This window comes from Pempheris klunzingeri, chromosome 6, assembly GCF_042242105.1.
Source record: "Pempheris klunzingeri isolate RE-2024b chromosome 6, fPemKlu1.hap1, whole genome shotgun sequence".
Lineage (NCBI taxonomy): Eukaryota > Metazoa > Chordata > Actinopteri > Acropomatiformes > Pempheridae > Pempheris > Pempheris klunzingeri.
In genome coordinates, this window is record NC_092017.1 from 25,405,274 (window position 1) to 25,477,362 (window position 72,089).

Consider the following 72,089-nt stretch of genomic DNA (forward strand, 5'->3'; position numbering starts at 1 on the left):
AAGAATGAAATGAAGAAAAAGATTGACTGTGCAGGTTTTGGTGGTGTTTGAGGGTCAGGTTTTGCAAGGATCTGCTCAATATCCACAGCCTATTATTTTATGATAATGAGCAAACTGTCGAGTTTGACTTCAATCTAAAATGATGGAGAAGAGCGGTTGGAGGGGAAAAGAAGAGGAAAGGAAAAAAAAAGAAGAGATGAGAAGATGAGAATAAAGTAAATCAGGAAAAAGTGTCTCATTGAGGGATTTGAGGCTGACTAGGGCGTTAAAATAGAATCTCTCAGATTAAGTGCGACTGGGGCATTAAACCAAAATCTCTCTGAGGCAACTGGTAATTGAATGTTGAGTCTGAGTAGATTCTGTAAAAGCGCACACACACACATGCACACACACACACACACACAGTAATGGACAGTCACCAGGCTACTCTTACAGCAAATTTGCAGTCACTCACAAGACATAATGTACTTCAATGTCATGTGAAATTTTACAGATCAAGTGCAAACTTCTCAATAAGGAAAATGGCCACAACAATCCACCAAGCATGACATGACTAACAATGATACTGATAATGTACCTCAAACATAACAGTCAACAAATTGATGTGTCTTTTGACGCAGGGAGACGAGGATCAAGTGGTTTAAGTTGCAAGACAACTCTTACTATGTGACAGATAATAAATACAGATTTACTCCCGGTTCCTTTTTTAAAAAATGGTTGATAAATCAGTGTTGTCTGCATTAAAATGGCACGTGAAGAAGAAGAGAATGGCAGAAAACAAAAAATCCAGAAAATGTCCCCATCAGTAGATTAGGTTCAACAGGCACCTTTTTTATTAAAGTACACTGAGCTCCACTCAAAGGCATCACAAGTTACAGACAAGCTAATTGGGAGTTGGAATACAAGACCACTGTATTTTATCCCACACAAGTGCTAAAGGTTGAGCTTCAAACAAGATGACATGAAAAGCATCTTTTGAATACTTTGCATGCCCTCTGCATCTTAAGCCTACCCCTTGTGTACTGAGGGGAAGTTAAGTAGCAACAGCAGAAAATATCCCATTTGTTGGTATTCACGGTGAAGCAGTGAAGACACAAACAGAAGAAAGAGAGAAAAAGCCAGAGAGGAGGGAAATCGCTTTAATTTAAGAGCAACCTTTGTCCCCGGTCGCACAAGGCCACCAGCAGAAGAGGTCTATTTGCCTTTTACAAGTGATTTATAGAAGCTTCACTCTCTGTATGTTCGTGGCCACTCGGTGATATGCAGCCATATAAAAACGTGCAAGTGAGGAGTTCACAGTCTGGGTAGCAATCATTAAGGTGACTTTTTTTCCCCCCTGTTTGCTTTCATCTTGGGTTTTTATTTACACTAGCCTAAACTGATTTACAACAACGGCCTTGCAGATCAAAAATCGCTCACTTAACTTCCTAAAACCTCTGCATGTACGCACATAGACACTGGTGGAGACTATCAGCTGAGTAATACACTGAATCTGTCTAAATAATTAATAGTGTATTGCTGCCACAGCCATCAAGGATAACATACCCACGCCTACTGTATACTGTTCACTCCACACACACACACACACACACACACACACTTCCTGCTTGTACTAACATGGTTGCATTGATCGTAAGCAGTCAGAAATCAGGGTTTGTTTAGTATTGATTTTGGAGCAGCTTGAACAGACAAGAGTCCATTTTTGGGATGATTTTTTATTCCATCTTTGCATAATAATGTGCATTTGTGGTGGCAGTCTGTCAGCTGACTGGGCTCATTGCTGTCCATGTTCCTTAATGAATTATTATTGTATTAAAAAAAAAGGAAGGTTTGCTAAGTTTATCAGTTTATTGCTTCCTTCAGTCAAATTTCCATCTTGCTTTTGTGAGAGGAAGGATTCATTGGCCTGATCTGTTTCCTCGCTGGCCTAGAAGATGTCGGCTGTAGAGCTTCTCCTCCTTAATAAGCTACTTTCTTATTTCGTAAACAGTGGTGGAAAGATTAAATGGGATTTTACAAAGACACAGTGTCTGATGTGACATGCGCCCATGCTCCTTAAATAGAACGGAGCACTGTGACAAACTGTACCACTGTAACAGCCCCACAGTGCATTTGTAGCAGCAACACTGGCCGGTCCGTTGGTTTATTTGCTATCTGGGTCCCCCGTTGGTTCGCTGCTTTCATCTCACATTTAGAAAAACAGGAATTTTGGAATTCTGTTTTACAGCAATAACCAAACGTAGAGCAAACAGATCTTTTAGCTTGTAACTTAATACCCTGATGTTTTGCTTTGGTTCCTGGAGAGTCTGGCCCATCTTTGTCTATTGTTTTATTCTTTTTAGACTTAATGACTTTTACTAATTTGATGAAAATTGCTTAGTAACATGATTTCAGATGTCAGCTGCAGAAAAGTACTTCTGTTTGTTTACAATGTACAATAATAATGATGATAATAATATTAATAAGAATAATAATAGACCCAAAACATAACAAAATGCCACTATGTAGAAGAACATATCAGCATATTGGCTGACAATATGCAAACAAAGGGATATTTAACTGTTGACAAATACCCCATATAACAAGAAACAATATTTTCTTATTTGCTAAAATGACTTGTTATTATTATAAAGTAGTATATAGTATAATTATGTGCAAATTACATCCATGTCCTCTAAACTGACACAAAGAGTAGAAGCCTTTTCTGGTCACACGCCCCTTTCAGCAGAATGACCTCATATGTCAGTGCTTTCGAGCACAGTCTCAAGTCACTGGGAAATGTACCAAATGCTTTGTCACGTCGAAAAACAGATTAAGGCTAGGCACAAAAATGACTTGGGGAAAGATCATGTTTTAGTGGGGATGTAATGACACAAAGAATTGTGTGTTATAGAAAATAGCACTGCGAGACATGGCCATGCATGCTGGCATGGAACAGAAATACACCTGGAAAGTTTGGTCAGCGTACCTGTTGTTGTCTATCAGCTTGGCCTGGTAAGGTACAAGTAAAACTGTATGCCGGCATTGTTCAACTTTAGTCCAGTAATGTCTGTGGAAATGCTTCAAATAAAGCATTTAGGACGGCAGAACCTGAATGTGTTGAAAAGCCGAATGAGACACAAACAGATTGGAAGATTGGAGGTTCTTTAAGACAGCCTCTGACTGCTGACTCAGACTGCGTCACAGTAACAATTAATACTATAAAAGTGTTTATTATTAACCACTTGGTCGTAGAGAATACAGGATATAAACATGAGGTGAAAGTGCTTTTAATCTATTTATTTTCTTAATGCTTATAGAAAGTCTGCCAGTGTTTTGGTACCTTAAATGTCAGAATTGTGGCCAAGCAGCCACTGTTGAATGTTATGGTAATATTGTGGTGTGAGTTTTTGGTATTGTTAAATCCCTATGGTTAAGGTTGACCACTTACCCATGTAGACTTGGTCACTGGTACTGATACTGTAGTTGTTCCAAGCCCACTTTGAGGCAAAAACAACAGTTTCCACTTCAATACCCAGGTCAAGGTCAGGTCAGCAGAAAAGAGAACATTTAAAAGTCAAAATGTGATTAATTACAAGTATTGTGTTGATGCATACAACCATGGGGTGTGTGGGACCTCAAACAATTAGGAAGTAAAGCCAATTTCAACAAAACACAAGGTTTAAGAAAGCTACAGTTTTTCTTGTTTTCCTTATGACAAATAGGCCTAAATATACCGTATCTCCTACGGTGCAGTCTGCATCATTATAGTAGCAGCGCACAAATAGCCCATAAATAACAAATGTAAATAAGTTTCTTTGTTGTGTGACTTCACTAAACTCATTTACATACAAAGAGGATTATAAGAGATAAAGAATATTTCAGCTAAAATGCAAATCATAGCTTAAGTCAGACTTCACAGTGATAAAAGCAGGACTTATTTAAAAAAAAAAAAAAAAAAAAAGAGGTAATGTGCATGAAATTATGGTCCAAAGTGTCCAATGAAGTTTGGGTGAAGACCACAGTGCTGAATGTTTAAGAGAACTGTCCATCACTAAATTAGATCCACAGCATCTCCAGCAGGCTCAGAAGTAAATTCACCAATCCATAGTCCACCTGCTGAACAAACACACGCTGCACACGCAACTTTCATTTGACCTTCCCCACAGCACACCGCTGCTGTTATTGTTTTGAGTCATCATGTTGGATGCTTATATATGCATGTTTGTAGATCTGTATGTGCGTGTTCATGTTCTGTGATTCTAAGAGCTTACATAGTGACATGTTTTGTCTTTGATGTCTCCCCAGGACACCGTGGGAGCTCATCCTTTTGTATTTGTTTGTAAGACAGCCGGATGAGTGCAACTGGCAATCATATATTATAATTTCACAAAGGCTGTGTTTTACCCCTGGCGCTAATATGAGAGGTATTGTTGACAGTTGTAGGAGGGAAGATAACTGGGTTAATTAGGGCCAAAAACCTCATTAGTCAGCACGGAGGGGAAGATGTAAAGTTTATCAGTTCCTGTTTCCCTACTTTGAGGATGGTTTTGGGGTTGGCTCGCAGACAAGTTACAAAGTGGATCCTGTTGAAGAAATTCTAATGAAATGTTTTAATCAAACCCCTCCCCCCCGCAAAGCATGCGCCTCGCTTCCATCTCTTTTTCTTCCATCATTTTTCTCAAATGTGTTCAAAGCGTAAGATATCTCAAAAAGAGACTCATTTCAATTTGCATACTTGCTGTGCCAACAAAGAGGGATCTGCTGTGGTGAGTGTTCCAATCACTGATATGGACACACACTGCAAAAACCACACACACACATGCAAAGCTCAGGTAGGTGACTGTTACAGCTCTGGCATCCTAAAATAAGCGAGCAGATGTTTAGGGGCTGAATGCTCTGTTTTGTCCCGGTCTCCAATGAAAACGGCTGCTGAAATTCTCAAGAAAGATTAAGCTTGGGTGTTCCCACATCTCATCAAGCTTACAGTATCCTTCCCAAACACAGGGTGAGAGTCAAGATCCAACACTGCAGTCAGTAGCCAGGCTTATATCTCTGGGGAAAACATGTAATACTGGCAATCTCACAAAGTTACAGGAATTGCTGTAGCACAGCCTGCCTTCAACATTTTGTGAAGAGAGATAAATCTATTCATCGCAAATGCAACAGATTGATAGGAAAGGCCAAAAAAATTACCTTCTTTGGCAAAATCAATTGAGGTATTCACTCAAAGTGGCAACACTTGCAATTAAGTTAATTTAGCTCAAGAAGTCTGTGAATTAATCACTCAGTTTCATAATAAATATCAGCCATAATAGCTTCTATGAAATTATGTCTTTTATTGAATGACATATTTGCAAACCGATTTACTTTTCTTCCTGAGGCTGCTCATTTTCAAGATTTCTACCTCTGTATCAGTTGAGGTCCAAACACGTCAAAATTATATATTTTGCTATTATGTGAATGCATTCTTCTTGATCATTCAGAGGAAAAGTGGAAAAGCAAAGAGCTGTCATTTCATACAGAGGTTCCAAGTGGCTGGAGGACATGCCAGGCCCACACTGGGCATGTGTCATACCTTAATGTAATCACCAGTAGTCCTTGTGATGGAAAAGGCCTTTGACTCACTCATCATTTCATTTATTTTTTTTAACATCATGCCTCAGGGATGAACATTTTGAGAGAAATTATGAGCATGTCTCCCTTTTTGCTTGACTGCTGGTCTTTCAACATGGACTCCTGTGTTTCAATATGAGGTTACACCTCAAGGACCGCTTCACTTCCCTGACAGAAGTGTTTGTGTGAAGTTGTCTTGTTTAGATCTTTTTTTTTTATCACATTACGTTATCGAGTGATACTGGGTGGACATGGAAACAGCCGGGTTTTAGATCCCTCTCAGAGAACTTAGTTTTGTAATCATGTAAGGAGTGTGGACTCTAGGTTTTAGTTAAAAGGTAAATGGCTTGAGAAAAAAGCATTGATCTGCTGAGTGTTTTGGTCAAGTAATGACGAGACATTAAACCCTAGCATATGATGGGAAGCATCACGGATGAATTATTAAGCATTTTTGCAGCTGAAGTATTTGATACTCCGTGGGGCTTACTGAGTGTAGCCTGTCATTATGACGGGCGGTGGGTGTAAAAATGCTGTAGAGTTTGATCCACTGTTGGCTGTGCTTCGCTCAAATGGCCATTTGTTAAACACCACCTTTACTCCGTCGGACTGGCAGAACAAGAAAGACTTCCAAATGGATATTTCTTCCCTGCAGAAATAAACAAGACCTTGTCGTTGGTGTCATTTACGAGATAAATTGCAATCTCTGTTGCTTTCTCTCTAGTAAAACAAATGTTATATTTTTCATGTGCAAATGTGTTCGACTTTTTTTTTAAACACATGAAAAATTGCCCATCACATGACAAGGCTGAGGTGATTGTGCATGGGGGCTCACGCTGACTGTCAATTTCACCAGGTAGCCGTTTCTAAAGCTCAGGGGCCCCATAACAGATGTTTTCAAAAGTGGGAAAAAATGCTTTTGAAAACTCCAACCATTTCTAATTGAACCTAATATTATGATTACCTTGGTGCTCCGAGAGCTCGTCTGGCAATGTCCTCATAATGCAGAAGGATATTATGAAAACATTAGCAAAAACAATGCAGCCACTTGATAGCTAGAATCAATGTGGATAATTGGTAAAGGGCTGTGTTTGCTATAGGATGCCACATCTTGGCTTTCACTGGCATTACTCTTGGCATTTTACTATTCAGGGAACACAAGTCCTCATTACATTCATGTGTGGGAGAATCTATTCCCTCATCATTTGCACTCTCGTCACAATTCCATTGAGAGGACCTCACAGGAACAAACACAGCTTTCATTTTATACAGAGGTTCCAAACAGCCCCAGGTTATTGCTGGCCCACGTTGTGCAAAATCATATTTGAGTGGATTCACTGGAGCCCCGGTGCTTGCCTACTGCTTGAATTGAAAATTCTTTCTTGTTGTATCACCCGTCATTTGATTTGTTGTTTCTAGATTATGTGAGCGCTTCCTGCCTCAAGGAGGAGCATTTTTAACAGTTTGATGAAAAACAGTGTTTGCATAAGGTTGCAAATGTGACATAATGCCCTTGTAAAGTAAAAATGGCATGTATCTGATATCACCCAGGCAGCTGATAACAAAGGCTTCGTCAATGGCTTCGTTTGGGGCGATAATGTGATTATAAGGTTGGCGCAGACCTGTCTGGAAACAATGAATGTTTACAGACGGGACTGTCATAGCAAGTGTGTGAAAGAAAAACATGGAGGATGTGAATCAAAAGTGGGATTTGGAGGTATTTGAGAATGCAGAGGAAGAAGGCAGTGGGCTGTTCAAGGAAGGAGAGACAAAAGAACAAGACAAAAGGAGTGAGAGAGGAAGGAAACAACAAGTGAGCAACAGAGAGCCTCAGTGTTTTCCTGCATCAGCTTTTTGGACAGCTGCCTGTTGGATGATAGGATTAAGGAGTCTTTTAATATGACCTCTGCGCTTGATATTGATATTAACACGTACACAGTGACCTATCTCCCTGTGAGATAGGTCACTGTGTACACAATGTGCACCATGTAAAGCAAAGCAGTGTTTCACCTATAGCATTCAGGCAAAATGAAAACTCTGGGTAGTTTAGGATCCAACTAACAACAGATGCTCTTGTAGCTGTTTTGAGGTCAGTGTGAACACATACAATATCATACAGCAACTTGCTTTTAAAACCTTTTTCCTTTATGATATTAAGCCTCAACTTTAGTGCCACACCTTGTAAAAACACTGTGCCTGCTGTGTGGCAATGCCTTGTGCCATGCTCAAGCTTGAATGGAGAGCATGGCAGGAGATGAGAGAAAAGCTCGGGAAGACAGAGGTCGTCTGCTTCAGTGTGAATAAAGTATTCACCACTGTTGGAATGAGAACAGATATTGCTAAAGGACACGTTCACAGTTTAACTGCATCAACAACAAAAGAAGTTCAAAAAGAATTTTGGAGAATTCGCTCCATCTCAGCGTTGGGTAACTACTCGTGCCCCAATTTTACTGTTCGTAGCAGTGCTGTACAGAGTTGTACCACATTTATGCCTGCAAAACTTCAGACATGAAACTGGAAACGCTGACCTGAGCCAGATGTCAGGCTGGGACACATTGTGATTATCGTGCTGATTGTGACTTGGCATCATGACTGATCAGAACCTGAACCAGTTGGTGTTGAGAGATGGGCCTTCTAATTGTCTTTGCTTGTTGTTGCCAGTAAGAGATTTCATAATCCACTTCATCAGGTTTCATCGCAGAGCCACAGCCCTGCAAAGTTCACTTCACTCCCATACAGCTCCATCTGGCTCTGCAGAGTCCCTGTCTCCCACATGTACCCATTCACCATCCCATCCAAATGTGGCTGTTTTTCTTTGTCTCTGTGTGCTTTCAGTGCAAGAATTCAGCATACATTAGCAAGACAAGCAGTTTTTAATACATGTCCTTTTCTGTTTCGGAACAGTAGCAAGGGATTGTGGGGGTTTCTCTGTGTCCTAACTCTAGAAATGAAGGTAGGCTCTGAAGGACCTTGAATCATGACTATACCCATCTGTTTAAAGCACTTGGAAAGTACAACATGAAGCCTTTTGTGACTCTGGAGGGAGCTGCGCTAAATCTGATGGATTTTAGTGAAGTGAGGCTCGAGGTTTGACGCTACATTAGCAGGTACCAATATAACGGACCCAAATCTCCAACTGAACTGTTGGCAGTCAGGTTGGATTGTGGGTAATGTAGGCGCCAGGTTTTGATAAGAAAGAATAATTTGTGGAATAGAAAAGACTCTCTGGTTCTGCCCCATTGACTTTGATTTTTCTTTTTCTTTTTTTTGCTTCAAAATTTCCAGCTTATCTCATCTTATTAAAACTACTTAATTAAAGTCCTCCTGCATGCTTAAACTTTCAATAATCATCCTTATCTCCGTCTCGTTCTGTGGATGAAAGTATAATAGTATTTAATAATACATTTCACATCTGTTTCTGCTCTTTCTATCCACCTCGGGCTGTTGTGTGCTTTCCCCATGCTGTCTGCAGTGTTGTCTGCAGTAAGAGAGTAATGATTTTTGAAACCCACACACATGCGCACACCCACACAAACGGTCGTATGGCTGAGTTAACTTGACAGATTGTCATCAGAATACTGTAATGGGACTCAAACCCCCGATATCCCAACATGCACAGCAAAGGAGTGTGTCACTACGGGAGAGATGATTGACAGGGCTCGAGATGGTGATGGAGACTAATGTGGGACCTGGACAGCACCCTGAACAGCATGTAGTCTGAAAAAACACACAGAGACTTTGTTTTGGCAACTTAAGTGTGAGTCTGTATGCGTGAGTGTGTTTCTTAATTGATTTGTATGTGAGACCTGCAGAACTCTTAACAGATGATTTTGCAGTATTACAACAAAGTGTTTAAGTATGAAAACAGCAGTTATTTACCGACTTAAAGCGATGAATTCACACCTAGAATCATTGCTTCTACCAGTTTATTAGCAGTTAAGCATCTATATCAGATTATATCTGTAAAGCAGTGAGGGTGCGACAGAAATGTGTAATAGTATGAATGAAGTCTGCTAAACTCTTCCCTTTTTTACCCAAATGAAGACCTGGTGTCAAATAAGAAAATCCAGACTCAAAGGAAGCGATGACTCCTGACTAATGTGAAATACTGTGCTCTCAGAAAGGAGCTTAATCGTCCTCTCTCTGAAGAAAAATGGATTCTTAACACATCATGACGCATTTAACTTAAAAGTGTGGTGATTTGAAGGGCTGCAACTAATTATAACTTTTACTATTGATCATTCTTTTCTTTTATTTTTAAGAATCCTCCATAAATTCTTGAATCTGTAAAATCTCTTGACTAATAAAATGCCCGTCACAATCACAAATGTGCATTTTGTAATTCAAATGATCTAAAAATACTTATTTTTCATTTTACAGTTTTACCGATTAGTTCATAAGTGTTGGGATTAGATTAAGTTCACAGTGGAGGACACATATTGAAATATTTATTATTAGAAGCAACCTAATATTGGTACTTTTATATTGACTATTATTGTTGCATCTGAAGGCAGGTGCCAACGGTGTCTGATTTCTTGCATTGTTACTGGTAATATTCAGTCCCACGTCATGTTCTACAATATTTCTTCTGGTTCCACACGTCCACTTTTGCCATGAGTAGTTACTGCCAGTGACTGTGGTTGTGTGCTGAGTGATGCTGTGCGCACAATCACGCAGTGTGACCTTCTCCCCAGTTTGAGCACTTAGTGACATGTATCAAAATAAGAATGGGGCTGTTCATGAATCTGTGGGATGGAAGCTGGAGTTGTGAGTCCTGTCCAAATAATAACTCCATTTTGCTTACAATGAGTAGGCCAGTGCTCGTATGGCCTGGTTATACTTTAATATTTTACATAATCTCAATCAAAAAAAGAGTATTTCACAAATCTAAGTGTTCAGTCAAGGTTATTTTTAGCTTTAAGTGGCAAATCAGTCAAAAAAGTATTCAATTAATGCATTTGAGGGGAAAAAGGAAAAGCAATTAATCCTCACATTTGAGCAGCTGATGTGAGTGATTTTTTTCCTTGATACATTAATCATATGATCAATTAATTTCCGGTCAAGGCACAATTGATTAATGGATGAATCATTTCAGTTTGCTGGTTTACTGGTCATCAATCGATTGTTACCATATGGAGCTGGTGAAAGTTTGAAATACTGGGTATTTGCATTGTGACTGTTTGTCTTTAATGCTCGATGTGGGTGTTTGTAAGTGTGGGTGCTTCCCTTAACTGTGTGTATGTGTTTTTCTTTAGGTGTTCGGGGGGCGTTGAGGTGATGCAGGTCCCCCGGTCATCCCAGTGGAGGAGCCAGCTAATGACGAGTGGCTTTAGCTGCTGATCGCCCCCCACCATCACCACCCTCATCCCTCCCCTGCGCCCTCCATCTCTGATGGCTCTATGGGGCGTCGTCAGCCTCAGCCTTCACTGCTGGGTGTGTTTACGGTCCGCGGTAATAGCAGCAGCAGCAACAGCCAGCCTCCCTAATGACAAGCCCGGGGGTCCCCTGGACTGGCTCCTGTCTGATAAAGGGCCTTTCCACCACTCCCCAGAGTACATCGACTTCGTGGAGAAGAACCGGCAAGGCTTCTCCACCAGATACAAGATATACAGGTGAGCCATGACTGCAGGATGAAGAGACACTTTGCCGTGTATTTACTGCTGCTATGTCACACCTCCCATTAGATGCATGAAAAATTACTCAGCAGTCACTTCAAACACTCTTCATGTGTTTAGATTAATATTACTCTCTAAGTCACAGTATTTGAGGAGGACTTAGAGCTGCACCATAAGTTTCAGCAAATTCAACACGAACAAACGGTTAATTTATTTTTTTTAGCATTAGCAATAACTTCAGCAGTCACAGGACGATGCCACCAGCTCACACTGGCTTCTTCACTCTTGGCATGTGAGTTAGCATGCAGCTCTGACATGTTTAGAACAAGCAGTGGTTTAATGCAGTAAGTACATTTACCCACGTACTGTATATTAGTTAATCACAAGTACCTGAAATGCAACACTTTGCTTCTACACCACAACATCTCAGAAGCAAAGTGTCTGAAATACCCTTCTTGTCCCGTGAAAACCATGTATCTCATGTTTGGGGATTTGGAATGTGAATGTGTCTGATAAACTGAAGGATTAAGTGCTCCTTTGTGTGTTGAGAAAATTCCACCTTCCTACTTCTTAAGCTGAAAAACACTATTTTAAAGAACTATTTGATTAGCAGGAAAATTCGTTGTCTCAGAGCTGGAGACGGGATGTTTTCCTGAGCTCATTAAAACGTTTACTTTTTAGAAGTATGTGGTTTGTATACCCAACGGTATATAAAGTAATTAAAATTAGCACCATGTTAAACATCTACAGCAGTAAAATACAACATACACATTAACGCACCACAGATGATAAAGCAAAAACTCATAATAGTAAAACACCGACCATTTTTCTGGACACTGAGCATTTGTAGTTTTAATACTTTAAGTCGAATTGTATTATAAATCAGTTTTTGAATGCAAAACTTTGTTGTAATATGTTGGTTAATAAGGATGTCTAAGTCCAGGTGAAGGTCATCCCAAGGACATTTTAACATTCATGTGATGAGGTTACCTGAACACGCCTGTGGTGTTCCAGTAGCATGCAGTCAGAGGGTACATGTGCTTCTACTTTTATTATTGTAACATCAAAATGCAATGGGAAAATGCAACACAACTGCATATCTACTGTTGGTGCACACAGTGGAAAATGTGCTTTATGCTTTCTGTTCATCATTATTTAGTAGGAAGGCAACATTATTTGCCCTGTGCTGTCATGCAGAAAAGGCTTCTCACAGCCAATATTCACAAGATATCTGGCACATGTCTGGACGGAATCATGATGTATTTCATGCAGCCATGTTGCTTTCAACTGGCTGTATATCACATTCTGCTTCTTTCCAGAACCCTCAGGGAGTCACCTGATCAGGTGGTCAGCTGAAAAATGTTGAGTAGCAACACAAGAAAATGATGATTTGTCACGACAGCCACACAGTCTGGGGTATCGGCATGCGCCCGAATTAGTGGAGATTGTGTCGTGAATCATATCCTTCGTCATTTAGGAGGATGTTGTCCAGGCTTCAGGAAATAGATGGACAGGGTTCCTGACATCTATGGATCGGTTCAAGGATGTTTTATGGCTTCGGTGAACGGTTGCTGCATTAGAGCTTTTTAATATTTCCTTCTCTGGCAAAAGGCAGCGATCCGTTGGAGCTGAGCTGCATGGGCGGCAAGATTAATAGTCTTATCATGTGGCCAAGTGATTAGTGAGCTCTTAGTACTTATTACTCTGCATTATCACAGAATCCCCTGAGAGGATTCTGTCAGCTGCAAGGTTGTGTTTGAGGCTCTCTAGATTACCACAATGCGGCATTGATTAATAGTGATAATATTAAAAGGAAAAACTAACCTAAAAAGTAAATAGCCTGTAAATCTTCCTAAATTGAAATTCACTTGGATTCAGTCCCATTCGATTTCAGAGAGGAATCTGATGAAGACAAGAGGGACACAGCTGTGGGTAAGCTTCTGTTTTTCCATTTTGGCAAATAATAGCTCACTTTCAGTGTTTGCATTAGTGGGGTGAAATGTGGTGATGATTTTGGGAGTTCACACCTGGAGCTGGCTCATAAAGACATTCACTTTCTTTGTTTTATCAAAGAAAGTGGGGCCACTGCAATATTCTCTCAAAGGGAGTCGGACTTGCTCCTGTGTAACAAAGGTTCTTAAACTTCCAAATCAAGCTCTAACCTTTGTGTACCAACAAGGAGAGGAAGTGATGCTCTGCAGGAGTGATTCGCATCCTTTTTGTCTTGTAAAAGGCAAAGAAACATCAATGGCCACTCAATTTAAGGCTGACATTTTCTTTTCAGACTTTTCACTTTCCAGGTCAGATTTGTCTTACCCCTTTGATTGTTTTGGGGGAACTGCCGCTCCGTGGAGCTGCAGCTCTGGTCAACCACCACAACACAGATGCATCTTAATTACTTTTGATTACTCTAAGCTCAATTCATTATTGATTTGAAATGAATATTCCAGGCTAATCTAACGTGAACCTTGCTGTACCTCTCCAGATTAAACTTGTTATAGCTGTGTCCAGCCACCTACGGCGTTTAATAAACTGAGTAATTATTAGTTTATGCAAATTATCTTATTAACTCAATGATTATCAGCTGCCTGGAATTATTCTGTGAGTTTCTGGAATACAAATCATTAGCAACCCTACACAGCAGAAGATTATATAGAAGCTTTGTTTATGCCACACTGACTTTTTTGACATGCTGTATTATTGTCATGAAACCGTACAATTAAATAAATAGATATTTGTGTTTCATTACTATATTGGAATTGATTCGAATGCTTTTGCAGCTGTTTGATGATTAAGAAAATAATTTGGGTCCAACAAGATTATGGGGCATCAAATTGCTGCTAAACTTTCAAAATCTGGAGGAAAAAAACTTTGATAACAGAGATGATCAGACTGTGTGGCATTTCTCAAAAACATATGTTTCCCAATTACAGAAAGTGGAAACACAGAATAAAATTAAACACAAGACAATGAAAAGTCTAAAAGCTGTATAGCAATATGATACAATTAAAACTTTGTACGGCAAAATGAATAGAACATCACAAAGAAGCAGGCTTAAATTAGCAGAGATATGTGGTTTATGGGTGCTTCCTCTCCTCCTTCCTCCTCCTGTGACCATGAAACTGTTCCCCCTCGCTTAAAATCCCTTAAATGCAGCTCACGGCTTCTGGAGGGATTCAGAGTGAGGAAACACAGGTGTATCCCTTTGTGCCTCGCACCTGCCTAAGAGATAATAAAACACAGTCACGTAAGATTAAAATAAGATTCGAAGTATACAAACAAGGTCACGGTTATGGACACGTATGTATCCAGACACACTCATTTAGAATACGGCAATCGTCTCTGTTGCAAAGCTGCTTTCAACATAGATGTTAAAATCTTCAGCTGTAAGCAGCAATGGTTTTGGAGTTGAAATAAAGGACACACAAATGGCTGAGAGAGGAATAAATTACAGCAGATAGTGTCAGTGTGTCAGTAACCATCGTTATACATCAACACATAATGAATTAAAAGAAATAGAACTCTAATAACAAGCTGCAATTAGTTCATTGTGCCAATTGGAGCATGTATGACACACCCACCGTTTTGAGATTAACTTAATTGATCAAAAGACAGCAGTTTACTGCTTGATGTAAGAGCCACTTCAAGTGCAGTGAACAACAGCGGATTTTCTAAACCACAAGGGAGTCTGCAGGTGCTCTGAAGAGGGCTGAGGTTAGTGTTTTAGAGCAGACTCCCTCAGTGCTGCTTCTCAACATCCCACTGCTGCATTCTTACTCATGTTCTTTGTCTCATCTCCTCTCCTGAAATTCCCTCAGTGGTTATAGTAACTCCAGGTTGCTCCATGTGGTAAATAGGCTGCTGAAAGAACTCTAATAAATAGTAGTTTTCCCCCCGTTTAGACGCTTCTCCTCAGCCGCTGTTTAAAACTTCAGAAATAAGTATCAGCCTCTGCTGCACCTCCTTATTTTGGAAGTCATAAGACATTACATTAGAAGCAGCCCCATTAATTGCTCAGTTTTTACTTAGTACTCTCTTCTATTTAATTTGTTAATGCTGCAGGCAACTGAACTGGGCAATTTCTCTCTAGTTGAACACTCTGACCAAGTTTGATTCAATGAGGATCATAAAAGCGTATAAAGAGGTGATGATTGCACTGTATATGGAGGGCAGCATCATTATAGGTCCCCTTTTTATCTTTATTTCAGGTTTTTAGCCACGGACGGATGGCAGTGTCCATGTGCTGGTCGGTCGGTTGGTCTGTTGACTCATCACCACTCACGTCTTGTAATACTACTTAATATCTCAGTAAATACTGGATTGCTTGCCATGACATTTTGTAAAGACATTCATTGTACCCGGATGACAAATCCTACTGACTTTGGTGATGCCCTAACTTTTCCTCTAGTGCCCTAGAGTGCCCATGGGTTTGTTATATCACAAATATTGGATTGATTGCCTGATTCAGACATTAATGGCCCCCTCAGCATGAGCTGAAATAACTTTGATTATCCCTTAACTTTCCATGAAGTGCAATCTTTAGGTTAAAATTTAAATTTGGCCAATACATAGGTCTATAACTGCAAAACTAACTAACTAACTAACAGTCTCAGCAGTACTGTGGTTAGTGCTACTTAGCAATGTTAGCATGACTAAACTAAGACAGTGAATATGGTAAACATTATACCTGCTACACATCAGTATGTTAGCATTGTCCCTGTGATCACACTAGCATGCACAATGATGTTCAGTGCACCGCTGTGCTTCTAGTATGGTTGCAGTATCTCAATCTCACTGACTTCCTGCCATGCAAAAAAAAACAAAAGGAGCCTTTCAATTTACATTTTTAGTGAGCTGATTATGTTTACCGTCACTACTATGAATATAAATAGAGGCTGTGCCACATTATTGATAAAGTTTAATGAAAGTGTTGCATGAATGGTAGTGTTTCGATGGCTTATTGTTCCAAAAACACCAATAGTCCAAAAAAGTATTCATGGGCAGACACCCTGTACAACTGTGCACTGCAGTGTGTGTGCCCTGCCGTGGTATGATGATGGTATTGGGCACTGGGGGCAGCAGGTGTGAAGAGAGGCACCAAGGAAACTACATGCATGGGGAGTCTGCTTAGGGTTTGAGACACACTATTTGTCAGGAGGTGTGAGGTGCCCAGTGGTTTGTGAGGACGTGACCCTGCAACAGGCTCTGGCATCGGTCAACTGGGGCAGACAGTGTCTCAATCCTGCTATCAGTCAGGGAGGAATGCAAGAGAAAGGTCCAATGGGACAGTTTTGGGACTAATGGGGTGTTGGAACAATGGACAGTTCTATTGTGACTGCAGCTTTAGATTTAGAAAACTTTAATAGCTTTTCTGGGTTCAAAAGAACGGCATTATGTGTGAAACTATAACACATAATGGCCCGAAATAAAATACAAATATGGGGAAAAAAAATAGCACCTGCTAACATCTCACAGTTTATGTGCTAAATACTGAATGTTGTGTGTCTTTATATTGTGAAAAACTTAGATCCAACACTAATTAGAGATAAAAATGATCATTTACAACAAATACAAGACTTAGATTTAACAGTCAATGTTTGGTTTGAATTGGTTCTTTGGGTAACAGTGTCTGAGCAACATCAGCAATGATGGTTACTCAATTTCACACCTCTTCCTGATTGAATGTGAAAGAATTTTTAACAAGTCCCCTGAAGGAAATGAAAGAGGGTTTGTGTTTTTGTGGATGTGAGTGTGTGTTTTGGCGATTCACTGGAGAGCAGAGCCGTTTCTTCCAATGCAAACACAATGTGGGCCTTCCGCCTTCTGCCACCTGCCCACAGGAAACATTGCCAAGGGAAAGCTGCCATATTCACCAGGGTGAAGGCTGCAGTGTCGACATGTATTTGGCCGCATTTTGAACATACTGCATTTGGATAATGCATGTCATTATTTTTTATGAGATAAGATTTCATTATAAATATCATTTAACTGTGGGAACTGCACTGTGCTCATTAAAAACTATTAAACTGCTTAAACATTAGGCCACATGCCAACAAATAAATGTGGGTACAAGAATCAATGGAAGAATTATTTATATGCATTACTTAAGTAAAAGTACCAACTAAAAATACTCCAATCAAAAACTTACAAGTAAAAGTTTTGCATTCAGTATTATTGGCTAAATAAAGGCGACCTAAAGAATAAAAGCAAACATACTTTTTTTTCTGCAGAAAAATGGCTCCTGCAACTGACATATCGTTATATATGATATCATTAGATTGTTAGATACAGCGGAGTAATGGCGACCTAAGCAGACACTTAAGTCATACTGCTTCCGTGTTGTAATCTGAGTTTCTCCTTTTCCTTTGCTTTGGACATCATTCAGGGAATGAACAGCACAGTGAAACCAGGCCAAAAAACAAGTCGGAGCCATTTTCCAGCAACAGACTCAACTAAGCTACTGAGTTAACACAGAATAAAATCTAAGAGCGGCTGCCACTCAGCAGTTGTGTACAGAATGAATGAGAAAGAATGAGGGAAACCAGCCGCTGAGCTGCAGCAGCGGGGAGTGTGGTGGGAGTGTGTTTGGCTCGGAGATGCTGAGATATTGTATAGAGAACATTCAATAGTTATTTAAATGAAATCACCTGGGAAGGGGAAATTATACTTTACTCGTCTTTCGTACTTGGCATCTCCTGGTTTGTATTTTATAATCTGGCATGTGTATCAGCAGCTAGCTGTCAAATATTTCCACAGAGTTAAAAAGTAAAATATTTCTCCCTGATATGTAGTGGAGTATAGGTATAAAGTATCATGAGAAATAAATAATCAAGTGAAGAACAAGCACCACAAAACGGTATTTAGATAAAGTACTTAAATCTACCTGTGACTCTCCACCACTGCAGAAGCAGATATGATGAACCAGCCTAGAAAAAACTGCCCTCTTTGAATTTCAAATTCAACAACTCAAACAACTTGGCTATGATAGCGTCCAAAGAGTTAAACTGATGAAACTGATGTACCTTGGTGAAAAGGAGCAATGCAATTGATAATAATAATGACTTAGTTGGTTGTAGGGAGGATTGCAGCCCCTAAAATCAACTCTGTGGTGAAACCCATTTCATTTTCTCCTCTCCCTGCAGGACGAACCATTTGGCCTATTGGGGGTTTAAGATAAGACAGGGCTAGCTTATCACAGTCAACGATAACTGAAGAAACGAACGACAGCAGGGATTTGCGAATCCTCTTTCTATACCTGTTCTCTGCCTCCAACCCACCCCATCTCTCTCTCTCTCTCTCTCTCTCTCTCTCTCTCGCACTCCCTCCCTGTGTATTCCTCTTTTTCCGCAGATTGTGCTGTGGCTTTGAACTAGTGCTTTCACGCAGCAAAGTGGAACTCAAGAGACACAGTGTCCCATTTGAAGAGGTCATTTATTTGTATGGCATGAAATGAGGTGAAGATTAATAGCTACACTAGGTATATCTGAGCAAGAGATTAGTCAAAGGCTTTGTCTGAATACTACAGTGTCAGCAAAAAGGTCAACGGGTACCACATATCCATTTAACATCATTATGTTTACTTCACACACTCTGCCTACAGTTTGTGCTTAATATTGTGTGAATTAGAGTCCTGTTTCGTGATTATATAACAGAAATTGAAATCGATATGTTGTAAATCTTTGCCGCCTGCTTGTTCGAAGTTTTGTGTGCATCAGTTTGAATTCTAGGGAATTTACACTTTGTTTCATTCAAACATCTGGGTGTTCAAGCTCTCCTCATTACTCCTGGTTTAATGTGATGTATACCCTTTCAAAAGGCCACACTCCCCCCATCCATCATCAGCAGCCAAGGTTGTTCAAACCGTTCTGATTACAGCAGTCAAGCTTTTATTTTGGAGAGGGAAAAAAATGTCTGACTGATAGGATATAAGCATTCAGTAAATCTATGTGAACTGTATTGTTCTCTCACATAATGAAACCTGAGAAAAATAATCCCTCAGTCAAGACAATCAATCATGTTCATTTCTGCACGGCTCCTTCGTGCTTTTGATGTTCAGAGGATTCTTTTCATTGCTTTCTAAAATGCATCAAGATGAAGCCCTTCAAAATAACTTTTCACATGAACAGTGCGCTCTGTAAAAAGGCTGAAGGCTATTTAAGCGACGCTTTTCCCATCCCTCTCTCCATATCTCCATATACAACTGTGATTATGTGAGTAAATTGGGGGCAGTGCCAGGCAGATTACAAAAAATTGTCGCTGCACTCCTGTAGCCTCCCTGAGAAATATCAAAGTAATCACAAAAGATCTGTTGTAATTACGGCTGTGATTTCTGTCTGTGACTTCATAACTGTGACTTTAAACATTCATGCAGATTTGTGATGGAGGAGAAGTGCTCACAAAAATAAATACAATCTTGTCCCTGGGCTAATATCAGAGCTGTGCTTCATTTAAATGGAATAATTATTTACACATCAAAGATAAATGTAGTCTTCAAACTGTGTCTTAATTTTGTAAGTAGGTCTACATATTTAATTAGCTCTCGTTACAGATGCTGAAATAGGTTATTTCTCTGTAGGTGGGTTTTCTTATATGTATCTGTTTAGGTAATTTTCTCTGTACGTAATGATGTGAAATTAATGCCAGCCCACACATAAATAAATGGTCTTTATCTACACTTGAGACTTTCTCACTTTCTCTGACTGCAGGTGACACAGTGGATGAGCTCTGCTGCTCTTCTGATCAGGTTCTTATATGAGGCAACACTTGTTTTGCTTAAAGACAAAAAAAAAAAAAAAAAAAGTTGTGAATAATGTCTAGACACATAGCCAAGCAAAATTCCTTTTGGGGAATAAAACAAACTAAAAACCTGCAGAGAACTCTACAGACTATGCAGGAAAAATACTGTAGTCATTGATTTGCATCCTGAGCCATTTTACAGGTTTAAAATAAGGCGATTTCAATAAGTGCACAACAGAAAGGAGAAAAGATAAAAGGCGAGATACAGATGGCATGGTGTATGTGTAAGGTAGAGAAGATGCACTTTAACACCGGCATTAATGTGGAGTCTCTTTTAATAGCATCTCTTCTTCATTTCTTGGAGGTCATGGCCTTCCTCCTCTGCGGTGGCCTCACTGAATTCTGAAAAGAAGAAGTGAATCAAAGCACTGAAGAATATTCATATTCCACAAAACAGACTGTGTTTGGCAGATGCATGCTGATTCATTATAGACGTGTGCTTTTATTCATTGTTTCTAACACTAGGCTTATTATAAAAGGTACAGTAAGTACAGTAGCAGGTCTTTCCCTGGAAGCATGAGCAAACACACCAACACACGAGACTGAAAGTAACCTTGGCAACAAGAAATAATTTCATCAAAAGGTCCATTTAGTAGCTTTACACAATCGTTCGCTGATGGAGTTTGCCTACTCTTGCCTTGTCTTGGAATTGGACATTCAAAGTTCAGTTTTTCTGTAAACATTAGCGAAAGAGTGAAAGAGCACTGACAGAACAATCACAAAGTGATAGAAAATGCTTAAAAGTGGAACGACTGTTATCAGATTCTGACCTACAGCTTGTCAAAATGACTGATAGGTGGAAATACATGACATTACCATATTTTAGGGCCCTTAACTCCAAAGCCTGAGCCTAATGTTCAGTTCTGAGAGCAACACTTCAGTAAAGCAAGCTGCTGCGTACTTATATTTTTGAACTTATGCTGCCTTAGTCATATGAGTTTGGCCGTTGGTTCTCTTATCCAATTTGTTATGACAGCAGGTTAGCAGTGGTCAGAGAGCAACTTTTAACCTTCTGTGCCTGAGGCAAGTGGAAGCACTTTCATCGAAACTTGTCGGATTTTTCTTTGGAAAGTATTGAGGTAAACAACCTGGCAATGCAGCTCACTGGGTGTATATATAGGATATATAAATATATATATATATATATGTGTTAGGATGCTCACACGAATATACTCATGGTACGGGTTATCTGCTAGCCAGAAACAAAGGACTGAGCCTTTACAAGGTGAATGACAATGTAGATTTCACTTCAAAGGTTTTCTTTAATGATTTCAGCCTGATCTCCTTACCTGGGCATCAAGTTCTGGTGCCTTCTCAACCCCTTTGGTGCCTAATGCTGACACACAAGGCACCCTTCAGAATTAATATTAGACACTCAGTAACTGTTTCAGCCTTCACTTCCTTCCCAAACGGTTCTCATTCCCAAATACCGCTGCTCCAGACGGTCTAATATTGCCGTAGACATACCAGACCTTCATCATAGTAACAATAAAAAAAAAACCAAGTAGTTAACAATCTCATACTGTTGCAGTTTAGTAAGGTTTATGCTGCTAAAGTAGTTCAATGTCCAGTGTTTCTCTGCATCTGTCTGAGACACTAAAAGGGAGGTGCTAAAGGTGCCCTGTGAGTCGGTATCAGACACAAAGTGATGACATGCGACACCTTGACAGTTTTCACGGTCTAATTTAGCTCTCTATCAGCATGTTGTATAGCAGTATAGCAAGTTTTGTTACCATTTTTATTGGTAATATTGCACTTAGCCATGCTACTGGCATCGCTCTAGGGATTAGAATATATGTCTCTCACTCTGTGAATCCACCACCTTGGTCCAAACTGAAATATTTTCACAAATATCAGATGGATATTTTTGTACAGACAGCCTTACCCCCTCAGCATGCATTGTGATCACTTTGGTAATCCCTTAAGTCTTCCTCCAGTGCGGCGCCATCATGGTGTGCCTTAATACAGCCTCAGAGCTGCAAGCACATCTGTAGACTCTGTTTTGTTTTACAGTTACCAATGTGTGATATTTCAACTCTTTAACATTTTATGTCTGAGCTCTCAGCTCAGCCTCCAAGCAGAAGCTGCTGATTTAGTTTTATCTTTACTTTTTCTTTGGTGATTAGGTTCACACTCATGGGCTTCTTTAATGCTTTATAGTTGTTAGTTTCAGATCAAAACTAAATGATAAAAAAACTTGCTTTCTGCTATCAAAGTTACTCACACTGGCTGCGCTGAGAGGATGCTGATGTGCTTTATATTGCTGTTGTTCTGTTGTTTCTGCCATAAACGCAATGTTTTGTTGAGCAGAAAGAAACAAACAGTGATTTACTTTTTACATTTTATCAACCTTGTTCTGAATCAAAACAGCAAATGAGGAAGGATTTCTTTTGTTAATTCAGAAAACCAGAGGCATTAGATTGAAATTCTTGAACAATGATTCAGCATAGATCACTTATTTGACTTTGCAGAGCTTTTCAGATGATGGATGCCATGCACACCTCTCTTCTCAAAACACAATATTCTCAGCCTACAATTTGTACTGTTTTACCAAATATCTTATACATTTTTTTTTTTTTTTATTCATAGCATGCTATGTCAAGGTCAGAGAACACAAGTGTCTGTGAAATCTAGAAATCTTGCACTAAACACCTTGAGCGTTTTGGTAGTAGTAATAACTTTGCATTTGAGTCAAAGCACTGCCAAATGCAACACCAATTCAAAAAGGCTTTGCTTTGGGCAAATATTCTACAAAAAAAAAAGACAGAATGCATGCAGGGTGCTAGGTTGGTCTTTGTTGATCGAACATCTGTATCCTCCAGTCGGGCTTACTATGCTGCCTTTCACATATCTACTTTTTTCCTTCTCGTAATGTGTGTGTTAGGTTTTTACTTTCAAGTAGAACGTTACAGTTGCTTAAAAGCTGTGAGACAGAGATAGGAGGGAAGAAAGTCCTGCCTTCACAGTATATACAAAGCTTTATTAAAATTCTGCTCCTTTCCTGCTGCCTGGTCTAGCATCGTGTTATCATCTTAAAGCTGTCAAGTGCAATCAAATGTATACATGAGATATTATAATTAATGAAGCATTAGGGACTCATATAAACACACAGCATGTGCAGTAAGCTGAGCTGCAGTCACGGTTGAGGTCAGACCTTTTTGTTCTCTTGTTCACGCTGCTTTCATCACTTTTGCTCCCACTTTGTTTCGCTCTCATTAAAGAATACCTTCTCTGTTTGAGCAATGGGGCTGTTTCCCGTACCATCTTGTACTTCATTCATTTTGATGTATATCTCCGTCATGATGGGACTATTAAGGAAAACATCTGTCAGCTTTGTAGTAGGAACAGAAAATGTGTCTCAGGTGACAATCATGGTTTCAAATCATAGTTTTTTGGGGGTTTTTTTTCCTATGTCTTCTCTCCAGCTTTCCCTCTTTTTGTTATTCTCTCTTTCTTTCACCGTTACCTCACTTTCACTTCATTTCAGGCTGTCGGCATGGTTGAGGGATTCCTTACAATGCTAAAGCACACAGGGACGTAATGAATTAAATCCTCTCTCTCTCTCTTTCTTTCTTTCTCTCTCTGTTCTGGTCATTTATTCCACTTACGTACTTAGCTTTAGGCAAACGATGTACCTAATTGATGCTATAATATAAGAGGGAGAACAAGGTGAATTTGCCCCCTGCAGGCTCACCTCCTCCACCTTAGTAGAGATAATGATTTTTTTCAATATAAATTCATCCGATTATTTCTTGATTAATCACTCAGTCTTTTAGTGTACAACACTTGCTTAGTTCAACCAACAGTCCAAACCCAAAGATATTCCATTTAGGCCTACAATCATCTAAAAAAAGAAGAAAGCAGCAAATGTTCACTTTAAAGAAGCTGGAGCCGGTGAATGTGAAGCATTTTCAGCTTAAAAGTTTTGTTTTTTATTGCTTTTCCGTTAAAAACAACTTGAACAACCACCACACACTTAACTGCATGCCAGTACAGTGTAAACTTATATTGATTGTCCTCTTCTTTTGATTTCTTCTCATTCCAGGGAGTTTGGGAGATGGAAGGTGAACAACTTGGCAGTGGAAAGGAGAGATTTCTTGGAGTCTCCGTTACCTCTAACTCCTGAGTTCATCAGGAACATCCGACTCCTGGGCCGCAGGCCCACCACCCAGATGATCACTGACAATCTGATCAGGAAGTATGGGACTCACTTCCTGTTGTCAGCTACACTGGGAGGTAAATCTTGACCGCATTATTTTTTTCCACTGTATATACAGGTGTACAGGCGGTTAATTATTGTTTCTCTATTGTAGTGACATACAGTAACCCTTCTGCATTAACTAATTGCACCCTTGGAATAAATCGGTATTTTGTTCGTTCAGCAAACTGTGCAACCCTTAGTTTTTCATTTCATGCCAGTGCACTCTGGCTCTGCATCTGTGCAGTTTCCAAAGGAGGTATATTCAAATGTCATAGTAATCTTTAGAACAATGGGTACTTGATTTCAGGCAGATGTAGTCTTCTCATTTTCAGTTAGCATCTGTCAGTTTTGCTGGATGAAATGGTTACCATTGGTGGTAACTATCTGTATCTGGTTAGCTGATTAACATTGATTTTATGAGTTGGTTGAAAACTCTGTCTTTTGTTGATTTTTTTTTTGTTTAAACTGCAAAAAGGGCTCATTGTTCATTGCTCATTGTGCACTTTATGTAATATAGACTTTAATCAGTTGTACAAGTTATGTCGATAAAAGCTTTTAGAATTTGCTCTCCTAGATGTTGCATATGGGAAACAGATGGACGTAGCACAGTAACTATGTATAAGTAACTGTGTACGCACTACAGGAAAAAGAATATGGCACTGGCAGGGCAGAAATTGCTCTTTGGGGATGTACAGTATGAATACATGTAAAAGCCTGTGTACTCCCACTCCTAGTCACAGTCAACCCATATGTGGTTTTCTGCAGTGTGATGAATGGACAAGCATTAATGGTCCTCTGAGTGAAGAAAAAAGAAGAGAAAAAAAAAAAAAAACTAATGTAAGATGTCAGAGAGGCCTAGACAAGACTTGCAAAGCAGATTCGCTTTTACAGAGCAACACTTGTCAATTACTTTAGACCTGACTCCGAGCTTAGAAAAGGTCGCTGTTGTGAGTGGCTGCATGTAATGCAACCGTACCAGATGTCTGAGCTGATGCAGCCCCTCACTCTGGCTCTCAGCCAGCACTTAGTGGTATGAAGAGGGAGAATGAGGAGTTTGCCTTGGATTATTGCCAGAGGTATGCCTCTGTGGTTCTGAATGGATTGCCTCTGTGTTTGGAAACATATGGACTTAATGAAATTAATAAATAGATTGTGATATTAAGAGGGTGCCCTTCAGCAGCTAAGGGGAGAACGGCAGTGGGCAGAAAAATGGCCCTGAAGCATTAACACTGCATAACGATGAGAAATCTGATGTGCAGTGTCTTGGGGACTCTCAAGCAAAGAGAGTGTGCCCCCAGACTCATGAAGAGCTGATTGCTATGATCAGTGGCTACTAATACAGCGTGACACGGCTTATCCTAACTGTGGTCAAGTGCTGTCACGCTTCAGAGGCTCCTGTATGGCTGGGCCTGTGCTCATAACAACCTGGAATTTAGTGCATGTGTCTCACCTGGTGAACAGTAGGTGGTGACTTTTAATATTATGGCATGGTGTTAAATTCTAGATTAACTGGAATACTTCAAATAAAGGTGCCACCATCAAAACGGAGCCAAATGCAGACCCTCAGACTCCATTAACAGAAAATCCAAGTGAAAATATCTAACACAGTTGGCTCGCTTTTTGATTGACAAGTGATTTTTGGGAAGTACAATGAATAAACACCTCAGCAAAGAGTGCTTAGCACCTAAGACCGAAACTAACACCAAAAGCCTTAAACACTTAAGATATTGACTTTGATTTTATGTCCGCTAAGCAAAAAGCACTAGCAATTTGAAAAAAAATAATCAAATGTTACGTTTCTGTGCAGGAGAAGAGGCCTTAACGATATTTGTGGACAAGAGGAAATTGAGTAAGAAAGCAGAGGTGAGTGATTATTCGGGTAACTCCTCCACTGTGACTCTGGAAGCTCTGCACCAGCTGGCTGCCTCCTACTTCATCGACAGGGAGAGCACCCTGCGCAAGCTGCACCACATCCAGATCGCCTCCACTGCCATCAAGGTAACGTCTTCATAACGCTATTGTTAAGTTCATATTCTCATATCAGTGCACTGGTGCAACGATTCCACCTCCTCTTATTTTTCTATTCGCTCAAAATCTGGCCAGTATCATTATATATGACTGTAAACTGAAATCATTCAATGGTAAAAAGCTTGAGCACTGGTTGTATCTTCTATTTCTTTGGCAACCTTTCATTGCCTCTGTTCCTACTGTATCTTCTCTCACATGTGTCGCTAATACCAAAACAATTTTTCTCTAAAAATCAGTGATCACTGGAGGACATACGGCCAGCTCGCTTTCAAAGTACTAGTCTGCTTATAGACTTTAAATAAGCAAAGTGGCTAAATAAGGCAAAATTGGGAGGTAATAAGCAGAGGATGACTGATCGCATTACACTGGAGCTTGTATGGCCGCTAAAAAAGAAATGTTCTCCACTAACAGATAAAAAGTATTTTCTTCAGTGGCAGAGAATTGCTGTATTCCAAGAAGCCTGGAATCACCAACAAAAGACCTTGTGCTCCTGTCTCTTTGTTTTATCCCGTGTTGTAAAGCATCCGACTGGCTTTGATTGTAAACATGAGCCTGCACAAGATGTTGGGACACAATTTCAGGGTTTTAGGATTCAAGATTTACCTCTCACTGCCATCTGGAGCCGCTAGCATGGAAAGCTACCCAGAGAAGCTTATTATGATGCCCGTCTTTGACTGGAAACATAGCACAATTACCATAACTGGAAGTGATGAAGATTATGCTCCTTATCAGTTTGCTTGTGATGAGATGTGATCTTCAACCGCCGCAAGCACATTGGATCTGGAGGAAGCTCAGTGATGAGCACACAGTGTGAAGGGAAGAGAAAAGAATCTAGTGAAAGGCAGCTCATGACAGGTTTCTGCTTCTGTTTGTCACCTTCAGGTAGCGTGGGGTTAATATGGCTACAGAGGGGAGAGTGACCCTTCTTTCTGGCTTCTTCATTCCTCAGAACATAGCAGTAGTCGTCTTGTGAAGTGTGGCTTTCTCTGCTGCAGCAGAACATGAATCAGGCTCCCTGTACTTCATATCAAAGCTCTGTCCTTTCACTACATTGTGTTCAGGGAGGGTTGGGTATTTCTTTGCAGCTAAGGTGGGCACATCAGAGGTGCAGAGGCAGATGCTTTTGTCTGTTTCATTTCTTGGGAATTAGGGTTTTTTCTGTAGCTACAGAGAGGAAGAGAAGAAGAGAGTGTGAGCTTTCATGCTCCAAAGGCAGTCATCTGGCATAACTGACAGGCTGGAAGTGGAAAGAGGAGAGACTCACCTCCATCACTGGTAGAAAGTGAGTCAAAGGAGCGTTGGATTCCTCCACAATTGTGCATCATTTCTACAGGGCACTGACCCACGCAGCAGCAGAACATATAGAACTAAGCACTCACTTGCATGAATTTGAAATTGAACAAGTTTAGGAATGAATGAGGGAGGGCTGGCGAGGCAAAGACCCCCCTGCTGTCTCCATGCAAAGGGGAAATTGAAGCTCATTTTGGAGGAACAGCCTGCTACTGTTGTGGTGTGCTGGAGGTTGGCTGTGGAAAACTGGACTATCTAAAGGAAGACACAGGGCAGAGCAGGGTCTGTGATTGGATCAGCTTGTTTGCACAATGACTAATGACTCAAGTTATTGGAAGGTGTCAGAGATCTTTTTTGTTACGATTTAAGATTTTTCTAGACTGAATCAATGGTGATATCCCCAACTGACACCTGTACTGTATTTGCCAGTCTGTCTGCATGCTGTGAAGAGTAAGGCGGCAGACGTGAACGAAAAAACAGCAGGAATCCCTCGTTCCATATTTTCATCTCGTGGACAGCCTCTCAGTTGTTTTGTTTTGGACTATCACAGGGTGGATAGACTGCTAAACTGGTCATCTATGAACAAACTCAAAACACTTTTTTGTATTTCAACAGGATATTTCTGTCTTCCACATACTGACACACACCATAAACATTTAGACAGAGGTGAATGGTGTCACTTGTAGTCATCATCACCACCTCTGCAGCTTTTTAGCCCCAATTCATCACATTGTTTTGGTTTTGCAGCCCTTGGAGTTCTGATTAAGACACCGTACACTGTCTGACCAATCAATCTGACAGTCTAACGTTTTGTGGTTATCTGGTAAAGAAGGTGTGAGATCCAAAGCAAGATGGGTTTTCTCAGCAGGAGGTGGAGACCAAACCCAAGCTAAAAGGAGAGTGAATATTAGACTTGCATTCACCAAGTGGACACCAATACAACGATTGATGTAAAATAATCTTACTATTGCAAGTGATTGCTGTGTTTTTCACTCTAAATTTTTACGTCAATAGGAACGTGTGACTCTCCCAGGTAATAGTCAAGATAAATAGTCAAGCAATGTATCCAGAACCTAAAAGAAAATGCATTTAGGATCCAAGTTATTGAATTGAATGTACCATAGTGCACTTTGGGAGTCTTGTTTGTGAAGGGTAGAGGTTAACCAAGTTCAAAAGCTTGTAATATTGACCTTTTTATTATAGGAAAAATATATATTTTTCTTAACTTCTTCAAGTTTACTAATAACTCACTTCAAGTGATTTAAAAAAAGGTTCTGCCTTCCTGTAGAAGAGGTTAAAGTTGGAGAATATCTCAACCCGTCTGGCAAACTGTTCAAAGAACCAGGGACTAACTGTAAATAACAAGTTTGCTAGTATGTGCTAAAGGTTTGTTCCAATTCAGAAGGTTTCAATCTCTAGAATTACTTATCTGCCATATTTGGCAATATCAAAACTTCTGTGCTTCTGTTGCTCACACTCTGCTGTTTGAATGAGTCAGTGAAATACTTTAAGCACTGGGTTAAAAGTTCACATCATGATATAGAAAAAGAAGATATGCCAAAGAAAGACACACACTTCCACAGTCGTGTGCCAAGATACAGGTGGCCAATAATGTCCTATTACGTATTTTTAATATACCAGAATGTATCTACAGTGAATAGCAGCTGCTATGCAAAGCGGAAATTGAATGCTCTGCTCATCAGTCAGTGTTTTGCCATATGGCATATCATATGGCATATCAAATAATTCCTTATATGGATTCAGTATTCATGTGGTCTGAAACCCGGGGTTGTATCTAATTTCCTCACATTCATATCAGCATTAAAATCCCTCATGAAGGAAACAAGGGATTTATAATGTGATATAAATATTATAATCGAAGAATTGCACTCAAATAATCTTCATTTTCCTTTTCCCAATTCACAGCGGATATTTATTCTTCCGCTCACAAGCCCCTTTCTTCTGGATTAGGCTTTTGATTAAAGGGCCCCACACTGAGCTTTCACTTCCCTGCAGCACCGGCCTTGTATGAGTTCACAAGCCCCTCAGCCCTCTATGATTGTGTTACTGATCGACTGACCCTCATTGTCTCGCCTCATCCATCTGTCACTTTACACCAACTGTCCTCTGACAAGCCTGACCAGGACAAATCGCTGAACAAAATATGGTGTCCCAGAACCACAAAGAGAGAAAAATGAGAATCAGTTAGATGCTCTCCGCCATGTCACCGCAAGAAAAAGGAGAGTGGTGAAATAAGATCTCTTCTTGCAAATGAAGTGAAAAAGGATGCTTTGCTGGATCTGCTTTGTGGCAAAGGTCAATCGAAATGTCTTCAATCAGTGGCTAAGACATAAAAAAAAAGGAAACGTTTTAGCATTCTTGCAGAAAAATGGGTGCGGCAAAGTACTTTTACAGCAATTTAGAAGAATCCAAATGAGCTTACCCCAGTTCTGTGTCTTTCACATTCACAAGAGCAATCTATTATGTAGAAACTGCTTCATTCAAACGGAGCAGAGAAAGACAGTTGAGTTACACAAGGAACATTTTCTGGCTCTCCTCAAACTATTTTTTTATCTGAAATTTATATATATATACATATATTGTGTAAAGAAATACAACTTAAACATTTGTTTCTTCTAAAATGGATGCTGTGGAGAATTTATAAATTTGCTTTTTTATTTGTTGTTGCCCAGGTGACAGAAACCCGCACAGGTCCTCTTGGATGCAGTAACTATGACAACCTTGACTCTGTCAGTTCTGTGCTGGTACAGAGTCCTGAAAATAAAATCCAGCTGCAAGGTTTGTCTGATTTCGTTGTGATTGTCATGCTATGCTTGTGAAGATAAACATTATTCTTACAGTTATATACACAAGGGGTAAGATTTCATTAAGTTCTAAGCACAGCTAGCACTATATTGCTTCTGAATTTTCAAAGTCACTCCCCAAGTTCACAGTTTGATGACGGTACTAAACCTGGCTTGGTTTTACAGGCCTGCAGGTGATTCTTCCAGACTACTTGAGAGAAAGTTTTGTGCAGGCTGCTCTCAGCTACATAGCCTGTAATGGAGAGGGTGAATTTGTCTGCAAGGACAATGACTGCTGGTGCAACTGTGACCACAAGTTCCCAGAGTGCAACTGTCCTTATATGGATATCCAAGCTATGGAGGAGAGCCTGGAGAGAATCACAGAGGCATGGGGGATGCTCTATAAAGAATTTGAAGAATCAGGTAAGAAACTCCTCCAGAAAATAATGGATTCTTGCTTTCTTTCACATTGTGTGCCTCATCCCAAATGCAGGAAAATCAGATGTTTAGAATATAAATCATTCATATGAGAGGGAGTGGGGATGAATTCAAGTTTTTTATCTGCATTATTAAATCTGAGTGAGGATCCTATAGGCATGTTCCTCCCTCTTCTATGATTTATATGTGAACTATAATAGCCGGTTGTGAATCCTGGGTCTTGGCACACTATCTGCATAAAGCAAATTAACAAGGTGACAGGAGGGGATTAAAAAAATCAACAACTTTCGGCTCAGGTAGTTTACAATATGTCTGGAGCAGATTAATCAGCTATAAAAACCGTTTATTGCCAGTCCAGCTTTTCATATCACCAGGGAAACAGAGTTTGAGTGGAAGCTCCTAGCATAATGTTTGGTTATTATTGCTGTGCTCGGTCACCCTGCCTTGGTGATTATTACTCAGGTGAAATCAAATGGATGTCTTTTTTCCACTCTTCAGATTTGGCTGAAATATCCCTAAGTGCAATTACTTTCAAAGTTTATGTTTTAATAGCTGGGTGTGAAGTGAGGGCAGGAGCGTGCCCAGAATGCAAACACCTGCAAGTGTCATAAATGTGTCCTTCAGCATGGGATATTGCGGATTTTCTAACTCGCTGCTTCATCAGCAGAGGATGACTCCATGGAGTGTCCAACCATTTAGACGGCAAGAGATGAAATAGTGATTCCACCCTAGCACCAAAGCTATTGTTAACCTGGAAACCAAATGTACCTATTATTTTTAGGTAGGTCTTTAGTGCATTGTTACAGCTCCCCCCCAAATAAAGTTAATACGTGGCTGTTTCATTCAAGTCATCTTGTTTTTCAAAAACAAATGGAGGAAATGAGTCCGTGTAAAGAAGTGCACAAAGGGGGTTCACCTTTAAGGAGATGAATGTGATGCTTTTATCAGTAGTAGTTCTACTACAGACTGTTGCAGTGATACTACATTAGACATGCAACACTTTTTTAAACAATACGTCAAAGACAAAACAATAATGATACCTAGCTTTGTCTCAAGTCTTGTAACTTTGTGCTTCAAAACTGGGCTCACTCATCTTGTACCATCTTTTCTGTCATTCTTGATGTCTTTGAAAGCACCGCCTGCCAGATGCTGCGCCCCAATTCAGGTGCTCTGACGTCCACGTCTAGTCCAAATCAAACAGCTTGCCAAGATCTATCCAGTTTCAAAACATCCTTCAAAACCAACAGAAAAATACAGCCTGAAATTGGAGGACACAACTGGTGCAGCTCTGTGTTTTATAGTATCCCACAATCCAATGAGCACTGGTCAGTTGTTTAATGGAGCGTTGAGGTGATGCTTGTCAAGCCATAAAGTCGGGAAATATTACGTTGCCACATTGTATTTACGAGGTATTTGGTTTCAGGTTGTCATCAACGAGTGGTTAATATATTATATGAACAGGACGCATGAAAAAGCCACAGCAGGATGTTATTAATGGAGGACAGACATAAACATAATGTGTTCTTGTTAGCAGACTAGTTGTAAACACGGGACAGAAAAAATCACTGTTAACATGGTACTGTAGCAAACCCTACATGGACACAAGTACATAATTCACAGAAAGCATTTAGTTAGTGGATGTTAAACACGGACTGGTTGATTAGGCCTCTGTGTCTTTTCAGGTTATGCTATTATCACACTGTAATTTACAGTAACGTTGTTTCCTTGCTCCATTTTAAGCCACTGATAACTGGGAGTAAGGGGTAAGGGCGGCACTATAGGAAGAAAAACGAGGAAGAAATGTGTCACCTGAGATTCAGTGTCTGTGTGAATGAATGGCCGTGGAGACACAACCAAAGAGAGAAGATTTCCACTCTCATTTGTCCCAGCAGCACTACAGGTGACTGTTAGCCGGTTGTCCATCATGTGTTGAAGTAAAAAGTCACAACTCATGCTGTGTAATCTGCTGTACAACTTCTGGGTCTAGTTATAGCAAAGTAGCAAAACTATCACGGTGGAAAAACACAACAATGTGTGCAGCTGCACAATGACTCTAACCCACAGTCTCAATCCAAGCTGAGCCTTTGCAACATGTTTTAAAAGTGAACGTTTCAAGATATTCATAATTGGATGATTAATCACATCTGTAATCACTGAGCCTATAAACCTACCAATGTAAGTATGATGTGGTAACCAACATTTGTCATGGCCTAATGGTGCATGCCCTGTAGAGGACAGTGGATGATGACAGTGTCCCTGGAAACGGGCACAGCAATGCTGTATTCATGTTAAAATGATAAGATATCCCCTTTATGTGTCTTGTCCATTATGACAGATGAATTCAAAGCGTTCTACGCGAGGCTGCCCCAGAACTATTTCCTGAACGTGTCAACCATCCAGCACTTGTGGTCGATGGACAACTTGTTCCAGTGGCGATATGAGCAGCTGGAGAATAGCATGCGTGTCCTCTCCAAGCGAGCCCAGAGAGTCATCTTCAAGCTCTTCAGTCTCAGTAAAAGGTGCCACCGACAGCCCCAAGTCCGCCTACCGAGAGAACGGTGAGCACAACTACTGGAACGCACAGTCAAACACACTCATGGAGAGAATACAAATATGTACATCTGATGCTTGACAACATTAATATGAGTAAACTTACTGCCGATAACATCTTGACATTTAAACAGTGTCTTTTTTTCATGTAGTTTTCTCTTTGTATGCTTGTCTCTTTCTGCACTCCCATAAGAGTTGCAAGGTCCCGGCATTATTTGCCCAAAGACCCTATACAATCAAGTCACAGTCTACAGCTGTCTCTACAGACTAATCCAGGGACGTAGGTGGAAGTAAACAAGCATTACTATGGTGGCATTTCATTGTATAACCTCACAATACCCCTTTGGTGTAAAGGAATTAATTTTTATCTCTTTTGTACAGCTTTGGCCAAGAAACGTGTACATCCTGCTACATGTTGAAACATGCTGCAATGCCATTAAACTAGTATAAGTCCAGTTTGTCTAGACACACATCTTCTCTCTTGCTGATCCCTGTAGATGGGCTTACCTGTCTTACTTTGCTGTTATCGGCTGCTCCAACGGTCAAATTAAAAATTCAGAAATCCACAAGTGTCTACACCATTAAATCTTTATTAACCCTTATGAAATCTGTATGAAATAATGAAATCTTCATCTTTATTTCACTGGACTCCTCAGCTTCAAAAGGTTTATCACATTCTGTATGTCACTTGTTTACAAAATCAGAGAGCATTTTTAAAGAGGGATTGATCATTTGTTCATTTGTAGTCTATTTAGATGTTAGAATATTAAGCTGATTTAGTCACTGTGTTCATTTAGTCAAGGTGTTACTGGTTTTTCTGCTGAAATCTGTGTCATAACCAGTTTCACTATTGTATTTAAGATGAAATTACACAGAATAACTTTAGTTCTCATATGTAAATTGTCAGTATTTCCGCAAATCATCCATATTCTGTCCAAACAAACGGCTCAGACTATGATCTGCATCCATGGTCACGGTTTAGTCAAGCCACCAGTAACTAGTTGGTGAAGTAGGGAACAATCGTCTTTTAGTAAACTGAAACCAGTGCTGACTATAATTTGGAAAAAGAAAGAAAATCACAGTTTTTGGTGTTAAAGTTGGGTGTTTCGCACACTTTACTGTCCACTGACCTCCCCTGCAACTTTCTGCGATACAGCATCACTCGATTGCTGCTCACGATTCACAAAACATGTTTAAGTCTTTCACCAATGCTGTTTTGTTTCTTTTAGTATTTTGGGACTGAATAAAATTCCCATTCACTTCACTACCTCACTTCGTCAGACTGATGTGACTGGAGAAGGCGATAAATCCAACCATCACTGCCAGTCACACAGCGTTCAGATCGACTAAACTTCCACAAAAATAATGGCAGTGATGCTAGAGAGCACGTGAATCAACTGACCGTACAGATTATTCTGTACAGTTCCTTTCTTTCTTCATTCTGTTCTCCCTCTCAGTGTACCCCCCTGCCTCGTCCTCTCTACCACATTGCCAAAACACACATTAATCACTGATCTATGCAGCTGATATTCCCACCCACTCGCCAGGAAAAGGAGTGGGAGCATCATCGCCCTCATCCAGGCAGTGTTTATCTATGTTATTACCGTCGCATCAACTGTGAAGCTCTCCCTTTCTTTTCCTGTCTCTCTTCACAGAAATCTCCATACTCAGTGGAAAGTGATTGAGATTGGGATGGTTGTCAGTTTGCCTGGGAGAGAAACAGAAACTCTCCAAAAACCCCCTTGCTCTTCCTTTACCATCCAGTTTGAGGCACTTGAGATAGATGAGAGATATGTGATAGATTTTGCATCCTGGGGGCTACTTTTCCTCTGCGCTGACAATTATGAGCGAATAAGCCAGTCGAAGCAGCCGTCAGCTTGGCTTTTATTGGGCGGATAATGATAAGACGGCACAGTGCATTTTGTGCTCAAACTTTTGCCATTAGGCATAATGATGCACATTGTCATTCAAGTGATGTTTTCAGTACTTTATGCTTTAATCAGCTTAGAAAATATCTTTCTTATACATAGCTGTCTCCCAAAAGAGAAGGTGCTGGATTTTTTTCATGTACGTCAAGGTCTTGTCTGGAGGAGTCCTCTCATCTTTGTTTGACTGCTAAGAGTGTGCAATTAAGATTTCACTCTAAAGATGTTGAATAGCTTTTTAATGAACTTGTCAAGGCATTCAGTAGATCAGACCAATTTCATCTTTTCAGCCTCGCACTGTTTCAATTACACTAATTTGTACAAAGGAAAAATGGCCAGAAGCTGTGATTATTGCATGTCATGACACTCGTCTTCTCTCGCATTCTTCACATTGACCGCTTTTACTTGCTTGCTTTTGTATTGATTGATTAATTGACTGGTCTGGCAAATGTCTGTTAATTGCATACATACAGTACGTCTGACAGAAGATAAGAAAAACATGGTTTGATAGGAAAAGTACTGGATTTATGCACAATTCTGCTGCTTTGATGAGCCTTTACTGCCGATCTGACTATAAAAACACTATTACTAAAAACAGAATAGAATATATAGCCAGGTTCATAAAAAAAGATGTTTCGCCAGTTTGGAGTGACGATCTACACAGAGCTCTGAACTCATTCAACACATTAGTGATGAACTGGAAACCAACTGTGAGCCAGGCCTTATCACCCAGCATCAATATTGAACCACACTAATGCGCTTATGGCTGAAAGGAAGCAAATCCCTACAGCCAGGTTCCAAAATTTTGTACAAAGCCCAGAACCAGGAGAGGGCAGGCTGTTACATCAGCAGATTAATGCCAGTGGGTTGAAAATGATATATATGTAGTTATCACACTGGGGTGTCCACATACTTTTGACCATGTATTGTACATTACTGGTCAAAGTATATACTGGTCTTGAAACATGGAATCGAATATAGGTTTAGTTTAGTTGTCCCCTAGTTGGAGTCTACCAATCTCCATGAAGTCCCTGAGTCTCCCCTTTACTAAAAAAAACAGAACTTGATATGATAACATATCAATTGAGCAGCTGAATGTCATTTTTAACAGATCTTTGCAAAAAAAAACAACATGGAGGGTTTAATTTCCCCCCCCCAAAAAAAAAAACGGTGTTGCTTTCTCCTTTAAAAGTGGCACAGAAGATGGAGTACACTGTGATTTACAGCTGTGGTTTGGAGAAAGAGTTGCAGGGGGCAGGAAGGCTGCACATAATCACACCAGGGAACTAACAGTACAACTCCAGTCCTGTCTTCGGCAACCGCTTTGCTCTGCTGAAGCTGTTGGAGGTGAAATACCTTGCCCACAGGTAGCGGTTGATGGAAAGGAAGAGCCCTTTTGGTTCATTTCCCCTGACTCTTTTTCCATTAGGGGGTTTTGATATTCAAATCAGTGATTTTCTGAACTCAGACTTGCTTCCCAGTGCCAAACACACAGTAAGATTGGGATACAGAGGAAGGATGCCCCAAATGTAATCCAGCAAACATTTTCAGATTAGCATAAAGTTTACAACAATACACCCTCATCAAAGAAAGAGGCTTCTTTTTTTTCTGAAAGGAAAGCCAGCGGTATGTACTGTGCATTTCTTCTCTTCAGCGAGTAAAGAGGATAAGAGGCATAAAGGGATCACAGTCGAGAAAGTACTACAGACGGGAATCAAACTCCGGCCCACATGGGGGAATTATATGTATGTCTGAGAGTCAGTTACCCTACGGCTGCAGCGCACTTCTAATATTTATGTCACAAACTGATCAAAGACAACTTTCTCTCACTCTGCTGCTTCTCGCTGTCTCTTCTCTTTTCAAACACCAGTATTTGTGCTCATATTCTTTGCATCTGCAACCTACACTCATCGGGAACTTCAGGATAACAAAACCATGAAAACTGCCAGACCCCACAGAAATCTAAGACCAGCCTGACTCAATTACATGAGGCTGTTCCTGCAAACACTTTCATACAGTCTTGAGATTATTATACTGCTGGAAAACTGAAAACAAAAGAAACTGAATTCGCCTGGAAAGCAAGAGTTTGTAGCTGTGAGTAAAACTATAAACCATGTAATGTCTATGATTCGTTGAGATGCTGAAACCAGTGTGTCTGACAACAACAGTCCTACATTTAAAATACACATCTAATGGAGCAGTAACAGGTCACACTCAGTATTGGTTTGGTGATTTGGCCAAAAAACAATTAGACTTGTGAAATTTTAGCTTGAATGTAGAAAATGACTAGAACATCTTGTCGCCTCCATCAGTGAGTTTTCTCAGTTATCCCAAGTAATCTGGTGGAATAATGTTAAACACTTTTACATTGTATAGCCAGCGTATGCATCAAAACATAGCGATTTAAATGTGGTTGAAATAATGGTGGTGACACTTCAATCATTAAAGAAAAGAGAAGTAGAAGTTCATAGAGGTCTTTTGACTAAATAATCTACACCATGCTGACTTGTATCCTGTCAGGCCTGTCTGCACGCTCCACATTATGCTGATTATGCTTTACATTTTTAACAAGCAAGCTGTCTGTACACAGAGACAGGTGTCTTGGATCTAATAAAGCAGCTACCTATTAAACCAGCTGATCTTATAAGCCCTGCTCAGTAACCTATCTACCCTCCTCCCCCACCCCACCCTCTTCTCTCTCTCTCTCTCTCTCTCTCTCTCTCTCTCTCTCCTCCTTCTGATTTTCTTTCCTCTGTGGTGCAGGCCTCAGTCCTACTGGTTGAGCCATTTCCAGTCTCTCCTGTATTGCTCTGAGAACAACCAGCTTGGTGCATTCTCTGAGGAGCTCCACAGCTGCAGCTGTCGATATGAACACAGTCCCTGTCAGCTGCCACCACCCTGTTCTGTTGGGGAAGGCTTGGGTTGTGCAGCATGTGCACCAGACAACCACACCCGCTGTGGAAGCTGCAACCCGGGCTTCGTCCTCATGCAGGGGGCCTGTAGACCCATGGTTGCGGACTCTACGGAGAACTACCTGGGATTCGAGACAGACCTCCAGGATTTGGAGCTGGGCTACCTACTGCAGAGAGCTGACCGCAGGCTAGAGGTATTTTTCTTTTAGCCTTTGTTTAATCATGTCGAGCTGACTGAGAGCTGAGCTGTCTTTCACAGTAGTAGCCTGGGGAGGATATACTCACTCATGGGAGCCACTCAGCATTACAGAGTCTTGCCCTTATGGCTACTGAGGAACATTATAGTTGCCTCATGTTTTTCCCTGCATTTTAGATGATTTCAGATTTAGATTTCAACACTTTAGATGTTCTATACATCTTAGGCAGCTTGTGGTTCACTGACTAGAATAGAGAATGTTACAAAAAACATGGCCCAGCAGTGTTGCATAGCAATAAACTATAATTAGCTTATTTTTGCCTCAACACAACACCAGCGAAATAAAAATAGATGAGCTTCGGTCTTGGTGCATCTTGTGGTCTTTCTGGAGAAGCCACATTAAAAAAATAAGATAAAATGGAGTGAAACGTTCTGATGCAAGAAACAACCTAATACCTAACTTTATGCCCTTTAAGTAGTTTCTCCCTTGCTCCATGCCTTCCCTTTCCCCTCCACCTGAATAGTGTCTCTACAACATAATAGCTCTGCCATTTTGGCCTATGGCCGTATTACCATACAGGTTTTGGCTTTTTGTGCCCATGGCACAGGACAAATAGAAAGTTTGTGCTGCTCTGAAGAGTCACTTCATATTTAACAGCTGCTTCTTTCAAAATATTTGTGTGTGATAGATAAGGTTGTTTTAGGTCCAAGCACGTCATGTGGTCTGCAATGTTTGCATGTCAGCCCCCTCTGCAAATATTCCAAAAACATACCCTTCACAGAATGTTTATTCCACAGCTTACAATGGTTATCGCTCAAACAATCAATTGCAATTTTGCTTTAATGTTATTTGTAATGATACAATTTACATTTTTCATGGCATGCATGTAAGCCCTGATCAGACAGAACAGTTTCCGCCAGTTACAAAACACAGGGCTCACCACATTGCCTTTTTTGCTGAAGCCTACAGTTTTAAAAAAAGTGAAGCAAGGAAACTACCTCACTTCAAAATGATGCAGAACCCTCAGAATCAGTGCAGGGATTAGCAAGCTACAAACATGTCTTGTAGTTTTTTCAATATGTCATTATCATGATTATAATTGAAGTGGGGAACAATGGCCACCCTTTTTACAGACATTTTGGTTTGGTAAAAAACGCCAGACATCAGCAGACACAGCCAGCTAAAGGTTTCTCTATCATTGGAAACAATTACAAAAAGCTGCCCCAGGCTACTACAAAGCCCTCTGTCTGACTGGGGCCTTACTGTGCTCATGAGTGAGATACTCCACACTGTTTTCATATCTGTTTGTCTGATAGGTCCACGCAATCTTTATCAGCAATGACATGCGGCTTAACAGCTGGTTTGACCCGTCATGGAGAAAGAGGATGCTGCTGACTCTGAAAAGCAACAAGTACAAGTCCAACATGGTCCACATGCTGCTAGGAATATCCCTCCAGATCTGCCTTACAAAAAACAGCACCCTGGAGCCTGTCCTAACTCTCTACATCAACCCGTTTGGAGGAAGCCACTCAGAGAGCTGGTACATTCCTGTCAATGAGAACAATTTTCCAGACTGGCAGGCCACCAAACTGGACTTACCCTTTGAGTGCTACAACTGGACTCTGACGCTAGGCAACAAGTGGAAGACATTCTTTGAAACCATTCACATCTACCTTCGGAGCAGGATAAAGACTCAAGAAGGAGTGAATGACAGCACTTATTATGAGCCTTTAGAAATGACAGATCCTTCTCGGAACCTGGGCTACATGAAGATCAACAGTATCCAGGTCTTTGGCTACAGCATGCACTTTGACCCGGAGGCGATCCGTGACTTGATTCTCCAGCTGGACTACCCATACACCCAAGGTTCCCAGGACACAGCCATGCTTCAGCTCTTGGAAATACGAGACAGGGTGAACCGGCTGTCCCCTCCGGGCCAACAGAGGTTGGACCTGTTTGCTTGTCTTCTGCGGCACCGGCTCAAACTGACTGCCAGCGAGGTGGTTCGCATTTATGCGTCCTTACAGGCCTTCAGCTCACGTTTGCCCAACCCAATGGATTACGAGACCACCAAGCTTTGCAGTTAACAGCTGCTTGAAGGGAGATCTGGACTGTAAATTGTCTCAAGGAGAAATCCTGGCAGATGCTTACAGCTGTGCTCTGTCCCTATGGATTACCGAACTGTACGGTAAACCAGGAGAGAAATCACAAAGAATGTACTCATTTAGTTGTTTTGGTTTCTGTTTTGTGGCAACTACCTTCAGTGCTATATCATAAAGAATGAGGTGGAGCAGAAAGAAAATGCACAACTATTTCAAAAGGAGAAACTCTTTAACAAAAGAATTCTACAATAGAAATTCAGATGCCGCTATATAAAAAGTTGAACCATCCTGTTTCAATATGACTGCTCATTTATACTGTAAGTACCAATGCCAAATGAATGGACATTTTATGGTAAAATGGTACAGTCTGTTTGTTTGTAATTTTTATATGTTCCTTTGCTTCAGTGACAGTGCACTTTCCATGAAGACCAGAATACAGTGGTGTCAGTCAAGATTTTGTAGATAAATTGATATTAAAACCTCATGTTATAACAGATCCCAGCTGTTGGAATATTTTTCATTTTAATTTTAACTACCTTTCGTCTTAGTGGAAAAAGTACACGCTTAAAGTTTTGACAGATTCGAGACGGGGTGAACAAATTTAGTCTAAATGGTTGTAACACCCACGCAGTTATGTTCAGCTATGTTTTTATTTTTTTGTAATTACTTCATTGTGTCTCAACACTTTCGGCTCATTTCACTAACGACAATGATGAGGGACAGCACAGCATGTCTTTTTACACAAGTTCTCTTTTATTCACACTAGCACGTCAAACAAACAAGGTAAAAGATGCTATCGGCAGTTTATTTCAAACATTCAAACAACTGTAAACTGCCACTCATCTTGATAGTGTGACCATGGTGGATACTATCAACAGCCTCCATTTTACTCTACTGGTATTGTTTAATCTACTGAATATTAAGGCTACATTTCTTATGGACACTATTAGGTTCTATTACAAGGAACCTATTTGTTCCCCCCAGTTTAGGAACAAACCACAGCCCCTGTAAGGTAAACACTGTACGTAATCAATGAGTCAAGCTAGTGTGAAATTGGAACTATGCAGTTTGAATAGTAAAAAGGCTTGACTTGTGTTATTTATTCAAAGTTTTACTTACTTATAGTTTTACTCACTGAAGCTTTAAAAGGATCAAGTTCTTTTTTTGCCAAGTCTAATGGTGATACACAATAACAGTTCACAATAATAATAAAAAAAATGCAGTATGCATGTGAATACAGGGCAGGAGTCAGCTACAGTACATGACTAGAGTCCAAGTTCTAGGGTCATTAAATGCAGATTGCAGGCCATATTCTAATTTACATAACTTGTGCCAGGTTTGAGAATGTGAGTATTAAAGTGTATTTTGTGTCTAAGAGATAATTCTGTCTGCCGCTCTCAGTCTCCATCGTACCACTTTCCCTGCAATATGCAGTATTTAAAAGTAACACTCTCTACGATGGATGTGTTTTAGTCACGTTTTCCAGTCTCTCCAGGCTGTATGATGTAACAGCTACATTACATTTTAACCAATGCAGCTGACCACACCCGCTGCGTAGTGGCTTGTGCCTCGCTCACATTATGTAATTGCGACCTGAAGCCCTTTACAACACTTCCACCACTTTATTTATCTTTTATACAACCAGATACGGCATGTATGTTTGTATGACTGTGAGGCAAACATGTCTTCAGTCCACAGCAGTACTGGGGCTGAACAGATTCAGTGTGTTACGGACAGAGGACGGCATCTGCTGCTATTGTGCTGCTGACATGCTGCTTCTGCTGCATGGCCAGTTTAGACAAGGTGATGGGACCAAATACCAATTAAGCTCGGGCAGCACACATCACTGTCCATCCAAGCAAAGTACAAAGCAACTCAACAAACAATTGTTAAACTGTGCCTGCAAGATTCTTTGTGTGTGCTTGCATCGGAGTGGCGAGGCACTGTGTGAAGAAGAGGAAGGAAACAAGAGCTTTACTTTTAGCATCGGAGGCCATCTTGTAAAAACAGTCAGTCTTCTTAAGGTCTGGAAAGTAAAACAATTGGCTGACTAGAGGCTCCTATAACCATCAGATCTGCCAGGATGCCGGTTTATTTGCCATGTAGCTACACAATATCCTCGTAACATTCAAGAGAAAACTAAACCACACCTTTACTACTATATAATTGCTATGCAGCAATATTTTAGGGACAACTACAGGCAGAAGTGCATTAAAAGAGTTTGTGCACCAGACTGTGGGGGATTTAAAAGCTAAAAATTATGTCAGACAAGTCAAAAAGAAGGTATACCAGTGTTTCCAGATGACACACAGACAGTGAATTTATTTATTTTTTTCTTTTATACTAATGTCCACCGATTAATAATGATTTGATGTTAAAAAGATACACAAATGGACGTTTAGCTCAGTCACTGATTAAACACTGCTGTGCCTCTGTATGGTAGGTCAGAAATCCTGCCTGCATTATTAATGTCAGGTGTAAGATGCCACCTCTAATCTGTAAACTTGTACGTGCTTTAGGGACACTTCAGACCAAAAGGAAGTCAAGCACCTGTGAAGGTTAACAGTCATCACCTTAATTTGTCGGCTCCTCCTATCAACTCCAGCTCATGTCAAAAGCTACGCCGGACGAGGGCTGTACACGGATGAGTAGCGTTTGATGAGATGTGCGAGCGGTGGAATGTATTACCAAATGTCAGCACGTCTTTTCCTACATACAGCCGTGTCAATTATGTGGAAGAAATGAGTGGTTCACCGCAGCCTAAAAAGAGCAGGACTGGAAGAATGAGAGACAGCACCGCTGGTTGTGTTTGGACATTTGGTGACCTCGAAGTTGAAAGCCAGCCCAGACTCACAAACACAGCCTCTCACAGCTCGTTAGCAGCCTCTTAGGTAACTTTTTCGTAACTCTGTGCAAAAGGAAGGAGAGGAATCACAGAACAGGGTACTGCAGGAGTGGAAAAACTAAAACATTTTACTCATCTTCCCCAAAAAATTAATTAAACATCCACACAGTCTGAGTAATTAGGGATATGGATGGTGTTTTTGAAAGAAAAATGGAAATGGAGGATGGGAAAATAATTCTGCCCTCCCCACAGTACATGTTCCTCCTCCAGCAAAATAAAAAGATCCCAAGGTAGCATAGCCATAATTATAATGTTTAACAGCACTCTGCTCATTGTGCAATTACCAGACTAGGTTCTAAAAACCTGTCCTGGAGAGGCAGTTTGCCATAATAAATTACCATTGAGTTTGTAAATAGCTCTGTTTTTCCCCACCAGTGGCTCCATGTAGCCTCCCTTATGACGGTGTGAGTGGGTAGCAAGAGGCAGCTTTGATTTGAGACACTCTGACCTTTAGTAGTCTGTCAATCAGAGGTATCAGTGTCAAGAAAGTCTCTCCGCTGATTCTCCACTTGATTAAATCCTCTGTTTATAATTTACTGAAGATTAATTCTCTTACTTAGTTTTTTAAGGTTTGTCTAAACCTGAGGAGACATTTTACCCGGAGACAGAATATTTATGCTGATGATAACCTTGGATGACTTAAATCAACTCTCAGGAAAATAAGAGTAACAACTTGTTTGGGCAAGAACCGTATCTGTAATTAATTGAACATTTCATACTGACCAAAACTAAAAATTAGAAATGAAATGTCTGATTCTTGTTATATATTGAAATGGTGATTGGATAAATTTGTCATTTTCTTCATGTAATTTTAACTTCAAATTCAGGACAGAATCCACGATAATATTTCAGGATGCTATGATTTGGGTTTCAATTTTAATTTTAACAGAGAGCCAAGATGAAAGTTTATTTTTTTTATTTAACTCGTATAGTTTTATCATTAGAAGAGCCATCAGATAAGAAATATCTTTCCAACATAAAATGAAAATTAGGGACCAAGAGTTTGAATGATATCTGGTTCCTTCTCTTGAGTTCTTCTGTCAGTAAGCCTTTATGGTGTGCAAGAACTTTGTTGAAGCTTGATCAATCTTTTCTTCTACTAATAACATTTATATACTTTACTATTAATATGTAACAGCAAATGTGTCGCAAGAGAAACTCAGATTACATTTTATAACAATACAGAGGAAGAGGAAACACAGTATTTTGCAGCTTGTCAGAAACTTTGAGCAATGAACAGACTGCATCTGCGTTGTGTGTATCCTTAAGCTTTAAAAATGTTGTTGAAGACACTCGTAACTTTTAAAACATTTAATAAGCCTTTATTGCTTCTTTAGGGAGGTACTGAAATTCAAAAGATCCGCAAGGAACCTTTACATGATATAAAAGCTAAATGTTTAGCTTTCTTACATTTAATCAGTGCCAAAATCTTTCCCTGTCCATAAACAAAGTGCATAATTTGTGCTGCCTAAGCCTAACTGCACATGGCACAGGGGGACGGGGCTGCCTTTGGAAATCTGAGCACATCCGATCATTAACGAAGTCAATACATTACCAATGCAGTTCAGTGGGAGGCTGAGTATAAACTGAATGAGTGAGATGAATTAATTTGTTGATACATGCGTGTTAACTTAACAAAAATATCATCTTAAAAGAAGAAGCAGGAGCTGTTCAAAATGTATTTTATAGTAAAAAAAAATAAAAAGGACAGTTGCACTCAGTAATATTGGAGCTTTTTCAAGTGCTATCCAGCTGAGTCAGGTTGCTTCTGCTCTCACATCTGCCACTTGGTGTCCTGCATTAATTCTTGTTCACATTTACACAATTATGGATGCTCACACTTAGCATGACAACTGGAGGAGATCATTTATCCCTGAGTGGAGATTACTGACTGGGGGCTTTTTTCATCATGGGCAAATATGTTTGGTGATTTTCTGACTGTGGCAAAACAGGCCCGGTACTAAACAAATCTACCTATTCAGATCTACACCTCTCGGATTGTATTTCCACTGGGAGCCTAAATCTCATCGTCAGGATAGATGTACAATGTACTGTAGCAAAGTGTGAGGCTTCAGCTTCCATATAGACCAAACTTTTCCTCCCTGGAGACCTGACAGTGTAACGAAACAGAGAGCAGGAGGCGGAGGCAAAAGGTAACTGTCGCCCGCCAATAAATCAATATGCTCCTTTATTACTTCGGAGAACAAAAGGCTGTGCACCAAGATCGATCGCACTGCTGAGGAGTCTCCAATACAAAAAAAAATATAAATAAATAAAATTCTCCTGGCATTTGGCTGCTCCGTCCCCCCCGACCAGATCAGCATCAATTTATTACCGATGTGATGGTTTCCGCCTGATGTGTTTTTGTATAAGCACAAATCAATCCTGAGTTTATTAGCCGCTATGATGCATTGTAAAATGACATTACTCAGGGTGCTAGATGAATGCCATTCATTAGGAAGTAAGGCTGCATCGACTGCGGATGTGCGGAGAATAAGAGAGAGTGAAAGATGGATAGAAAGAAAACTGTTTTGGTGTTTTGGGGGGACTTGTGTTTTTCACTATTAATTATAAGATAGATTACTAGATGTAGCACTTAAGTTATTAATATAATTTCTCTGAGGAAAATATAAATCACACAAAGCATCTGAATAGCATTTAAACATTGAATGCAGAGAGATAGATAATAATGATATAATGTGTTCTGTAAGGTGTTACAGGCCACAAATGCACCGTGCTGGAGTAGATATGTTGCTCACAAGGCATCAAAAGGACATTGTTAAAGCATTATCATATTAGTTATATTGCTACAGAGTCTGTTATATATAGTTCTGCATGCATGGACCACTGGGTTTAGTACTGCTGGGCAGCTGCACGTTAATCTAACCCATGATATAATACAGGCTTAATCATCATGTCTAATATTGCACAGTGTGCACATTTTAAGCATGTAATGCTTATATAGTAATGCTCATGCATTGCCTCAGAATGCCCTGAAGTGTTTTGAGAGATCACGAGGTCGCACACACAGATGGACACAGAGAAAGAAACAAAAACATATCTGCTAAGAAGAGAGGGAATCAATGGAGCACACATCTGATTAGACTTGATGAACCCTGTTGGATCGAGCAGTAAGTGGAACACCAGGGCATTTGCATTACATCCCCAGAGCCCACATGCCAGAGAATGCAGAAAATAAAACAAGGAGGACGAGACGGATGGGGAGACGGAGAGAAGAAGAGAAAAAAAAAAAAATCCCGGGCATATTCATCCCCATAAAATATAGATTTTGTTCTATACTCCAGATGCTTTTCTGTGATTATTGACTATCACTTGCATTGATGAATAGGGTTGTAAACAAACAGATATTAATATTAATATGCACCCATTTCTGGTCTGCAAACACACATTTAGAGATGAGATGGGAGACACATGACAGGACACACAAGAATGTGATCAGGCTTAATGGGATAATTGGATGTGAAACTGTCATTCCACCTGGTGAGTGACTGTTTGTGAGAGGCAAGTGGCTAGACAGGAACAAAAAAAACCAACCTAATCAGCCTGGCCCAGTGAGAGCCATTTTATGCTGCAACATCAATTACAAAAGAATTGCTTTAGGGATCCTCTGGCCAGGTTTTCAATGCATCACTTATTAGACAATCCTTTGCTGTGACATGAACTCATCAGAGGATTGAGACACCAGCACTAGACAAGGTCATTTATGAATTATTTGGATTTGTGTCACATTTTTTCCAAATACGCTGCTCCACAGTCAATGTCTGAGTCTAAAGCGGTCTGTGTGTGTTAGGTGAGTGGAGTGTGAAATCAGCACTATTTCTTCTCTAGTTATTCAGGCACTGTAGGGCCTTAGTTAAAGTATTACTTACCCACGTAACGCTCATCAAACATTAGACTTGCCCTTAAATAATGGGGGAGGATTTAAATTGAGCTCATCATGTAATATTTCGTGAAGGTAATTTAAATGGATAGTGGTATCAACATGAACTGTGTAGAAAAGAGACCACAGCTGTAGAAAGAGTTGATGAAAAGACAAACTATTGGTAGGTATGTGTCTTAATACAGTTCATCACAGCTGTTATGATGGGGGACACTTTCTTAATATAGCAGTGATGGGAAAGGTATTTGCTTTCTTGCTTATGCAAAAATAATAATATAAATTAATAATAAGAAGAATATTTAGGGCTAGATGAATCATTAAGGAGGCCCCAAGGAACACGTGAGCTGTAGGCTCTCATTCACCCCCCTCATCAGTATGAGCAGTACAAGTATGTGCAATATGTTATTGTTCATATTTAGAATTTGAAACATCGTGCTTTTAATTATATCACACAGTCTTCGTTAGCAGAAGGAGCAGAATTTCCATTTTTCTTAAGAATTTAAGACTTTCTCGTCCATGTTGTCATAAAAGTTGAGATTCAAAGTTTATTCATGACCTTGGTAAGAGCAGCCCAGAAGTCCACACTGTGTGGTGTGTAGTGCAGTGTGGCACAACTCACTCTCCCTTGCTCCTTACTCAAAAATAGATGAAGACCAGAAAGTTAGGAGATGTTAGATTGTAGCAAACTGAGCATCAGATATGCAAACTTCTGGAGTGGACGCTTTTGTTGCTGGAAATAGCCTGGTCTTAATAACTAGCTGTTAGCAATGACTATCCATCCATCCATTGTCAATCCCAGCTGCCAATGGGCGAGAGGCGTCAATCACAGGGACGACACACAGAGACAACCACTCACGGGCAATTTAGAGTCACCAATTAACCTAGACTGCATGACTTTGAACTGAGGGAGGAGGCCGGAGTACCAGGAGAAAACCTACGCAAACACAGAGAGAACATGCAACCTCCACACTCTATTTATTTATTATTTACATTTTGTTTTTTTGAGCAGTTCTCGAGAAAGCTGTAGGCACGAATATGGGAGTTCAAGCAATTGGCCTCTTTTGAACAAGAACGTTTTAAACAGGAAGTATATTAGTAATATTTGATATAGTAAATTGTGCTAATAAAGTAGAATATTATCATGAAAAATGTAGTGGAGTTCAGGAATAAAAAGGAAAAGGAAATCCTACAATGCAAGTACCTGAAAAGAACAAGTTAAGGGGGACCTGTGTAGCTTTCTACCAAATAGACACATTTACTACATGGTATATATGAACATGTTTCATTCTGCATGTTGTTACCCATGTACACTCGCTAGCAGCCTTCTTCTACCACGGCATTGCTGGCATATTATGATTTTCTTGGTGCATTACTGCCACCTGTTGATCAGTGAAAGAGTGGATGGACTTTACACATTCACTTGCGCAAGCACAAGATAAAAAAAAAACAGGACATCTACTGATGAACACATTGCTCCATAGCATTATCAAAAATAAATAAATCACAGATAAGTTGCGTTCCAAAGCTTTCCTGTGTTGAAAGCTTCAGTACTTAAAACTACTGTATCAGGAAAACAGTGTATTATGATTCATAGGGTGATGCTAGTTTGCTTATGAGTTATCAAGGTTGATATCACATGTTGATTACATCTTTATGATATTACAAGATAGCAGTTTTTATCTCCCCCCGGCTCCTCCACTGCTCATTTGACACCAGTTTAATTGAAAAGCATAAAAATCAATAACACACTCCAAGATCAAATAAGATGATTTTGTGATTGTATTAGGCATTTATCGCCTGTTGTGATAAATATTAATGCTGTAATGATATCATACAAATCACATCATACACAAACATCAGCCATCCATCCATCACATCTGTGGATGCTTATTGTGATTTTCTTTTGAGAAATTATTTTAATGGCATAATTAATTAAAAAATCACATGATGAAATAATTTTTTTTATATGTGAGTAGTGGGACGGGACGCTGTACAAGTTTATTTGTGGGACTTTTATTCCCTGATTGCACTCAATGATATTAAACAGCTTTAATTGTGTAAAACTGAAAGTTTAAGATAATCACAGTGATAGTAAAACAGAATAGTTATTCTCCCTTTTTCCTGCACTTAACTAACAACGTCAGTGAAACCAATAAGGAAGCAGACATGTCTCCAATGACCAAGCATTCCCAAAACACCTACCATAGCTAAAGGTTACCATCGACTTTTAGCTCCAATGTGTTCACTATAGTACTAATGAACAATGGTGCAGGTATGGGCAGTCCAGAGCACCATAGCACATGAATGATTACAGTAGAAAGACTACGGCTCCTTTACCTCCTGCAAATAACTCAAACTAATGAAATCCAAACATTAGATATCTATAGATAACAGTATAGTGGCTTGTTTCTAAGTATAGAAGATAAAGATACAACACAAATAAATAAATAAATAAATGCATTTGTTGAATCACACAGCTTATATTGTGGCCGTACAGTTAAGTAAACTGGGAAAATCTACTTTTACAAACGTTCCTACATGAGCACAGAATACATTTTTAAATTAGGAAGAAAAATACAGATACATGTTTTGGAATAGTCAGCATACATCACTATGGCATGACTCTATCCATCAGTGCACTCTATCATCACTCTTGCTGCCCCGCTGTTCAGTGTTGTCATCAGCGTGGTGGGCTTATCGCGCCCCTAACCCATTTTACCAATCTACAAGAATCTGCGAGAACTCAAAGTCGTCATTCATCAACTTCAGTCTGCTGGGTGCCAGCTGACATTGGTAACTATTTTCATGTTTTATTAATATTTAATGGGATATTTTTCCTACATATGGGCAAAAATACACACCTCAGCAGTCATTAGTTTCACAGTACTCGTGCTTCCTTGTCTTGAACACCTTAGGGAAGTTGTGAGCCCTGGTGCGATCTAGCCTTAGGCTGAACCATAGTGACGTCAGTACCTCAGCGCAAAGAAACAACTATTACAGAGCTAATTCCACGAGCATATATCTCACAAGTTAAAGTAAATTTTTTCCACATTTTCACATAAAGGATTTGCACACAGAGATAGACAGAGATACAGATATGTTAATAAAAGATAGAAAAGAGGTTATTTAATCACATCAAGGGCAAACAGCTCTTAACATCCTTAAGAATATTGATTCAAGAATAGGCACATTCATTAACAAGCAATACTTGTGTGTGTTTGTTGAAAAAAAAAAAAAAAAAAAAAAAAACTCTCCTTCCAATGACACACACTCCAAATCAAATCGCGAGCAGCCTGCAGTGCTTGGAAACGATCATTAGGAGCCTCAGTGGCACTTGAAATGTCGCTGCTGACGCGCAAAGGATGCTGCTCCTCACAACCTCATGGTGATACGTGTCGGCAATCAGAGAGAGAGGGCGCATACCAAACAGCCGGGATAATTAAGGTTGAACCAACAAACATAATCAGCGCCAATCAGGCTGTATTGTGGCAAACAACTCCGCCTGAAGATGCCTGTGTTAATTTTCTGTATTCACATTAAGTAGTCTGTGGTGAGAACATAATTTCCCTGAATTCAAATGAGTATTTTACACTATAGTAACCTCATACAATAAGTGCTTAGAGATTTACTTAGTCACTAGCTGTGTCCAAATTGCACACTAAGTAAAAATCAATTAGAAGCATGCAATTTGTATTGTGTATTGTGTTCAAAATGAAAATTAAGTACACTCAGAAAGTCAGCATACATAATAATCATGTGACCGAAGTTCACAGTTAGGTCAGCTGATGACAGCGGTCTCCATGACAACTACATTTTGGAAAAAGCTAGTAAGTGATGGAGTTGCAGTGAATTAATGTGTGTGTATATGTTTTTATGAACTACTGCTCTTTCTGAACATGTCTGTGTAGAATTATTCTTTTAAACAAACTCTGCTCTAGAAAATGCATCCACACTGAAAAAAACAAAACTAATCTGAACTTAAGTCCCTGCTACGTTCTGAATGCTTTGGTATGTTATGTATTCACACTGAGACTAATTAATCGTGTCACTTTTTCAGAGACACATGATCAAGCATTCTGCTTGATTTTGAGAATGTGCATTGCATTGTGGGACAGAAGTGTGTGTCAAAAGCAAAGGATACGGAGGAGTAACTACTAGATGTAAAAAAAAAGAACGTGAGGCAAATTGTGGATTATGGTGAGCAAAGGTGGAGGTAACGAGTCACATTTACTCACAATAAAAATCACACATGAAAAAGTCCTGATGAACTGAGTGAGAAAAGAGCAAAAGAAAGATGTTAAAGACTCTCACGCGTCGCTCAAACAGGTGAATACAGCACCCTTTCACTGTCTGGTGGATGTAGCTAACTCACGGCATTGTGTGCTCGCCACAGGTGTCTAGTTATAGTTGAAGATATGTGGTTAGTTAAGTTAAGTTAATAAGAAAAGTACAGTAAAGTGGTGGTGCATGATTCAGGAGGGGCAAGGGAGGTACAGCATTAAAATGTTCATTAAATTAAACCTGAAAATATCATTTCTTACACTTCAGAGCTTTCAATAATGACCAATAAAGCTGCTTTCTGCTTTCAGTATAAAGCTCAATTTATATTGTGCCATAAAATATTAGTTTTTCATGGTGGTCTGTTCTAGTTTCCGCAGTGAGCAACCAATTAAATCTTGTCTCAGATTGCACATAATGCATATATATCATAGTTTGCCAAAACAAATTGCAAAGCTACTTAACTCATCTGGACATATTTCGATTAAAAACCAAGCTATTGTTGTTTTTCTGATCTGATTCGCCATCATGTGCATTTCAATTTCTAATTCACAATAAATTTGGAAAATAACCCTAAACTCTAAAAACAGTAACTCTAAACTCTCTCTGTAGGTGAAAATAACCTCAATCAGCCTCAACACAGGACTCCATCTTAGGAGGTTATAATTCACCCACCAGGTCCTCATGTCAGTGAATGACTTTATCAGACTTTAACTATGGCGTCTGATTTTCTGAAGTATTTTAAGTAGAAGTCCTTGAAAGTAAACTTCTTGAGAAAACAGATGGGTTAGGACAGGAAATATAATTGTTAATTCACATACCACATATGACACGACCAACTGAAAGAATGGGGGTGCAAAAAAAATGCTCTTCAAGTGTAATAGTGGGGGTGAAGCGCTCTTTGCTTCAGTTCTTACTCAGTTTGTCATAGAGATACAGTATTCTGTGTGTATACGTCTATGTGTGTTTGTGGCTGCAGCTGCTGTAGAGTTAATACGGTTTATACACCCTTTCTGGTTTGTTTGTTTTTTTCTGCTCTTGAAGTGGTTTTTATTTAATTTCTGTGGCTAATGTTTGTTGCACCCCCCCACGGTGCCCATTGCTTTATTATTCTTGGCAATTTGTTTAATTGTCTCTCTCTGGTTAATTCTAGTAATTCTACAGTGACGAAGGCAGCTGTACATTTATAATTGATAATCAGCTGTATGCACAGGCTGCAAATGTGCCTCTATAGAAATAATGTTAGTTGATCTGGACAGAATGATGGGGGGCCCTGATGTTGCTCCACTAGTGTGCACAATGGCATTCATGCTCTTTAGTAGCATGCTATATCGCCCTTCCCTACTTTAACAATGTAAGGCTCAATGTAAGTTCTGTTACAGAGGTAGAGCCGGTTGTCCACTAATCGGAAGATAGGTGATTCGATCCCCAGCTCCTCCGGTCCACATCATTGTCCTTGGGCAAGACATTGAATTGAATCATTGAATCAAATTGCTCTCGAAGCTGTGAATTAGTGTGTGTGTGTGTATTAATGATCAGCTTCCTCCTGATGGCTGGCAGCATCAGCCATCAATGTGTGAAAGGGTGTGTGTGAATGTAGTGTTAAAGCGCTTTGAGTGGTCGAAAAGATGCTGTACGATCTATTTACCATCTACTCTTTCCACTTCTGGTGGTGAGACAAGTTCAATAAACATGTTGGAAAACAACATCAACAAAAGTAATATGTCTTGAGACAAATGTTTTCGCTTTTTCTTTGCAAAGTTTAATTAGAAGTGTCATTATGAAGTCACAGTTTAATCTACATCCATTAGTGCAAACAGGAGCAGCGTAAAACCCTTTGCAGTTTGAACCCTGAATCTTTCTGTGTGGAATTTGCAGGTTCTCTCCATGCTTGCGTGGGTTCTCTGCGGGTACTCCGGCTTCCTCCCACAATCCAAAAACATGCAGGTTAGGTTAATTGGTGACTCAAATCATCTGTAGGTGTGAGTGTAAGCATGAGTGGTTGTCTGTCCCTGTGTACCCCACCTCTTGCCATATGGCCACTGGGAATGGCTCCAGCCCCCCCACGACCCTTACGGATAAGCGGTATAGACAATGGATGGATGGAAGTACAAACAGTCTACATTAGTCTATTGTATACTGTGTACAAGCACAGTATACTATGAAAACTAGTAGATACACAATTATATAGTATGGGACTGGGACACAGTTATAATGGTTAGTACACAGTATATTTCACACACAGTACTACTGTTTAGTTGGGACACAGAAACTGTATCTGAAAAAGAAGAAGAATGTGATGTGTATGAAGAATAATAAAAGCATTAAGAACAGAGCTGAACTATACCATATTGTTTTTTCTTTGTCTGTATGTCAGTTAAACAATATTGTAAAAAAAAAAAAAGAAGCTTGCTGTCCAAGCCTCCACACGGCTGACAAAGGATGTGTTAAACTACCTGACAGCCTTCTAGATATATTATCTCATGGACTATGTAGTCCCTGCCCAACTCTATACAAATGAAAAAAGGTGTGGCTATGAGATAGATACAGACCTGTAGATATCAGAGACAGCACATTTGTCTCTGTCATCAAAATGAAGCAAACTGGTGAGGCAGAATTTGGCTGAAAGTACAAACATTTTGATACAAAGGAGTGAGCTCAAACAACGAGGTTCCTCCTTCTCTTAAGCTTTCTTTTCTTTTAGCTTAATGACTTTTTTTCTCCTCTAGTTGAGGCATGAAATTCAGTAAAATAATGATGTGGCAGGGAAGCCTCGCCTTTAATTAAGGAATGCTATCATTGTAATCATTTTTATTCATAAACAAGAGTTAAAAGCTGTAAAAGATGCTTTGGAGAGAGGGATATATTATTGATTGAAGGAAGAGATTAGAAATTAATGACCCATGTGTCCCAGATTGAATAATCAATTTCAATTAATATCAATTTCACAGTGCAGCTGCTCGGCAACAGTTCCTCAGATCTGCTTTGGTGCCATTCATTTTTCAACCTCTCAGAGAGAACACACCCATAGAGGGAGTTCAGGGACTGTGCTCAGTAGATTCAGGACGTCCCCGGGGCAGAAAGCAAGGCTGTATGTCTTTGAGCCTGTTCCTCCATAGGTAGTTAATGTTAGCTCAGCTGACCCCCAACTCAAACCACCCACTGTTTTATCTTCAGACGAGGAAAATACCAACAGCACATATTGACACCACATGTTGCCGGCGGAGCCAGAAAAGAGGGCTAGAAATTGAAGCCTGGTGAGAGAACTCTGTGCTCCTATTTGGCCTTGAATACATCGCAAAACCATCCATCATTCAAGTCTTATTCGAGATGACAATGATGAGGTGCCACGAATGTGTGTCTACGCGTGCATCTGTGCATGCACCTACATGCTGTGGAGTGGCAACAATCTCCCCTGAGAAGTGCAAGTGATATTTTGAATCCAAATTGAATGGATGGGGTGATTGCTCTGAGAGAACAGAATGGTGACATCTCAATAGGCATGGCCTTATCAGGAAAATAATAAGGCTATTTTCATGACCAAAATTAGACGCACAGACTGTCAGATGAGAGAAAAAAGGTCTGAACCAATTGAACCAAAGAAGATGCTTATTAGAGAGGTTCAATTTGCATATATTGCATGTCAGACATATTGGCAAAAATGTCAAAAACTAAATCAAAAAACCCTTTCTAGTGTATCTGCTGAAATTGCTCCTTGATCAGAGTGAATGAATTTGACAGAGCGATGGCGGAAATAAATCATTGCTGAGACATTTATCAGACATAGCAGCAGTGCAAGTTTCTTTCCCAGATTGGTTTGACCAGCATTGGGGTGAGAGGAAAATGGCAATGCAATTCACACCGATTTCTATTTTCTCAAAACCAAATTGTAACGCATAGAATTCTAGAAATTATGTAGTACTGAAATTATGAGTTAGATCATTTCAGATCTATAAGACACTTAAGAAAAACAGTTTGAACTGGATCAGTTTAAGTGCTTCTCTGCCTGCTGCTATCATCCATCCCACCACTTAACTGGCTTTGGATAAATTGCTAAATTGGCCAAAGACCATCATGCTGCAGTACTCGGTGAATAATCTGCTCATCATCTTATTCCAGCGTGCTGCAGCCTGGCGACTGGCCTCCTCTGTACAGCTGAGGTTTGGGCTCAAGCCTCAGCTCAAGTTTCCTGAAAGTCATCTCACTGGTTAACTTTTAAAGTGCACAAAGGAGAGACTTCTGACGGATCAGCCCTGTCTCAGATGGCTCCAAATCGCCTGGCAGATCCCTGTCAAGCTCTGTTTGAGATGCGGGCCGTAGGGCACGTAATGTCAAGTGTCTTTGACGCGCAAGACAAATGACGCTCTCAGCCCATGTTCAGGAATATTAGAACACCGCAGATGGATGTATAGCAGACGGATTCCTGCGCAGCACAGCACAGGAATCTAAATAGAGCTGTTATTATCATCATCATCATCATCATCATCATCACATTCACATCCACTTATTTCAGAAAAGCAAGTGTGGGGTGGTTAGAGAGCCTTATCATTTGTGCAGGCACCGGCGCCTTTCAAAACGTACAAGCATTAATTAAGAATCCATTATGAGCCCAAATCCATCAGAAAAGTGGACATTATGCAGAGTGACACCCCATTATTTGAGCCCACATCGAGTTTTGTATGCAAGAGGTGCAACAATTTCTTGTGGGTTTATGTAGAAAGAGCAGCAAAGCCATCTGTTTGGTTGCGTTTGTGGATGCAGAGTGAATGATGATAAGGACACCAGTGTTCTTGGTAATGTGTCAGCTCGCTGCTCCGTCAGATAAGCCCAGCAGCAGGATATCATGTAACTTATGTCATAATTATCAATCTAACACAAACAGGTACAGCGTTTTTCTTTCCGCTGGAATCCTTACATGACAAATCCAGCTGAATTACATCATATATGGTGTAAAGAGACTCATTTTTAAAAGCATTTACTGCATTCACGCCCTGGAATTTCCATGCAAGAGTACTTAAAGCCCCACAGTGCTATGTTCACAGACAATATGGTTTTCCTGATACCTGTGTGGGCACAGAATTTTACATTCGGATGTCGCTTAGTGAAAGATGTAAGTTGAGATGCGAACTCATGCTTCAGATATCCATTCACAGGCCAAACTTTTTTTTTTTTTCTTGAACCACTGGCTGTTCTCCAGCTTGGCCCCTTTATATAATGAGGTCCGCTCTTCTCATAAGAGCAAGGTGATTTTGAATGTGTGAGATTAAAGGAGGTAGCGAATTTGGAATTTGCTCAGGTTTTCTTAATGTGAAGCTTTATTCTCAAGGTGACATCATTGTGAAGGAGGCTGGTGGGATCATGTTGAATAAAGAACAACCAAAACGAGTCAGGAGGTATCAGGGTCAGACTTTGATAGGATTTGTTACCGAGGGACAAGTTAATTTAGAGTGATTATAGTCACAACACCTTTAAGTCTGAATAGTTACAGGGTCAGATTGAATCATAAATAAATCAGCCAGGAGGTCAAATGAAAGACACACAGCTCAGAGAGCAGAGAACACATCCTTTTAGGGTTGCACAGCTCTTTCTAATCTTCATCTTCAGCCTTCATACTAAAATCAAACAGGGAGCAGAAAGACAGAGAAACAAGATTCATCTGAAATCTCTCTAAGCCTTTATCGAATAAATGCTCACTCACAATGAGCCCAGCGCCCTGGAACAGATGTAAACAAGGACTTCACGCACACATACAGTATGTGCACACACACACACACACACACACACACACACAGAGCTGAGATCGACAAAGAAATGCAGTAAAAACTGTCCTGCAAATGTTAATGGATAGACAGAATTATATTCCACTATAGGGCTGCAACTAATCATTATTTTCTTTGTGAAATAATCCATGTGTAACTGTTAAATCAATCAAATTAAAAACAAATAGAACTAAGAAAAAAAGAAAAGGGGGTTCCCATCACATATTCCCGAAGCCAAAGGTGACTGATTTGTAAAAGTTGGCATTCATGCTTAAAAGGGAACTCCTCTTATTTCACATACTAAGATCAAGTTGTCCAGTTATATAATGTTGTGTGTGTGACTTTGAAGAGAAGACTGAAGGCATGGAGCTTCAAACATCGTCTGTGTTCATCACAAAGTGCAGCGCAGAGCACAGTGCTGAAGGAAAATGTTGCAAAGGTTCAAGCACCACAGAAAACATTATCAATTATTAAAACTATTATTAACTTGAACCCAACACAAGAGCTGAGATCATTTTATTCCTTACAGGTCATTTTTAGGTTATGTTATAGGAGGCTGTCATCGTACCAGTTTCACAGATTTCAGACAAACACGGTTGAAGTTGAAACCGAACTTTGGTGAGGTGTAAAACAGAGTGTCTTTTGATCAGCTAATCAGTACGTTGAATCATTCAGCCCTTGGTCTCTCTGTCTTTAACTGCCATTTGAAACAATTTTTAAAATCGAGTGAGCTCTCGCAAAGCCAGAATCACGATCACATATTAGAGTGCCAGGGAACACAAACATGAATCACGTCTTCAGGAGAAAAGCGTAGTGCCAAGTCTACATCTAATGTCAAAATGTCTGGAGTATTGTGATTGCTTTTGGAATTACTGACCCGGTTGAAGCCTGATTAAAGTTAATTGCTCCCCAGTGTGCTATGACCAAGCATGACAGATTGCATGGTTACGTGTATTCACATTTATGCCCACATTGCCGAGTGTGAACGAATACCTCTGTGGGTGCTGCCAAGAGGGATTGCAGACGAGGGCTAATGTGAAAGCTATCCATCATGTTCTGATCACTATATTCTTGAGAGGTGCTCAGTGGGAACTGATGATAAACTGCTGAAAACCCACATAATCTCTCTTAGAGCCTGGAAGCATTGCAGTGGTTTTCTTGATAAGAGAAAGATTATTTCATGTTTAAAAGTAATGACTTACACGGCGCTATTCAGAAAAAGGTATTTTCTTTTTTCTTTTTTCTTTTTTTTTTTTTAAGTTCTTGTTTTCAACCACATTTTTCACACACAAAAATCCAGTTCAGTCTTTGTTCACTCAAAACATTCTCAGCTCAGCTCTGAAGATTAATGCAAATATACAGCAGATTCCCCCACTTGCATTAGAGAGGTGCATTATGCATAACTGTGAATAAAAACAAGTGCAAATCTGATCATTTGATTAGGCTGGGGTAACGCGATGGCCATTAAATATTCAGAGACTGTGTCCTCTATTCTCAGCTCGGAATTCATGTGAACATTGTCAACACAGTGTTATGTCTCTTACAATAATATCCACTCAATTAAACCCCACTATGTTAGATGATGGCTGCTCTGTCGTCTTGTTGAAAATAGTCTGCCCAGTGTGGAATAACTACAGGGCTGATAGCACAAGCATATAAAACACAGCTGGGATCAGTATATTCAGGACCATGAACTCATCAAGAATTATTTAAAAAGTGTACACAAAATGGAAATGAAGAAGATGAGATCCTGCATTGTAAAGTTGTACTTCAAATAGTCTTATGCTAATTCATTGTGTTGCTTTGGTTGAAATGGCTTTTTCTTGGAGGTGAATACAGTTATGTAACAGGATTTAGGCTGCTAACATCAGTTTATTGCAGGCTCAGATTCCTGGTCACACCAACACAGTGAGGAGAACACAAATATATGTTTGAGATTTTCTTTTTATTAGGCTTCTCTTTGAAATATATGAGAGCTCATTGTCCTGCATTTTAAAAAGAGCACAGAAGAATAAAAACAAAGTCTATCAATAATGTCCAATAATAAGAGAATGACATTTCTTTTATACAGCAGCTGTGAGTGACTTTCAAATGTGCAGCTATAATCATACACATCTTATGCTAACCTTGTATATAGATATACATAGATAGATACCACACAGCAGACAGAAGCTGCTATGATGTGTCAATTCTCAGGCGAGCAGTAGCCGAGAAGACCGACAGACAGACAAATGCAACAAATGAGCTTTTGGTGTGAACAGACACGTAACCACCTCCCGAGATTTGACATATCCCTGCGTTTCATGGTCCTTTTGCTTCCTGTGTGTCCAGCAAACTGTATGTGTGTTGGTTTGAGACACCAGAGTGCGTCAGTGCTCTAACCCTTGCACTGCTCTTTGCTAATGGCTGAGTGGATGTTTCCATTTGAAAACCCCAGAAAGGAACACGGGTGGCGTCATCCTTTAAGCAGGACCAGGATTTAGTTACCAACGTGATTAAAATGCTGCTAATGGCGTGGCTTTTTCCTACCAATAAGGTCATCAGATAAGCAAAACACTCATTTGGCTTTTACTGTGTACAGCCTGTCAGGTATGAGGACAAAATTCTTCATAATTAGTAAATGCTCAGCTCAAACTGGTAATATGTGTCTGCAACGTATTAATTTGTATGAATGAGTAAATGATTTGGGCGCACAGATTAGTAATACATAGCATTTAATATGCAATTATTAGTTTTGTTCCCTCGAATAAATAGCAATAATAAATTATTGTAGCAGCAGGAGCTTCTGTAGCAGGTTGCTGTGGTTCTGAATCACTCAGTATACTCACTATAAAGAGCTTTTGTTTTAAGCCAACATAGCAAACAATGTTTCATACCTTACAGCCGATCAGACAATTTCACATGAAACTCATGTATCTTATTTGCGAGACTTTAAAGAAAATGTTAACGTCATCGATCAGAATGCGAGTCTGTTATTATTGTACCAGACGTGAATTCAGCTGCTCCTTCGGGGAGTACAGGAGCCTTCAGGCTGCAGGTTCTCAGAAAGCTTTGCTGTATTCAGCACTAAATCCGAAGCAAAATATCATTTCTCAGATATCCTGCTAGTTTGAAAATAGCATTCCATTAAAAATATGACTCATAACCAGGTACACCTGCAAAAAAAAAAAATGTAAGGAGAGAGAGAGAGAGCAGTATTTATATGTGCCACTTTGAACTGAGCGCTCTTTATTGGGCTGTTACAGAAATAAATGCTCACCATCAAAGTTCCTCTAAATATATTAATTGCTGGATTTGATGAGACCTACATTCAAGCTCTGCACCTGCTTATTAAAACGGTGCACATCCAACATTATGGTGACCATTCTGATGCTCCCATGGAAGCATCCTGCCTGGCTGCATTTTCTGAGTCATTAACGGTGCCACTGCAGAGAAGGGTCGCCAATTCTCAACAGTGGGGTCAAATATGAACAAAGGGAACTGAGCTATTCTCAGCCACTGGCATGGATACACTGTTAGCTTTGTTTTCCTCCTTTCTGCTCTTTATCATCTCCCCTTGATGCAGAAAAGCTGTGTGTTTTCATTATAGTCCCAATCATGAGATACCGCTGCAGCATTGCTTTCCTTGTCCATACCTGCACTAACAGGTCCAAGTCCATATCTCTTTGAGTATCAACTGTAAGGACAATCTAATTATCAGCACTATGGTGATGTAAAAGATGTGTATCCTGTAGCAGGACCAACATGTTAATTCTGTAGATTATCTTGGATTGACATTATTTTACAGAATTTTGTTTTATTTTTCATATAAAGTTTTAATTAGGGATGTGCAAATTGTTGCTTGGTGCAGTTAATGCTCGCTTCCCAACATTGTTTTCCCCAATCATAAACTGAATTGGTTTTGCCAGACCTGTTTCCTGTACCGAGCAACAGTAATGACATAAATAAAAAGTGTAGTTCTTCAGTTGCAGCGTCAGAATAAAAGATCTCAACTATTGAACAGGTTGGCAAGAAATTTTGTGCAGACATTCATGGTTCTCTGAGGATGAATTCTTACGACTTTTGTGATCCCCTGACTTTTCCTGCGGTCTACCATGAGTTTGACATTTATGGTTTTGAGTAAAATGTCTCCACAACTTATTGGATCAATTGCTGTGACATTTGGTACAGACGCTTTCCCCTCAGGATGAATTGTATGAAGTTGGTGATTTCTCACCTTTTCATCCAATACCATCATCGACTCTAATTTTTAATTTGCCCAATACTTTGTTTTATGACCAAGTAACTGCAAACAATATGACATTGCTATAAACCTCATCTATATGTTGTGTTGTGCTAGATAGCATATGCTATCAGAACATCATACCCGCTAGACATCAGTACATTTCCTTCAAAGCAAACATGTGGCTGAGCACAGCTTCACAGAGCCACAAACCTGACTGAAGTCTTTTAAAAAATGTTAATATGTAAATGTAAAACATTTAAAAATTCACACTTTTGCATTTTTTATTCACTAATTGTCTTTTGTTGACCAGTTACCACAAAGGTTAAGATACTGTATGCATATCCCAGATTTTGCATAATGACATTCTCCAAAAATGTCCCACAATAATGTTTGCCCCTGGCATATTTTTGTAAGAGCACCAGCAAGTTTAGCACAGTTTAGCTCGTCCCCCGACAATTCTGATCTCCACACCTTTCATCCCTGTGTGTTTTCTCACCTTTCACAGAATAATAATGGGTTTGGCTGGAGTTTCCTCCTGTGCTGGCACAGAGCTACAGAATAGTGGAGGTTGATGTGGGACTGCAAGATTCTGTTCACCCAGATTAAAAAGGACAAGGGAGAACTGACAAATTCTCCTCATTGAAATTGGGAAAATTTGATTTATCCAAAGACATGAGCGAGCCCCTTAAGTTTTGCTCACGTAAAAAGCAATTTAAAAAGCTATGTTGTTTTCTGCAGGCATGAAAAGTGTGACCCATTTATATGCTGTGCCATTAATGGGGCCTGAATGAGGGCTGGAGGTTGGCACCGAGTGGTCTCGAACTATTTGGGAGCAGTGCCTGGCATGGCAGAGCGTTGGACACTGAGATCAGCTCTCGCTCCCTCTGCTCTGAGATATTGCATTGACCTCTACAGCCCGCATCCCAAGATTACCTTGACATCTGCTGGGTGGGTTTCAAAAAGCTAATTAATCCCTGCTGACCTAAAGTTTGGCTGTCTGTTCTAAAAGCAGCGCTAGTTTCAGGGTAAAGACCCACTATAGGTCAGCCCACAGCTCCCATATGACTTATTCTTGGAAAGCTCTTCTTGGACAGCTCTTTGGAAAGTCAGACAAAAAAAAAATATATGTCAAATATTGGGATGGAAATTTGGCATTTTTTGCTGGCTGAATGTATTTTTTCCTTGAACCTATTTATTCCACTATTAAAAATGTCAAATTTGTTAGTGAGCAGTTATTTCAGTGACCAAAAGCCCACAACTCCCAGCTCTCATTAGCGAGTATGATTTTCCCCAGCTTTGTTTCATGGCCTCTTCCAGCCCACTGAGTACTGCAAACAGTTCCCAGCATGAGGCAACATTAATATTCATGAATAATGTTATGCAAAAAAAAAGAGAGAAAATGAATAAATAAGCAGCCAACACATTTGGCAATGTCACCCCCTAAAAAGTGCTACAGGGCTTCTGATGAAGCTTGCGATTTTTCTTCCCTGACATTTGTAATTGTTACCGTCAGAAAAAAATATTGAAGGCCTCAACAATATTTCCCAACGTCCTCAAGGGAAAGTGATATACCCCTGTGGAGCTACAGTTACTGCAGGTGAGAGAAGTGGGAATTCTTTAAGATATTTGCAAATGTATTGCTCTAGTTTTCAAGCAGGTGAAGAGAGCCTTGGGCAAAATTAGGTTTATCTGAGCGATGTTTGTGAGGTATTCTGAGGGGACCGGATAACCCTTTCCGTTTGTCATCGCACAGATGAGTGTGCTCAGCTGCTGCACCAAGGGAAATTACTAGGTTGTTGTCTACATACAAAATCCACCTTTGAAATGGGATGGTCCTCAGGCAAACATGTCATTTTTTTTTTTGTGATTGAAAAAAATGTGGTCTTTGGTGCCAGTGAAGGTCAGACAAAAGCAAACCTTTGCTATTTTCATGTGAACAGTCTTGTTTACATAAAAGTTTTGCTTTTCCTACAAAAAGGCATAAAAGTAATTATAACTAGTATTGATTTAACTGAGAATACAATTTGTGGTGTTTGGCCAAATTAAACAAAAACAACATAGAAAAGTATGGCGAATGTGTCTGTCAGAACCTAATGTCCTCAGTTAAAATAGTATTAAAGCCTTTTTAAGGCAAATTTAGGGAATATTGTTTTGGTTTTTTCACAGTTTTGAAGCTAAATCTATCATTCAATTCTGTGATGTGACAAAATCAGAACATATATTTATTATTGCTTTAGATGGACTTCAAATAAAATAGACTCATGAATCGAATTTATGAAGATGAACATTTAGAGTTTTGCCTCAAATAAATACATGAATAAAATAAAAAAAAACAACATTGTTTCTTACAACATCCTCATGGGCTCTGTTCAAAGTTGAGATGAAGCCTATAGTGTGTGCAGCTTTGTAAAGATGGCGACTACACTATAGACTTTTAGCATCATTATTCCAAACATGAGCTGTTATTTGTCAGCATATGAACAATGTTAAATTAATTGATAGATTCAGGATAATCAGTCTATTTCTAACAACATTCACATGCTCTTGTATGCACTGTGGGAAAGTACAAGTTATCAAAACATAATCCAAATTTGAACAGCCTTGTGTACATTAAGGTTTTTTGAGGTTTAACAAATGGATTTCGGTCTTAAGTCTTTTCTATTAAACTCAATTAAAGTCATTTTAATCATTTCTGAATTTGATGTGGGTTGTTTGGCCAAAATCTGAATAAAACAGTAAGGCAGCGAACAATCTCCATATTGGACGATACATCCAAATAAAAATTATTTTGAGACCCAAAGTGAAGATTTTAAAAATCCTTTCTACAATATCTGACTACTGTACCGACTGTATGGTTAATATTCTGTCACCGGCAGTTGATTTTAGTTGACTGTTCTGTTGTTAGTAGTAGGGTTACACCATCAAGTATTCATTTTAATCTTTAAAACAGATTAAATCATCAATAATTATTGATCTTCTCTGTAAGCAATGAGTAAGCTACATGTTTTAACATTTAAATAAGCTTAAACTGAATTAATCCTTATTAATACAACACACATGCCGAATCTAGTGATGCCCTTAAATCCTCTGTATGCACACTCTGTATATATATAATTGTTAAAAATGTTTGTGGGATAATCTAGTAGGAGAATAGATGCCAAGGAACTCTGGAGAGGAATTGCTTGATTTGTATGTTGGGGCTTCTAGCTGCAGCAGTGACAGTGGTACATTGGCTGCTTAGACAAGTGAAAGAGCTCTGAACATCTGTGGCCCGTACAACACATGCTGCAGATGAAGCAGTTCCTCTTTGATAACACATTATGTGATGACATCCAGGCTCAAACATAGGGAGAGGAAAAATGACAATAGTCTGTTCCAGGACAGATGAACGGTAGAATACACATGGTATACCTTTAACACACTAGTGGCTGTACAGGACAATACTGGGAGTGATGCCAGACATAGCAGAGAAAGGAATAAAGACCACCTGTGTCCTCTACAACCTTTGGAAGACAGATCTGACAGAGACCCATCCACATGTAGCATCGGAGCCTGAGTGCAGTGCCAGGACAATGGGGCACCTCAGTCCAATGAACAGCAACAATGCTTCACAAGAGGCTATCACCATCAGGGAGGAGTATTTCTAGTCTGCTGAAGGCACAAAAAAACATGCCTCACTCACTTCATTTCAGTTTATTAGTTTGTTATTTTGTCACTGGTTTGAATGCAAAATAAAAATATGTATTAAAATATTTGAATGCATAAAGATATACTTTTCAATATAGAATATGTCTAGTATTAAAGGGCAGGGAAGACAATCACACAGATGGGAAAACACACAGACAGGAAGTAAAGAAAAGAAAACAGGAAGTCATGAGACAAGACTAAACTGAATAAAACAGCTTAACATCATTTATGAGACATGACACTAGGTGCTATAGAGCATTTGCACACAAATGGACAGGTGCTGAAAAGTGAAGAGAAAAATCTCTTGCACAGGTAAACATTTAAAAGAAATCCATAATCATATGATAATGAGGTGTCTGTGTGTTTGTGTCTGTCACCACTGATTACAGCACCACTCTAGTATCATTCGGCTCTACAGCTCATTCAGCTTCCGTGTGGACCTCTGCCTTTTTCTTCTGAGACAGTCTTTTAAATGTTCCACTGAGACTCGTGAAACACGGTTTGCCGTAGTCTTGTGGTTTATATAGGTTGCTCAGAATGCTCTTCTGGAATTCAGAGATGACTGGCTCTGTGCTCCTCTTCCTCTTTCCCATGGTGGCCGTCCAGTGGAGACAGGCAGGGAGGACACAGACTGGCTGCTTGCTGACTGGCTGTTGCCAGCTGCATGGCAGTCTGGCTCTGCTGGAACCGGGGTAAGGGGTTGTGGGGCTCTGATTTTGGCTTTCCTGGGAAGATATGACAAAGTTTGTTTCAGCAGAAAAATAAATGCTGAGATAGGACTTAGCAGGTAAATGTTGTGAAATATATCTAAATATGAATATATTATTCAAAATATGTTTAACACAGCTAAAAATAGTTTAAATATTATTCAAACTATATCATAGCCTTACAGCTACCCATAAATTCTTTCCAAATAGTAATAATAACAACTTAGTTGCCAAAAAGATAGCTCAGATAGATCCGTTTCCAATTAAGCTAAGGCAAAATGTTGGCAAAATGTACCACTGTAACTCACTTCTTTTGACATTTGCCTTAACTCTAAAACACAGACTAATTAAAACATCTGAATGGCCTCTTACTTTCCGTTTCATTGTCCCACTACTTCCTGAATTGGCACTGTGTGTTGGCACCGGTTGGAAATCATCCAGTGTAGATACTCAGGCCTCCTGGATTTGTCCAATGTGAATGTAATTCCTAACGATCGTGTGCTGCTTGTAGTTACTGTTGGACATCCTCTCCTTGTATGTTGAAACACACTCCCAAACCACAGAGCAAAGTCATCACAAATTCTACAACCTGCTGAGGAGAAAACTAATAAATAAACTATCACAGTGCAGGAGAAGGGTTGTCATCATTTTAACACGATGTTCCTTTTTCTAATCCGCTCATACAAACCAGAGCCTTGTGATCTGTGCTTCCTCCCACAACAGATGGAGGGATGAGGGTGACCGCTCCCCACACACTAACACTTTTGCCTTTTCTCCTCTGAATTTGAACCCTCCTCCCATTACACCAATTACTCCATCTCCCTGGGCTCTCAGCCTCGTGGTCTCCATCACCCTCCCTCCAACCTCAATGCTCTCTCTGTCCATTCTTCTCCCTGGACCTTTGAGGACCTCTGCATCTGATTTGCAGTCCCCCGAGATCTGTCCAAACTCTTGCTCATTCCCCATCTCGTCCTCCCTGCCTCATGGCGAGTCTCAGCTGATATCACTTGTCCTCCTGGATCTATTCTGGCTCTCGGAGGAACGGACCAGGGTAGAGGGAGCTTTTAAAATGTGAAATTGCATTGTGAAGATGACTTTACTAAGAAGTCCCAGGATTGCTCAGTGAACAGACGAGGAAATATGCTGTATGTCTTCTATGATAGTACACGTATGGCAGCTACACTGTGCCCTTACGAAATGGTCAAGGAGCAAAAGTGTCAGCGATGAGAGTGGTGAGAGTGTTGTAAAGGTGTTTGACAGTTAACGCGAGGCCTGAACCCATCTGCCGCTCTCCTGGATGGGGTCATATGGTACGCTGCTTTTCATTTGACAAGAATACAAGCCTGATGTCCTTTGCAGTAATTGCATATCCTCAAAAGGAATAAAATATCACTGGTAGCTGATTTGACAATTGTGAAATCCTGAAAGTCAAAGAGGCTTTTTTCCATCAGCAGTAACAGCCTATTGTTGGTCCCCCTATTGTTATGTTCAGGTGTAATCACTGTGTAACTGCAAAATAAAGACTAAAACAGTGCAGAGGGGGAAGAGCACTTGAAATTTTTAAAAGAGGAAAGTCTAATCTCTGCCTCTCTTTGTCTCCCCTCCTGTGGTTTTGTTTGTTATCGCTGTGCTGATGATACAAACACTATCTGCGATAACTACATGTGAAGTTAATGTATCATGAAAAGTATTGGATTCAGCATTTCTCATAATCCTTGATCTGATTTTATGGATGAGTAGATTAATATACATTACATTACAAAAAGGGGGAAGGATTTTCCTCTGGTCCATGCAAGAATCTAATAACTATAAATGTACCATGGTGACATTTTGGATGTTTGCTAAGCTGAATGCACTCGGCCGTCTAATAACATTGGGGAATTCATTAAGAGGAAAACTGCAAATTATTTGGTTGTGTCATGTGAACGCTTGACTTGGGATGGGATGGGATTCTGGCTCAGAATACATGAGCATTAAACTGCAAAACAGCATTCAAGAATTTGAATGTGGGTAATTAATGTGTAAAAGAATACAATAACCCAAAAAAGCTAATCTTTCTGCTGAACAAAACATCTATAGGAAAAGGAGTGCCTTGAAATAATGGCCAAACAAGAGCTTTTAGAGTGTGAAAAAAAAAAAAAATAGGAGGCTATTCAATACTTTTGATTGTGAAATGTCAGCTAACTTGCAACTGCCAATAATGGTTGCTGCTAGCAACAGTATGTTGCCCATGCGATAGATCTTATCACTACATTTAGGCCTACTAGTTACGGTACTTTCCAGATTAATAATTCATGTGATAAATTCTGATAGATTAAGCTACCAAACAATATTTCATTGGTTCCATCTCAACCAACTACACTATCAAAGGCTGCTTACATGTTACTGTATCAGTAATAACTAGAGCCAAAGGGCAAATGTGAATAATGAGAGCGTTTGCTTTTTGAACCTTAGTCTTTGTTCTTTATTCAGCGGCTCATTAGCTTCCACAAAGTGGTTGCCAGTCTTCCTGGGATCTGCAAAAAAAAAGATAAAAGTAAGTATTGAAAACTATTCTAAATCATACTGTACAAATCTAAAGAAATGGTCAGAAGAAAAGTAAACTAAAGTATAGGAAATAAGAGAAAATAACTTTAGTCATGGTACACCGTTAAGGTATTACACTGAAAACAAAAAACATCAAAAACAATAAATTAGAACAAATAATGGGAATAAAGGCCAGAACAATAAAAATGAAATACATAAAAACAATGAGAACACACATATATATGAGATTTAGCAGTCTTTATTTCAGTGGTTGTTGATATCATTTATCACATTCCCATCATTCTGATATCATTTGATATCAGAATGATGGTGGGGAGCATTTTCCAGGCAGAAGAAGCTTCATGAAAAGTTCAAATCATGGCAACATGGCACATTCGCATGATATATGTTCTCTTTTACAAATGCTGCAGTGCTTCTTTTGACACTGTCATTGACCAAAACATGAAACCTCAAAAAGGGGCCACCCTGGCTATGCTGTGTGGGATATATAATGGAAATAAACCAAAAATTCAGTTTCAGTGACAATTTGTTGGTGTCAGCAGTGGATCACTTGGCTTGGTCATTAATCGTAGGTAAGATCACAGTTTGATCTTTATGTACATGTATATATATAATAAAATGTGAGCAGACAAAAGCCTCAGCCAAAGTACTGTAATGTAAAGCATGTGACATTTGGATTGGCGCATTGATAAACTCCATTCACAGATTGCCTCCCTGCAGGTTACCTTGATGAGGCTACAGTGTCGCGACACACAGTGAGGGTAATGTCCCTGGCCTTGCTTGTACACTGCATGGTTCGATGCACAAATAGACCACCACGGCACACCTCTTAAAAGGCAGCGGGCATCCGAGTGTGTAATGATGCCAGGGGTGTAAGGCACTTTACAACCAACCCATACCTTCACCCACAACTGAGATTAATTGCACTTGATTGACTATATCAGATGTGCTTCTGTTTCCTGCCTTCTCATTTGGAACACCCCAGAATTTATTGGAAGACCTCCGCTTATTCAATATATATCGAGCCCTTATCAGAGAAAGGTCCAATTAAGCTCCGTTTCCGTGTGTTTATTTCTCCCCGTTTTCCATCCCAGACTCACAGGTGGAGTGCAAAAGAAAAATCAATTAAAGTGTTGACATGAAGTGTGCTCTCTCTGATGTCAATACATCTCAGAGGGTTGATGGCAATTGCACCAAATCAGTTGTGATAGCATTCCATACTTTTACAAAAGTGGGTATAAGTTTTTAATAAGGGTGGCTGAAGTGATTACAGCAGCCAACAGTCACATGGATGTGGCAGTTCCATGTCTTGCTGCTACATTTGGTAATAAACATGAATAGGCTACTATGATAATTATCTTAAGCTGCTGCAATGTGAACAAAGAATGAACAAATCACAGGCTAGTTTGCAGGAAAGAAAATGCACGGCAAGCCAACAAGTCCTCACACCTAAATGACAAAATGTAAGCACAGTACAAACGAAGACCACGTGGTCTGTTTGTACAGACATTGTAAACTCCAAAGTAAGGCTTACATGAGTCTCTCCTCATCAAACATTACAGATCAGTCAGTGGAAAAGCTGTGATTGTAGTCAAGTCACCTTCCACATCTACTGTAGACATGAGCTTTTAAGCCTCAAGTCAATTGGAACATGCAATGCAGTATAAATCAGACATTGGTTGACAATTATTTCAAACCATGTTCCTGACATCTGGTGACAACATGCCACACCTGTTTGCCCTCTTATGCAAGTGATGTATCTTTTGAATCCGGGAGCAGGTGCATGCTGCAGTTCAAATGGACAAACTGAGTTTTTGTGAGTTTTGCAGCAAAACCACAGCAGAGGCACACCTGTGGCAATGGTAAATGGGACGGATGATGATGAATAGTAGGCACGAGCTGGCATCAGTCATTTCTCAAGTTTGAGTGCTTTCACCTCTGAGAGCAGATTGCCTCAAGGCCTCAGAGAGAACCACATTGGACTGTGGTACCACCTTTGTTCTTTCCAACGGGGTCGAGGTCTCTACTTGTTTACCAGCACCCAGCTGCCTACTGACATTTCAGCTCTTGAATGCCCCCCTCTCGTTCTGATGAGTTTACTTACCAGGTGCCAAATAGTTGCTTGCATGTAACCAATGCAAGCAAGCCCTTTGATGATCTGTTACTAAGATGTCACTGTCCTTCACATGAACGTGGTTGCCTGCCTACAGTTACTGCATTGCCCATCATCCCTTTTAGAAATCTATGACCCTCGACGTGGGGTGTCGGCGCTACACCAGTCCAGTACCCCTTGGAATTACATTGATAACTGTGCTCCTCGTTGTTTAAATGCAACACTGATACTCAGGTTCAGTATTGCGCCCCTTATGTAGCGAGGGTGTGGAGGTCGGGCATGTAGTGTATGACTTTAGTGAAGGAAATCCCAATGGCCTTGCTGTTAGTTGCCCAACTCTAATCGTACGTTAATAATAGTTTGTTTGTCTTTACCCAGCCATACTGTATTTCCTATGTCCAGATTCTGTTGGAGTTTTGCAGAACCATGTTTTCCTCTTTATGGCATTACAGCAGCATCATGCTACTTCCCCTTTTAAATATACATGAATTTCAACAAGCAAATTATGGCAACTAAGAGACTTCAATAGGTTCACAAATGCATCAAGACAGATTTTTCTGTTCTCTTATTACTTATTACTTTTTTTTTTTGTAGGTGTTTTTTTACCAACACCTACAAAAATGTCATGGTGCACCCTTCCCCTGTTAACACTCATTTCTTTTTCTTCTGCGGCTCTTCCCTCCTCCGCTCTGCTCTGGGGCCTGATCGACAGCCTGCTGTGTTCTCTGTCTCCCTCCAGGTGGCCGAGAAGACAGGTGACCTGTCTGAACCCCCGCATGGACCTGTGATTTTATAAAGACACCTCGCACTGACAATAGGGGAAAAAAAAATCTGTCTTTCACATGTAATATAGGGAATAGAAAGGAAGAAAAAAGGAAAGAATAAAAGACAAAACTCCTGAGCTCAGAGCAATTTGATCAAGCAGTCTGATAACCCAAATTGATGTAAGCGATTGGTCTCCAGAGTGCACCAATAAAGTAGCTGGCATTTGTGTCTAAAGCACAAAACCCCACCGCTGTTGAAAGAATGAATCAATGAACATGTACAAGCAAAATAAGAAAAACTTGATTGTCTGACAAGCTGGAGAACAAAACCACACACGACTGCTCATGAGTAATTTGTAAATAATGAAATCAACTCCAATCTGAAGTCTAATTTGGTCCTGCAGAGATGCAATTGGTGCATCTTAAATGTATATGCCTGTTTCCACAATATGAATAACTGAGTTGATTCTAATTTTAACGAATTGTAATCATTTGGCAATCACACATGACTATATACACAGCAGCCCATTAAAAAGACATTAGATCTGAGATATGATCAATTAAAAGTTCATCTATTAAACATGTTCAACAACATCTCTGACAGAAATTTGAATTTAACCACATCTGGCAATAATGAACGAGGCATAATGGATTATAATCCAAATAATAAAGTGTAATACGAAAATTAGATCAACATATTGTAATGATTGATGTTTTATCTGATAATAAATATAATATACAGTAAATGTTTTC

At 39.8% G+C, this 72,089-nt stretch overlaps 1 protein-coding gene across 1 annotated transcript; it reads left to right on the forward strand.

Annotated features, from left to right (window-relative positions):
• The first annotated feature begins 10,956 nt into the window (after positions 1-10,956).
• On the forward strand, positions 10,957-40,435 carry LOC139202794 (BMP/retinoic acid-inducible neural-specific protein 3-like). Its single transcript, XM_070832370.1, has 8 exons — positions 10,957-11,204; positions 24,049-24,239; positions 26,012-26,202; positions 30,216-30,321; positions 30,513-30,749; positions 33,100-33,322; positions 38,003-38,345; positions 39,665-40,435. Exons 1-8 carry the CDS (start codon positions 10,984-10,986, stop codon positions 40,433-40,435), a joined length of 2,283 nt encoding a protein of 760 aa, XP_070688471.1. The 5' UTR covers positions 10,957-10,983.
• The last annotated feature ends 31,654 nt before the right edge of the window (positions 40,436-72,089 follow it).

Bases quoted from the DNA above. Each gene is read 5' to 3' on its own strand.
- LOC139202794 (XM_070832370.1), top strand. From the start codon at position 10,984: ATGGCTCTATGGGGCGTCGTCAGCCTCAGCCTTCACTGCTGGGTGTGT. The intron at 30,750-33,099 runs GTAAGAAACTCC...CCATTATGACAG, and splicing joins TAAAGAATTTGAAGAATCAG to ATGAATTCAAAGCGTTCTAC. The intron at 38,346-39,664 runs GTATTTTTCTTT...TTTGTCTGATAG, and splicing joins GAGCTGACCGCAGGCTAGAG to GTCCACGCAATCTTTATCAG.